At 43.6% G+C, this 69,211-nt stretch overlaps 4 protein-coding genes across 31 annotated transcripts; 2 read left to right on the top strand and 2 right to left on the bottom strand.

The window, feature by feature from the left end:
* Window positions 1-20,839: 20,839 nt before the first annotated feature.
* RUFY1 (RUN and FYVE domain containing 1) lies at window positions 20,840-37,283 on the top strand. Of its 4 annotated transcripts, none has more exons than XM_058849007.1 (18): window positions 20,840-21,131; window positions 25,777-25,950; window positions 26,266-26,383; window positions 27,030-27,131; window positions 27,438-27,561; window positions 27,973-28,031; window positions 28,757-28,822; window positions 29,425-29,494; window positions 29,946-30,047; window positions 30,458-30,574; window positions 30,887-31,054; window positions 31,790-31,887; window positions 32,321-32,440; window positions 33,221-33,350; window positions 33,763-33,857; window positions 34,283-34,331; window positions 34,493-34,570; window positions 35,154-37,283. In XM_058849007.1, exons 1-18 carry the CDS (start codon window positions 20,864-20,866, stop codon window positions 35,295-35,297), a joined length of 2,082 nt encoding a protein of 693 aa, XP_058704990.1. In that variant the 5' UTR covers window positions 20,840-20,863; the 3' UTR covers window positions 35,298-37,283. The 4 variants fall into 4 exon arrangements, with proteins under 4 accessions (XP_058704990.1, XP_058704993.1, XP_058704992.1 ...); XM_058849010.1 differs by having other exon boundaries at window positions 21,078-21,189; XM_058849009.1 differs by lacking the exon at window positions 20,840-21,131 and adding an exon at window positions 24,970-25,065.
* On the bottom strand, window positions 37,042-52,597 carry HNRNPH1 (heterogeneous nuclear ribonucleoprotein H1). 19 transcript variants are annotated; one of them, XM_058849011.1, is made up of 16 exons: window positions 52,475-52,597; window positions 51,798-51,909; window positions 45,811-45,870; window positions 44,925-45,062; window positions 43,953-44,108; window positions 43,609-43,752; window positions 41,964-42,102; window positions 40,794-40,972; window positions 40,468-40,539; window positions 40,256-40,389; window positions 39,954-40,089; window positions 39,704-39,787; window positions 39,525-39,575; window positions 39,106-39,189; window positions 38,403-38,495; window positions 37,042-37,827 (listed from the first exon to the last, which is right to left on the bottom strand). In XM_058849011.1, the coding sequence occupies exons 2-16, from the start codon at window positions 51,844-51,846 to the stop codon at window positions 37,703-37,705; spliced, it is 1,644 nt and encodes a 547-aa protein (XP_058704994.1). In that variant the 5' UTR covers window positions 51,847-51,909; window positions 52,475-52,597; the 3' UTR covers window positions 37,042-37,702. The 19 variants fall into 19 exon arrangements, 17 of the variants coding, with proteins under 17 accessions (XP_058704994.1, XP_058705001.1, XP_058705011.1 ...); XM_058849018.1 differs by lacking the exon at window positions 45,811-45,870; XM_058849028.1 differs by lacking the exon at window positions 52,475-52,597 and having other exon boundaries at window positions 51,798-52,119.
* Window positions 45,878-51,450, top strand: LOC131584180 (deoxycytidine kinase 2). 2 transcript variants are annotated; one of them, XM_058849029.1, is made up of 7 exons: window positions 45,885-46,757; window positions 47,387-47,502; window positions 47,898-48,091; window positions 48,308-48,455; window positions 48,691-48,806; window positions 50,170-50,269; window positions 50,934-51,450. In XM_058849029.1, the coding sequence occupies exons 1-7, from the start codon at window positions 46,658-46,660 to the stop codon at window positions 50,970-50,972; spliced, it is 813 nt and encodes a 270-aa protein (XP_058705012.1). In that variant the 5' UTR covers window positions 45,885-46,657; the 3' UTR covers window positions 50,973-51,450. The 2 variants fall into 2 exon arrangements, with proteins under 2 accessions (XP_058705013.1, XP_058705012.1); XM_058849030.1 differs by lacking the exon at window positions 50,170-50,269 and having other exon boundaries at window positions 45,878-46,757.
* An 8,617-nt stretch (window positions 52,598-61,214) lies between the features above and the next one.
* LOC131584199 (leukotriene C4 synthase-like) lies at window positions 61,215-68,281 on the bottom strand. 6 transcript variants are annotated; one of them, XM_058849079.1, is made up of 7 exons: window positions 67,987-68,281; window positions 65,800-66,436; window positions 64,639-64,815; window positions 63,750-63,849; window positions 62,663-62,733; window positions 62,347-62,428; window positions 61,215-61,891 (listed from the first exon to the last, which is right to left on the bottom strand). In XM_058849079.1, the coding sequence occupies exons 3-7, from the start codon at window positions 64,694-64,696 to the stop codon at window positions 61,435-61,437; spliced, it is 768 nt and encodes a 255-aa protein (XP_058705062.1). In that variant the 5' UTR covers window positions 64,697-64,815; window positions 65,800-66,436; window positions 67,987-68,281; the 3' UTR covers window positions 61,215-61,434. The 6 variants fall into 6 exon arrangements, with proteins under 6 accessions (XP_058705062.1, XP_058705061.1, XP_058705063.1 ...); XM_058849078.1 differs by having other exon boundaries at window positions 65,800-66,051; XM_058849080.1 differs by having other exon boundaries at window positions 64,639-64,811; window positions 65,800-66,051.
* Between the last annotated feature and the right edge of the window lie 930 nt (window positions 68,282-69,211).

Below are 69,211 nucleotides of genomic sequence, written 5' to 3'. Positions count from 1 at the left end.
CATTTCAGCCTCTAACTTGCATTAGAAAGTCACCTTTTTGATAACTGATCCCACTGTGTGTTGTTCACACTGCAAGTATCAAAGTAATCCACATTAAAACAAGTTTTCTTCAAACAAAATAATTAAGCATTTTCCCTATATTATATCTAAAGAACCAAGTCTCCTAAAACTACATTTCTATGCAGTTTAGCTAAGGAAAATCCTCACAAGCAAAATAAATTGAAATAAAAATTAGTTGCACTTTAAAACCCAGATCTTCACCCAGTCATCACACATTGACAAGAATATTGTTTCCCTAAGTTCCATAAAAATAAGGTGGACATATGTTACCCTGCTTGTAACTGAAAATATTCCAGTAACATATAAACTGACTGACTAAACTAATGTTGGTGTTCCAAATCAATTTCCCTTACACAAATTTACAATACAAGAATTCATTAAGACAAGGAGGAAACAGGTTTGCTATGTGGAATAATATTTATCTAGAAGCTTTGACCAAGATAACTTATCCTCAAATTCCAATAGCAAATTAGCTCCTTTCTCCTACTTCTCTGCATTTCATTTACATATATACCAGGCCCTTTCATAATAATCATAACAATTCCCTCAGCTTACTGAAATAAACATTAATTCAAAATAAATACATCAACATGCAGATCCTCAAACTGAACAGGGGAAAGAACAAAAACTACTGCACATCAATTCCCCCACACTTACAAATTTCCATATTTGTCAAACTGTGATTAGTCATGAAACTGAACTAAAAATAAAAATTTTAGAGTTTCATAACAAATCAGGAGGCAATTCCAAAAAAGCACTAGTGTGTTTTCCACACAAATGAGAACACTTGTTACCTGTTTTTTCACCATTCCCTCTTTTTTTCCTTTTCTAATACAAGCAAACACTACCAGAAAAAAAAAAGACTTGATCCTACTCTCATTTATAATAGTTTTAGAGAACTTTGTCAATTGTTTTCACTGGAGGCACTTCAGCAGCATCGCAGTCCCATGGCATATGTCTGGTTCAGCTGCACTCGGATTTTGATTCAAGTTAGGGACAAAGTGAAGCTTTTGGGATCTACAGTAAGCAGAAAGCAAGACTCAATTCCATACCTAAAGATTCATTCAGCTTAAGGAAGCTCCATGACAGTCATCAACATGTCAAACTCATAATTTTTTTTCTGCGTCTTGTGATCACTTTTTTTAGTTTAACAAATTTGAAAGAAATAGTGGTAGGATGTAGGCAGATCTCCACCTGGAGTTGGACAGCTCCACTGAAATCAGTGGATTAGATCCTCCAGTTAACATAAATCTCCCTGGGACCACTGAAGTTACTCACAAGCCCACCAGTTGGAATAAATTCATATACAGCTCTTAAAATCCATGGTGTTACTTTGATTTAAAGTCACTAAAGAAATGCTGCCATGTTATATGCTAAATAAAATAGGAAAATTGGACAGATTTGTAAGAAATTTCTGGGAGGGGAGCTACAGGACTTTATTTTTTAAAAAAATGTCTGAAACTGCTGTATCTGAAATACAGGGTGGGCTTGATTTTGACTCTGTCCTTTTCCCAGGCTCAAGGACCATTGAAGTGATGGGGTTTTTTTGCCTAAAACTGTCTCAGAAGTCAGTGCATAACACGAAGCTACCACAGGCATTCACATCCCCTCTATGCCGAGCCAGGAGGTCAGGCTCTACAGGACACCTGTGCACTGAGGGACAGAGCACAAAATCCTGAGGGCAGATAAGAGCACAGTGTGGTGCTAAATCAACTTTAGCCCTTTTGAGAAGGAAATGCCCTTCTCTTGCTCCATTCTCCTTTAGGATGGTGAGACTGTAAAAACATGTGAGAGGCTTTTGGGTGTATCCTTCTGTGCACTTTCTAGTTAGCCAAGGCTCCTGTAAGGAATTAAACGAGATGTTCATGGCTGGGACACTTCAAACCAGTCTAAAGAGCACATTGAAGTGTTTATGAACTATTTTCCATAGTCCACTAGCTAAGTATGGCCAGAAAACTGGGTTGCAGCTGTACACAAAAAAAAAGCACCAGTATGGTACCTGCTCAGTCTCTCTCATTTCTTGCATCAGTTTTTCCCAGCTTAGTCAAGACCACACCATTCTTCTCATTTCCATTCCCTACCTGTTGCAACCACCTCTGCCCTACCCCTGTAGTTTCCAGTGAAGGGAGAAAAGGGTACAGGCACTTTTTGGTATAATCCTCTAAGATGTGACTTTCTGCAAGGTTTTTAATTTTCTGATTTACAGGAGTATTTTAGACTTTCAGAAAATGTTCCAATTCTTGGAGCTCCAGGCAAAATTCATCTATTTCCTCAACTGTTTATCTTTGATATCTTTTGCTCTTCACTTCTCTGGAAAGAGAAGAAAGCATGATTGTTGTTCAGGTTATCAATTAGTTAATAGTTGTCACTTTTCTACTCTGACAATTAAAGTGGGGAAACATCTCTTCTTAACAATAGTCAGTCTCTACTTGGATCATTTTTCCACAACAGCGAGGTTTGTGTATACACATTTACTGTAATAATGTCAAAGTTCAGTCATACGCAGAGTTTATTAGATTTTGTTTTATTCTTTCCCTTGAATTATTCATTGAATATCTATAATTTCCCCAAGAATAATTTCATAAAGTGCTGCAGCAATAAAACTTCCCATGTATAGCACACCAATGTGAATGGTATTTATGATGTACTCAAAGAAAAATCAGCCTGTTACATTAATCATGTAAAACTATTGAAAAATTACATTTAATCATTTCTATTTCAAAATAAAACCTGCTCAGAGATTTAAAACCTGTGAGAAACCTAGAATTAAATTTCATACAACATTGCCTGCAATAGTATATATAATTATTCAATACTTCCAGGTTTGTCTGGTGATCAGTAATCCCTCATCTCATTTTCTCTGAATTGTGAATTGTATTTAATCCCTTTTATTCAGTACTTTTTGCTTAGAATGTTCCAGCTTTAATAAGGAGAAACAGCAAGATAGATAAAGCCCTGTTGTTTGGTCAAGACTCAACAGTGAAATGTCTCGTTCCTCAAAGCCAGCTCTGACTCAGGGCACCAGGGCACAGCTTCCAGCACCTTCTCTGCTTATCCCAGGCGCTGTGGCTGGAAGCACCACCCTCCAGCACTTGTGCTGGCAGCCCAGGGCAGGACACAGCAGCTTTTTACAGAGTACCACAAATTTCCTGTGGGTAACTGTCCATTCAGCAACTGGATGAAGGAAGCAAAATGTGGCCCACTAGAGATTATCACGTTAGACATGTGGTGACACTGGGATTATAAGTAGCTTTAGTAATATTGATAAACTCTTTTGAATGCCACCTAGTTAGAAGATGAATTTTTCCCTGTGTTTGACTTCTGAGAGCACTGAATCACACTGTAATTCAGTTTGATCTCCCTGACAATTAGACTTTCCAGGCTTTACTATACTCTGCCTGTACAAAGTCAAGAGAAAGTCAAGTCTGAGGACAAAACCTGCTCTTCATTAGGCCAAAAAGCAGAGGCTCTGCCTTGTGTTCCTGGCAGGCTCATGTGTACTGTAAGCCAAATCATGCTGACATCTTTCAGATGTTTGAAAAGTTAACAGGGTGTACTAAGATGCTGAGTATGTGGCATATGAAATCAAATAAAAAATGAGTATGCATGATTCCTAGTGAACCAGAATATATTGTCATAGAGCTTTACCTTTGTCAAGACTGTGGGAACCTTCCATAAAGTCAATTCTTCAAAAGCTGGTATCTATAAATAAACAATCATGTGCTTAATTAGAAAATAAATCTATGGAAAAATAATAAAGCCTTTATGAGCTCTAAAAAGCAAAATGTGTGTATAGAATATATAAGCCTATATATAGCTGAACATTTTCAGAATTTTATGGCCCCTACCAAGGAAGGAAAGAATAAACAATTGATATAATATTAAGAACCTCAGCTTTCAGCTTTGAACATTAATAACATTATTTGACATAGTTCAGCCCCCTGTATATGAGCCACCCTGTAGCGCTTCAGCTGATTCTGATTCTCTTTGTGCAGAAACCTTTTAACTAATCATTTTCATCTCTGTGTGTCAATAAATCTTGCATCTCTAGGGCAATGACTTTTACTCAGCAAATGTTAAGCAGAAATAAAACCGCCCAGAACAGTCTAAGCATGAGAATTTCAATAAGAATTTAGCAATATATTGATCCACTTCTCCCCCTTCTGACTTTTCATTACTATGTCACTTTCAGCTCCTGAATTCAATAAGATAAAAAGCTCAAATACCATGTGACTTACAGACTTTAGCCAACCCTACTAAAATTATTTTAAATGGCTTCTTCACCAACAGTAGACTCAAAAAATCATCAATAATCTCTTCTTGAGGGGAAGAGTTGACAGTCATAGGCTACAAGAGAGTGACTTCATCTAGAGATAGTGTAAAATGTAGGAATTAGAAAATAAAAAATTAATATCTGCACTAGTAGGAAAAAAATGAATGTAATGAAAAGTCATGTTTCTATGGATTTCTAAATGTAACATATTATCATATATCCTACATTTCCTCTTTCTTGGAAGCCAATTGACTAAGTATCTGTATTTTGCATTGTTCCTTAAATCAAGTAAAATTAAGTTAAAGTAACTCCTATATAATTATTTATAATAATCTACCACCTAAAAGCCACTTGGTTGTGTCAAACCACACTTCCTGCACACCAGATGAACTCTTCAGCCCTAATGCCTGAGTGTGGAACCAGTGATGAGTGCCAAACCTGAAGTCCACAATACAGATAATTGTCTGGCTCCATGGTCACCATGACAACTGAGGAACATCCATCAACACTTCCTAGACATTTACTCCTGTGGCAGCCTGTGAGAGGCTGAGGCACTGATCAGGGATGGATGTGCCAACAGGAATGGGAAAATCCGCATGCACACAGCACTGTGCTCTCATCAGCACCTGGGGAGTATGGCTGAATTCATGTACAGCTGCATTAACAGTGACTGCCAGAGGAATTAAAGTCTATACTGCACAGTGCCACAGAAAGAGATGCTAAAAATTTTTTAAATTATGTTCACTGATAAAAACAAGTAACAGAATTATAAGTTACTTTGAATCATTGCCTTAGGAACACAACCTTCAGCACACGTCTAGCTTCTTTTTTCTTTTTTCTATTTCCCAACATTAAAATAAGTCACATTATCCAATTATACAGGAAGAATTTAAGAAAATAACTCTTTTATTAAAAAAAACCCAAACAAACAAAAACAAAACAAACAAAAAAACCCAAAACATTTTTTATCTTGATAAGTTTGTGAAGTTTGGGTCTCAAGACACATCCACATCACTGAAGAGCTGCACCTGACAATGTAACAAATACTGGAGGCAGCAGTTTTCAGCAGGCTTTGCAGAAAGGTTTTCCCAGACAGCAACTGATAACCTATAAATTCAGGTAAGATCTAACACAATCAGTGTGACTGATCATTCTTTATTAAAAAGAGCCACAGAAAAACTTTACAGAGATGGTGAGTTCTGGGACAAGAACTCTTTTCTTTCTGTTTTTAAGCAGATCCATCAGAGTGATGTCATGATCTTAAATTTATACCTCAACATGCTTTCCTGAAAACATTGAAAAAATGGCTATGACAAAAAGGAATTTGGCCATTAAATGGAGTATGCAAAATGTAGGAAAACATAAATAATCCAAGCCAAAAGGCAAAATTGGCAACATTGTTACTAAACTTCTGAAGTAAAACTTAAAATGTTCTTAGTGTCCTGTATGTTTTGTGACAGTGGTTATCTCTCTGTTTCCCAAAAGACAGAGGACACATAGAAACTTACCTGAAGTTTCCCAGAATACACCAGAATGAAGTTTTACACAGCAAAGCAGCCACGGGAAAAATTATGTTGGGCTATCACAGATGATTTTTGTCAGCAATGTGTCAGTTTAAATTAAGCTGCATTGAGAATTGTTTTGGAAAGTGCATTGATTTATATCCTGAGATGAAAAGAAAATGTGGAATTCAGAACATCCCAGAAACTGAAATTACAAGTTTGTATCAGCTCCATTCTGGATAAAAAATGCCAATTGAGCACTGACTGAAACCTGCTCACAACATCATGATAAACAGAAGCTTCAGTAACACAAAGCAATCAGGGTTTGTGTGCTGCAGCCAACCAAAAGGTTTTCAACCCAACTTCATCATGGTAAATTGATCTCATCCTCTCCAGCATCTCTTTTAGCATCCCAGTGTTGATCCCTTTTGTCCTCACACATAATATTCTCACAGAATTCATAGCAACAGGGGCATTACATAAATATTCATAAAGGTTCCCTGGTGCACTTACTTTTGCAGCACTTCATGCAAACCTGTGTATTATTTCACTGATTTCAGTAGATATCTTGCCCAGAAAATATCAGGAAAGGTTTTTACTTATTTGAGGCAGAAATGAGAAAATGGGCTTGAGTTGGTCCACTTGTGTTTAAATATGAACACAACCACATTTTCCATTTTCTTTGACATGAGATTTCAACTTCACTTTTCATAACAATGGAAATGTCATGAAGAAACAAACAGATTCTGACATCCCAATAATTTTTTATAATATAGGTGATACAGCGCCAATTAAATTACAAGAGGAGTACAAGAGAACATTTAATGTGGTCCTCTCAAATAAAACCTCAAGCTTCTGAGCATCTGAAGTATTTTGAAAGATCACACTGCAAATTCATAAACTTTGCCATAATAAAAATCCAAATAATCTGAAGTCTGATACAGAGTCTTTTGCAGATTGCTCACATAGCATTCTCACAAAACAAAGGGAAATTATGTAATTAGTTGTGACAATGTACTTCTTAAAAATGCAAATTTAGCTGCAGCGTCAGTGCACTTTATTAGCTGCAGTTCCAATGCACAAGCTACAAAGTCTCCTTGTTCACTCACTGTATGTGTCCCTTCTGAGACTGGGAAAAAAAATAATCTAATTAGAAATAATCCTCCCAAGAACAAATATCAAGGAAGAAAATCTAGAAGAAACTGATTTTTTTCCCCACTTGCCAGATGAGTCCATTAACCATGATGTGGATTGCGGTCTTATCTCAAGCAAAGATGCATTAGGCCATTTCACAACTAATTGGTTATTACATCTTTTAAAAATATTGTGATATTTTCTAAACATAATGGGACCTGCAAAAAACCTGCTGATTTTTAAAACCCAAAAAGGACTCAGAGGCGATGCACAGAATACATTTAACACTAAGTAAACAGAGCTACAGAGAAGAAACAAGCTTTGCTTTATGTAATATTATTGCCTGAACTCTAACTCTTGTAATGGGAAATAAAATGGTTTTTATGAGGTTCTAGTCCCTCTAGTTACTTGGTAATGATGACTTAACAGCAAAGTTTGAAAGTAAACCAAATTTTTAAGAGAGCCAGAATCCTGGGTCTTTGGAGATTATCACTGGAGATCAAAGTCAGTAACAAATATCCAGAACCGAGCAGAGAATGTCAGGGTTGTTTTCTTAGTTCATAGAAGCTTCTGAGTTTTGTATGGTCTCCCTGCTAATTAAGATTCAATATAACAGTTAGATGTGATCTTTGGTGTCTTCTACACCTGAATAATATTTTCTGACATTTAAGTCAAGCTAAATCTGAGTGTTTTAGTGACAGTAATGAACTGTGTACTCAGAACTGTATTAAAAAGAGGTTTCCCAGGTTGGGTCTCCTAAGTTTAGTTTGCAAATAGGGAGGTAGCAGCACACTGAGGTCTTTTTAAGATTATCCCATGAGTTGTTACAATATTTCAAGATTAAGTTAAAATTTGAGTGTATCTCTGTAAAGAAAAATGTAAAACCTTGTGAAATCTGGTTTTTATTTCCTATTGTACTACACAGTGTTTCTACAAATAGTACCAAAAGAAAAAAAAAAAAAAAAAAGGAAAAAAAAAAAAAAAAAAGCCTTTTTAAGGACTGAAAGGTCTGGGAATTTTAAGACAGAAATTCAGTCCAGCAAAAATTGTTATTTATATCAAGGCATAGCTCTTATTTCATAATATTTTCTATTTTCATCATAAAAAAATAACATCAGTATTAGTCAGAAATAACTCAGAAAAAAAGGTGAGCAAAAGGTTCTCAGATTCTGAAAAGGAGACCACTGTTTTTAAACTCTTATTTTAGACTGATACTATGAAACAACAGAAAAAGTCATAGGTAGGAGAATGTGAAAATTAAAAACAAGCTATAATAACTCCCACATCATAGTATAAATTTTTCCAGCAAAAATATAAGCCATTAAATTGCAAACTCAGGAATAACAACTTACTCAGCAAAACTGTAGGGCTCCCTGCCAGCTCTTGAGTCATCACAGTGTTGGTGCCACATGTTTCTCACAGCAGCTGAAATTCCACCAGACTCTGCAGTATAGCAGGTAGGAAATTATCACAGACAAAGGAAAAAGTCAAGTATGCACAGATAGGATACGGATTTAGACTGATCTAACTATGACCATAACTGCTCATTAACAGTTCAAACCAGTAGAAGGAAAACTAATCAAAAAAATGGGAACATGCCATTTCCTGAGATGCCAAATTTTTTGTATTGGAAAGGATCAAATTATTTTTGATCTGACTATTTTATTCCTAAGCAAGATCACTAAAATCAGAAAAATTAGGCATATGCAAAAGAAAAGTAGATTGTTAAGTGCCACCTATAGAACAGATTTCTCAGACTGCAGCAGATAACAAAGATGTCCTTGCCAGCTTGCATGATTCACAAAGCTTAGATTTTTGTATTGATGGTCTTCTAAAAAGAGAAAAAAATATAACATTCTAAATTAATCTTTGACATGTTTTTTTTTTAAGTGTATATTGTAACATTTAAAAGGTTTTTAAGTTACAACAGGGAGAGACCTACTAGAAAAGAAAAAGGATTACACCTAGATTTTCAATTTAATAACAGAAGTTCCTGCCCTGTAACACAACTGAGATATAATTTCTCACGGTGAGAACTGGTCCCTCTTCCAATTATATGTTTTCATCCTTGCACTGACTCTGCCACTCACTTGACTTCTAGTGAGTTCGTTCAACTCTCCAACTAACCAGAAAAATATTGAGGGTTTGGGGTGGGGGGCCATGTTTGTGTTGGTTGGTTGGTGGGTTGGTTGGTTGGTTGGTTGGTTGGTTGGTTGGTTGGTTGGTTGGTTGGTTGGTGGGTTAGTGGGTTGGTTGGTGGGTTGGTTGGTTGGTTGGTTGGTGGGTTGGTTGGTGGGTTGGTTGGTTGGTTGGTTGGTGGGTGGGTTGGTTGGTGGGTTAGTGGGTTGGTTGGTTGGTTGGTTGGTTGGTGGGTTGGTTGGTTGGTTGGTTGGTGGGTTGGTTGGTTGGTGGGTTGGTTGGTTGGTTGGTTGGTGGGTTGGTGGTTGGGTTGGTTGGTTGGTTGGTTGGTTGGTTGGTGGGTTGGTTGGTTGGTTGGTTGGTTGGTTGGTTGGTGGGTTGGTTGGTTGGTGGGTTGGTTGGTTGGTTGGTTGGTGGGTTGGTGGGTGGGTTGGTTGGTTGGTTGGTTGGTTGGTTGGTGGGTTGGTTGGTTGGTGGGTTGGTTGGTTGGTTGGTTGGTGGGTTGGTGGGTTAGTGGGTTGGTTGGTTGGTTGGTTGGTTGGTTGGTTGGTTGGTTGGTTGGTGGGTGGGTTGGTTGGTTGGTTGGTGGGTTGGTTGGTTGGTGGGTGAGTGGGTTGGTTGGTTGGTTGGTTGGTTGGTTGGTTGGTTGGTTGGTGGGTTGGTTGGTGGGTTGGTTGGTTGGTGGGTTGGTGGGTTGGTGGGTTGGTTGGTGGGTTGGTTGGTTGGTTGGTTGGTGGGTTGGTGGGTTGGTGGGTTGGTTGGTGGGTTGGTTGGTTGGTTGGTTGGTGGGTTGGTGGGTTGGTGGGTTGGTGGGTTGGTTGGTGGGTTGGTTGGTTGGTTGGTTGGTTGGTTGGTTGGTGGGTTGGTTGGTGGGTTGGTGGGTTGGTGGGTTGGTTGGTGGGTTGGTGGGTTAGTGGGTTGGTTGGTTGGAGTTTTTTGTGGTAGGGTTCTTTTTTGGAGGGCTGTGGTTTTCTACTCATTTATTCAGATTTAGCTGAATCAGCTCATGGTAAGTGTCAGATGAGTTCCTGAGCCAAGGGAAGAAGATGAAGGCAGGAACATGCTGATGACAAATGAGCAGAAAAACGAAGTTAGGTTCTTTTGGATGTTGTGAGCCCTTTCTCTGGCTCAGACATAATGCAAGACTCAATACCAAAGATAACATCTATTACTCCATGCAGGAAAATATCTGAGAATTTTTTTTGTTTCTTACAATTTGTTATAAGCCCCAATTCAATCTCTTTTTCCTATGGTCCCTAAAGACAATGCATGTTACATTTGATTTGTCCTGAAATATAAAGGTTTTCTGGAATTTTAAATTAAAGTAACAACACACTTTACAACTATTATCATGAAGAAAGCTCCTAACCTAAGGAAACATCTCAAAGCAAATTCTTACCAGCTTTCTGTGGCTTCTGTCCTGTTCATGAGTATAAAAGTTAGTTAACAGAGATTTGGTTCTCATGAAAATTATTCACTGCAGAGATTGAATTTTTTATTAGCAAGATCTAAAATCACTTTGGTTTTTTTACTTCTCAAAAAGCAGGGATCATATCTTTAGTTAATGCCAGCAAAATTCCTCTTCATAAAGCAACATAAATTTTGCTTAAGACAGCAATGTGATCATGATACCATCACCTCTGCCCACTTAGGAAACATAAAGGAGGAAGATAAATACAAAAGGCAGAATTGAAGTTTAAGGTCTAAAGTTCAGATCTAGGCACTACCTCCAAAATATCGCAAAACTGGTTTTAATAAATTTCAGAGATATTTCAGGCATAAAGCAAATATCTCCCTTTGGACTCTGTGCTCAGTGCCTCTCAAAGCTGCTCTAAAAGTAAAACTTTACATAATGAGTCGTCGTGGTTTAACCCCAGCTGGCAACTAAGCACCATGGAGCTGCTCACTCCCCTAGCAGAGGGAAATCAAACAACTGACTCTTCTGATTCTGATCTAAAATTGAATTTGAATAGAAGTTTACTTAATTAGGACTCTCTACAGAATGTCACAGTCAAATGAAAAGAGATCTGTATCGGGAATTATTTTGGAAAAGTAAACTTGCACCTAGATCCATAGTTGCATTATTTTTTGTATCTGCACTTGCCAGAGGCTTGCCTGAAAAAGCTGGATTTTTGATAAAATAGTGGCTACGCCTATATTAGGAATCAAACTGATTTTTTCTTTAATTGGTTTTTATGAAATATGAGCACAGTGGTGAGAAATCATAAGTCAGACATAGAAGGGGAAAAATAGAACTTTTCTCTGTTATCCTACAGTCTTAAAATAGTTCAAAATATTCTCTCACATTCTGTTTATTCAGGACAAAATTTTGCTCTTTCCTTCTCTCCATATTTCTTAATCTGGGATCTATCTTTTATACATAATTTCTCAAGCAGTTATGGATTTTGCAGCTCAGTCTCCACAAATAACAAATAACAGAAATACTTTACTTTCAAAGACACATAACGAGCTGAAGTTAGAAGCCTGTGGCAAATTTAGTTGGTTTTGGTTAATGAAAATTTATAGCTTTCACTGTCAAACATTTTCTCTACAACCAGACATAAAAGTAACTTTAACTGGAAGCACTCCAATTCAACAGCAGCACTTTGCAATAATTTTTTTTTAAACAGTAGCATTAAATATATATCTACTTACCCAAACCACATTAGCTCTGGTTGTGCCAGACATGATACATGCATTTAGTAATACAATGAGAAGTCCTTGCTCTAAGCAGCCTGCAGCCTACATAGAGAAAATTAAGGAAGATAGTGAACCATTCTGTAGAAAGAATGCTAAGGCAAAGTTTGCAATCATAAAGAATGTGTCACAACACAAATAAACTACCCCAGACCTGGGAATAGAACAAATATCTAAGTTTCCCTGCAGCATCTCAGCCATAAAGCTTCTCCTTATGAGTAAAAACCAGTATCACTTAATAGTAACTGTGAAGTTTTTTAATCAAGCAGATTTTCTCTTACGTATAAACTTAAGATTTTCTCTAAAAATCAACTATTTTTCTGACACCATGCAACTCCTCAATGACTTTTCAATTTGCAACTAAAATACAACCAATGTAACTGCCTTTAAATCCCAGTTACTCATCTTCTTCCACAGCATCTCCAGATTTTCTCCTTTACCTGAAAGTGGTGGTGGATTTTTAAGAAACAAAACACCAATAGTATGACTGAGGTCCTGGGAGAGGATGCCTGACTGGCAAGAGCCATCATAACTGGAATTTCTGGGATGTACCCGAAATGTCAGCCTGTCATAAGGGTTCCAAGATAGCAGCGGTCTGGGCCATTATATTGGCCCACCAATATAATACAGTGAAAGAAAAGATCTTTTCCTTCTGTGTTTACAGACTGCATATGGCAACCCTGCATATGGCAACCCTGCTCAGGTAAAGAGCAAAGCAGGGCCTCAGGATTATGTGACAGTTCCTTGGGTGGCCTCATGCCTTCAACAATTATAAAGCATTGACTCAGGGGAGATCAATACCAACATATCCTGGCAGTGCTGGATACTGGGAGCTTATGAATTCTGACAAGATCACAGCCTGAAGTGATAATTGGCAGAGAATGATGGGATTCTTTTATTGCTCTTATTGTACTTAAGGAACAAACATATTTGCTTTATGTTCATTGGAAAAGAAACAAAACTCTTCAACTTCAGCCTTTATTACTACATTTGGGCTTCACAGTTTTCCTTCCTCACTTCAGTCAATAGAGCCATTTTCAGATGAGGGTTTGGGGTTTTTTTCACTTTTTAAAGGAGGTCCTGAAAATTTTGCTATAGTTACTAATAATAACACTATTTCCAATACTAATGGTTACTAACACTAAAACAATTTCCAGCAGCAGTCAGGGCAATGAGTAAAATCTTCTGAAATTATTAGACCAAAGAGGAAAAGGAGAGATGGCAAGACACTGTATCTTAACAGTGGGATGCCAATTACCACTCTCTGTTAACAAAACACAACCATCTACCAGAGGTGTCTTTGCCTCCCCACTTGCACAAAGTGGCAATTCAATTAGAGGTCTCCTTCTTTCACGCTGCTAGAAATTTTAAACAAGTTTCATCTAAAAAGTTTAACGATCTCCACTTTATTTCATTGAAGCCATCATTACACTTCTTTATTGCCACCCAAGTTATTATAAATTATGGCTCTTTCACAACTCTGTAACTTTCATCTTTGTGTGCTTTTAAAGTTCACCCCTAAGAAGGTCTGCTTAAAAAGGAATTATCTTGATTATGTGAGATAGTTTAAAGAGATCTGTATTATATCAGGTGAAATGTCAATAGAAATTTGCTCTTCTAACAATATGCACTTCTAACAATACCACCTGTAGCACACTAAATGCAATTGGCATTATTAGACCCTTCTATTTTTTTTTTCCTAGCCGAAAATTTTGTCATGGTTCCTTGGTTTCTCTGTTTCTCAGTATTTGAGGAAGGAAGTTACATCTGCCTAGATGACAGTATCATCAGCATTCAAGGTTAATGGGGCAGTCACAAACAGTATAAACTGAGAAACTAAACAGAAAAAAATTGAAAGAATGATAATTTGGTGGTTTCTGGGGAGGTTCTGTTGTTGCACATACAAGCCTTCAGTTTATACCCACATCTTGTTTTCTATATATTCTCTTTATCTAAAGATGGCTCCTTCAGATACAACTCCTAATCACAAAGTCCCTGATCCATTGGTTACTAGAAGCTTTTGGGATTTGCCAAAGCAATGATTCCTCTTTCTATTTCTGGTCCTTTTTTTCCCCTATGCTGGTACGGTGCCAGGAGTCCCTATGGTTGAGAAAAGATAGAAAGAAGGATATTTAAGATAAAACACTCCGGTAGTAACTCTGTCATCTGTTTTGCTAATCTGCCATGTGGAGTGTCTGTGAAGAACTGAGGGCAGGCAGAAAACTGGGGGTTTAACAGGACATCCATATAGGAAGTGATTCTTCCAATACACAATTTGGAAAATATGAGCCGTTTTGTTGCATTAAGTCAGCAAAAGAACTGTTCACTTCTGTTGTATTCGTTTTCTACCAACTTGATGCACTGAAATTGCTCAGCAAGCAATGGCCAAGGGACCAGAGGAAGGGTTTGGCCAGAGGCAAGAGGTGACAAGGAGGTGGCCAGCAGTCAGATACCCTTGGGATGCTACACAGCCCCAGCCTGTATTTCCTGCTGCTTTCACCTGCTGCTGGCTTGTCAGGAGCTCAGATAGGGGGCAGGGCTATGTACAGAAATGGGAACATACAGCTGCAGGAAAAGGAGAACAGCAGCACTCCAGTGGCCCTTTAAACTAGTTTAAACCACTAGAGTAACTAGAGTCCTATGTTTTTCAGTTCAATTTCCAAAGGTGACATGTTTATATATGATTAATTCCCTCAGATGGATTAGTGAAGGTATCTCAAAGGATTTCTAGTCAGAGGTCACTAAGCAATCTCACTGTTAACATCTAACCTGCCCACTCAAGCTTCCATCAAGCATGGAAAAGCCTGATGAGAAATTAGCCTAAGCTGTAATGTGAGGGGAACTGATAACAGAAACACGGTGAAGCTGAGCTGCACCTGCATTAACCAAAAGCTCGGGTTTCCCTTTGATTCTGTCAAAAACTAAAGTGCTTTTGTACATCTGTAAAACTTTTTTTTCCCTTTTTCACCCTATAAAAAATCCTATTGAATCAAAGGGTCTGGTAGTTATCCCTTAATGTGGTATACCAAATTTAAGTTACAGCTCTGCAAGGAAAAACACTCTGAGGAAGGCAAGGAAAGGAGAGAAGATATTGTTTCTATTTAAAACAAAGAAAAATCTAGCTAAAGATTTATTGACTTTGCTTTCAGCTTAAGCTCTCTAAATATCTTACTAATTAGTATGCAGTGTCACTCATAGAGAAATCAGAAAATCAAAGGCAGCAGAAAAGTCAAGAATTGCATTTCTCACACTACTTGTTGCAATCTTTCCTAACTCTTTGTGTCCTGCACCTTACAGAGGGCAGACCTCAATTCTTTGTGGAGAAACCTGAGCCAGTTTGTGCTACATTGCGCCCTCAAGTGAACAAGTGCAGTGTCACCAGAACTGCACACAAGCTCCTAAATGTTCTTTAGTTTATGGGTAACGGATTAAATATCTTCTATGAACTTCCATTATCTGCTTTTGAAACAGATTATTAAAATAACTAACAGTGGTTTTGTATAGCATAAAGTTATTTTCCTAAACTTGTCTAAGGAATATATAATGTATTTCATTGGCTGATATAATAACTAATCACATTTTCGTCTGCAATTTGCATAATTTCTGTTACACTGATAGAACGATCTGAGCCCATTTCTTCAGCTAATTAAGTCACATAAGTATTCTCATGTGTGTTAGTTAAAAACTGCATTAAGTAGCAAAAATGTCAGCACCTTTCAAAAATACTGCGTTCATACTTTACTAGGATTCAGCCTGTAATCATATTTATAATTCCTTGGACCCCATGCCTCTCAGTTGAGTCAATTTACAGCACTTTTATAAAACCTTCAAAATTGTACTTGATACAAAACTGTTGGCATGCAATAGTAGGAAGAATTAAAAAATCCAACCAAACAAAAAATTTTAAAAAAACCAAGCCACCAGATAAGCCATGAAAAAATGCAAAACCACACAGGTCATGAAGCGTAGAAATTAAGATATTCAAACAGATGTTCTCTGATTTCTAAGTTAGTCAGTAGACCAGACCAAATAATATCATTTATCCAAACCTTCCTACTCATAAAGTCCTTGGAACATTATGTAGCAACTTCTAACAGAAAGACATAGTTTGTAAAAGACTAATAATTTCATAATCCCACATGAAACTCTAGAACTGGTAAATGACCCTGACTCATGAACAGGTAGGACTCCTTTATTCCATTAGACAGCATTCCTGGACATTCATTCAACAGTCACAAACTGAAGCTCCAAGCAACTCCTTCCCTTCCCCAGGAGGTCCCAATTAGCACAGCCACCAGAAAGCAGCTTCGGGGTCACTCAGATGAGCATCTCAGCTTGTTACTTTTCTTTTTCTTGGGAGCTCTCCGGTATTTTCTCAGCTGGCTGCACAACGTGGTGTTTGCTGGGCGTCAGAGGCTGCTCTAGAATAAAGTGGTGCCATAGTGTCACCTGCTGGGAAGTTCTGCCTCTGCCTCTTTTTACAGGGCCAGCAAATGTTAAATAACTGAAGGAAAAACGGTGTTTATCTTCTTTCTGATACTCCGTGTTCTAGTCCACTATACTCCTATTGAAAGATTTTTATTTTTTCCCTAAAAACCAGGCAATAGTTCAAAGTAGAACAATAAATATCCTGGACTTTCTTAAGACTGTCATTCAATTTATATCTGGTGAGTGTTTGGTCTTAACTGTCAGATTTAAACTTATACTGAGTGAGCTGCTGTTCTTTTGATTCATCTCAGTGCAAGTTTCCCTTCCCTATTTTACTGTCTTTTTATTTATTTACTACAATGCCACACATTTCCAGCTACAAGTATTTCCATGTCCTCTTAGGTACTCTAATGATTATAGAAAGGAGTTTCAATCAGCTGATTCTGTCGTTACCAATAAGTTTTTGCAAGGATGGCACTAGCTGGTGCAGTGGGATCAGGGAGCATAAACTTGTGATTTTAAAATTTAAAAATAATTATTTGACTCAATACAGGTGCAATGACTCAACTAATTTTAGTTTTCTTTGAATCACTTTTTGATTAGAAGTGATAGGAAAGTATCTTAAATAATTAGATGCACTAGAGGTAGAACAACAGCAAAAACATTTGTCTCTAATCTCTTAATCACTGTTATAATGGAGGAATTCATTCATGGCCCTGGAAATTGTTGAGGGTTTGGGATTTTTTTTTAGATGATGTCCCAAAGGAAACATTATCATTTCCTAATACCATTTGTCCTCAAGTAGCACTCACTAACCCCAGTAGCCAGAGGAAGAATGTTTTAGTAGTTTGAGGAATGGGGAGGGAGAGAAGAGCACAAGGAATATTTTAGTGCCCTTTGACGCTGCTGCAGTCACTGGGATGTGACTCTGGATGGCTGCACTGTGTCCATGCAAATCTTCATGTCCTGCTTGCACAAAATGCTGGCTCCAGACTTCTGGATGCAGCTCTATGCAGCAACCACTGAATTCTCAACAAATACTGTGATTTGTATTGCTCTGTAAAACTTCTATAATATGCTGTCAAACACATAACACCATTCGGGGGTTTTATGTTATTCCCAACTACAGCTACACATTTATTCCCAGCAGCCTTTTAAAGGTCAAAACCTCAACCAGATCATTTGCAATATAATCTGTTTTGCTGACTGAAAAAGTTATAGGAATGCAAAGTATAAGTAACAGCTAATCACAGAAGTTTACTCTTTAGCACACAGTGGCATTTTGCTGCTTTTAAATATTTATAGTGTGGGATTAACTTGAAATGATAAATGGCAAAAAAAAAAATTCTATAAACATTACCCCCCAAAAAACAGTAAATCTGAGACAAAGAGGAATTAGCCAAAGAAACTGTCTTGCTAAGTATAATTGAATAAGAATTAAGTTTCTCCTATCCTAAAATTAATTATCTTCCATTATGCTAGCCAGACTTTTGTATTAAATGTACAATTTCCTGATTAAAATAGGAATTCTTCCCGAATAATCTTTTTCTATACTTTGAATTCACTGTTTTTTAAATATTTAAAAAAAGTGAATTTTTATCCTGTCACATAAGAATATGTAGAAGAGGAGGAACAGTAAAACCAAACAAGGCTGTACAGGATCTGCATGAAAAAAGAACTGAACTTTACTTAGCTTCTTTTTTTTTTTTTTTTCTTTAGAAACACCTTGATTTCTAGGGTTAGGAAAAGCAAAAAGTAGTAAGTGGGTTATTTAGTCCCCAAACTTTCCAATGAGCCCTAACTACTTTAAGTATTTTTGTGATTACACAGAACTGACATTTATGGCAGTCGTGGTTTGAAAAGACAGGTGTCTGCTAAGGAAGGCAGGAGCTTCCCTTGAAATGGAAAATGTAAAGCTTTTATTTCTGAACTTTGAAATTAAGGGGGTTTTAGGTAAAAATATGGGAGTAGGAATAACAATTTTTTATCAGTATGTATAAATTTAAAAAAACTACAACTTAATCGGAAAATTAAAATGAAATGCAGTAGTACAAAAAACACTGACAGAATACAACTTGACACGCTGTTGGTCAGGGTGTTGGTGGCAGTCCCATTAAATGGTGGCTGCTGTCCTCCTGGAGTGACAGATGTGGTTCTGTTGAAGCAGTGATCCTATACAAAGGGTGTAGTTTTCTTCTGAAGGTCCAGTAGTGATGTGGAATGGTCTGGTCTTCTTCTGGGAATTCAGTGGAAAAAGGCTGACTGTGGTCTTTTAAGTTTCTGATTATATCTAGGTATGAATGCTTGGCTCTTTTTCTGGGTGGAGCATCTCCCAATGGGATGATGCAATTTTATCAGCCATGCAGTGAGACTCAATGGCCCATTAACAGAAGAGATCCCCCTGGAGGGAGGATGGGTGGTGGAAGAGATAAAGAACACTGCCCCACCTGGTTTTAACAGATGATAATAAAATACATACTTTTGGTTACATCTTGCATTGCAACCTAAAACAATGGCAGACCTAAATTAGCCACAAAATGAAAATATTCAAAAGAAAATATTGTTCATCTTCACATGAGTAGCAAGAACTGGACCAGTGGTCTGCAAAAAGAAGAGTGGTGAAATATCATCATCTGCAGAAAATCAAAATAAGCCAAATCTCCAAGCTAAAAGTAAGCAGTGTTATTCATGCATAGTGCCTCTCCCTGATAAATCAGTGAACCGAAACCAAAGTTACATCACTTATGCTTTTGAGTTTTTTCATTTTTTATTTAATGTGCTTAAAGCTGTATTCTGTATTAACTTCACCCTCCTTGGCTGCCCCAAGTGACTCCTTAGGAAATTGTACTTTGTAAACAAAACAAACCTCTTTAACTTAGGGCTCCCTTACAATGTCACAAGACTTCTTGTTTGCTTTAAAATAAAAAGGACAGAGGGCATTTAAAGTAATCAGTGGCTGATTAAGTAATTTTGACCAAATAGCAGTAAGTGAAGCACAATTAAATCATATGTAGCAAAAGTTTCAGCACATTTACTATGCACAGTATAAACTCTCATCAGACACTTGATATAAAATTATCCAATGTTTCTTTAATAGTAACATAAGAAAATATTATCACAAAAAAGTTTCACTTCGTATTTTTACAAAATACCTCATTGTAAGGTTGTAAAGAGGAGTCTGAGGCTTCGTTATCTTAAGGGAGCAACATAATGGGGTAAAGAGGAGCCTTGGTTAACTTATGTTCTCAGTCACAAAACTTTTATGCCATTTCTTCAGATGCATTGGGAAAAAACATTATTTTAATGCTTAGAATTCTGCTTCCAAGCAACACTACTCTCTCAACCCTGACTCTAACATTGGGTAGTTAATGAAAGGCAGAAAAACACTACTAAGTCTTATGCCTGTCAAGAGGTATAGTCATATTCACTGCAAGACAGCAACCTGCAGAGCTCAGCTATTTCCTTACAAACAGCCCAATACTGCTGGAGTCCACAAGATGGAGCAGAACTTATCTCTAGCAGCCTTTAGCAAAAGTAGCTTAAAGTCTATACTTAGCTCATCTGAATCATGGCTGAATGAGATGCTGCTGATCTCTGAATTCTCAACAAAAATATTAGAGCTTCCATGTGCTTTGTGTAACACAAGTTGTTAAATTGTCAGTGTCTAAGAAGGCAAGAATTGATCATAAAGTATCTTATATTAGGGGGAAAAATATATATATAGACCTGAAGATTTATATTGCTGCAAGACTAAGGAAACTGACCTTCAACTCTCCTGTTCTATCCTCCTTCTCCTATTTCTTAAAAACAAAACCAAAAAACAAAACAAAACACACACACCACCCTAACGATTTTCCTCTATGTAGCACAAAACACTCATACTCAGCATCTACTACCTCGTGACTGAACGAGTGACATATCTCAAGCACATGCAGCTGCTGGATGGAAAAACAGTTACCAAGCCATACATCAGTAGGCTACATCAATATTTGAGGCAGACAGCAAGATCAAATTTTCATACTGGGGTAATTTCAGTTCCTCTTCATGACAGATCTTCCTGTTAAACCCAGTCCATACACATTAAAGAAGTGGTTTTACTGGGTAGTTGTGTTTTCATGTCAGTGACGAGGACAAGCCCTTTTCACAGCAGTCCAGCTGTCATTCCAACCCTCCACTTGATTCACAGGCAGAGTAATAAGAGATCTCGTTAAGCTGCCACAATTTAACTGTGTAAATAGGAGACGTCAAAACACATTATTTTTTATTTTTTTTTAATTATGTCCGGGGACACAGATAGCAGTGAAAACCTTTACTTTTTGTTCCTTTCCTAACTTATTCAAAGGTAAACTCTTTCTTCATCTACCACGCCCTTTAACTCTGAACACCACTCGAAGTGCTCAGTCCTGGCCGGGCCTGTCTTGCAGCCCTGCCTCTGGTTGCAGGTGCTTCACTCTGCCTCCGGGATCTGCCCTGGTCCCGGGACCTGCCCTGGTCCCGGGACCTGCCCGCGTTCCCGGTTCCGTCCCGGTTCCGTCCCGGTTCCTGTCCCGGTTCCCGGAGCCCCCTCGGTTCTCACCCGGGCCGGGGGCGGCTCCCTCGCCCCGGCCCGCGGTCATGTGACCCGTCCAAGATGGCTGCCGGGGAGCGCCGCGCCGCGCCCGCCGCGGGAAAGGAGGAAGACTTTGAGATTATTGATAAAAAACAGCTCCCTGACGCGGCTGAGCTGAGGAACGAGGAGAAGGCGAAACCGGAGGAAGCGCGATGGTCTGCTCCGATCTTATCTCTGGCCAGGAAAGCCTCGGAAAACTTGGCGCTGAGCTATGGCAGCGCCCTGAAGTCCGCATCCCTGGTGGGATTGGTGTCCAAGCCCGGCAGCAGTGACAGCCCGGCAAAGACAAGTACGGCTCCGCTTCTTTAGTAAACTCGCTTTTATGGTGCGCAAATGAGTTCGCTCCCGTAAGTGCTGCTGGGTCGTGTCAGTGGTGCATGGGTGTTACTTTGAATTTCCTTTTTTAAGATGCTGCAGATTTGTATTGAAGTAAAATTAAACAAGCGACACAGATGTAGACCTTAAGAAATGCATTGTAACCAGAAGAAACCTAAACTCTTATATTTGGAGAAATTCACTTTTGTTTTATTTGCTGCCTTTTCTCCTTATCCTTAAAGCTCCAGCAGCCTGGCTGCACTGAGGGATCTCTCAAAATTCCATATCCTCCCTCGCGTGCTGCTGGTTCCGGGAAGGAATTCGCTGTACCTTTCATGTCAGAGACTAGACAAGCAAACTGAGATACAGATTTGTTATAAGTTACTTTTTAACTACACTAAAAATGCCTTCAGTTTAACCGCAGCTTGCTTTGTTCAACATTGGCATTTGTGGATCTAGCAGCCCTACAGATTTGTGGAACAGGTCTCTCAGAACTGAATTAAAATGGCTTCAGTTGAATCATATGGAAAATAAATCTCAGCAACATTCATAATGTGGAAAAAAACCCCAGACCCATTCAAATGCAGCAGAAATTGGGCCTGGAGCCTTGCACTCCAGAGTTTCAGACTGGTGACAGTTGTTCTGGAGCACTGGAGCTCAGCTTTGCTCTGTTTGGTGCTGACCTTTTTGTTTCTAATGGTGCTGAGTATTCAAAGGGAAGTCCCATGGAGTTGAGTTGGGACAGCATGGGGCAGTATTACTGCTGATGGATTTCTTCATTTTTTGTGAAAATTCCTGAATGTTGCATAGTCAGAGTTAAAGATTAATTGTCCTGAAATAGATTATTTTCTTTTCCTGCATCTCAAAGTCTCACACTAAACTTCTTGCAGGCTTGTTTCCCAAGTGCTCATCTTGCACACCTGGGATCTAACCTGACAAAGTGCAGAATATCCCAGGGTTTTTTCTTTGCTTTTGGAATAATGCTGTGGATAGATGTAATTGGAAATAACATTTGGCAATGGGCAGTGAATAAAATATTCTCTTACCTGAAATGAAGCTCCCACATTTAATGGGACTTTTACCATAATCTTTCAGCTTCTTCCTTGTAAAGGAACACACCACAACCTTCCCACATTGTTCAAAGGATTTGGATAACACGTTGATGAGTTTTATGGAAAATTCTCTATGAAAAATCAGTTAATAACTTGTACATGAAATGTGAACAGGTACTAAGGCACCTGTTCTATCTGTTCAATATTATTTACCTTTGACCAAGCACTTAAATATAATTTAAAGCAGGTATGTTTAAGAAATAAGCTAGGGCCTGCAAGACCTTTCCACAAGTGGAAAACTTGGAGCTTGTTGCCTGCTGAAACCTTTTACCAGAGATTTTATAACCTCTTTCTACTACTTCAGATCTGTTGATCGCATGTTCTAAACACATAAAACCTATCCTAAAACCAGTGTCTGCCACTGAGGAAATTGTATCCTGCCTTGCAGAGAGGTCAGAAGCTTCAAAACTAGAGAAAACGAATCAAGAAAGACTTGCAGTCCCAAAGACCAAGGGATGGAGAACTGTGAGCTTTCCTTTGTGCTTCAGCGTTTTCTGACTTCAAAGTGTGCTGAATAATTACAGTAAACAAGGCATGTGGCTTCAGAACGATGTTGAAACAAATCTCTTGAGTTGAATAAGACACAAAACCATGTGACTGCATTCTTAAAGATTGCAGCATCACATCTGTGGTCTTTTGCACTGGGGTAACCTGATTCCTAATCTTTGATGCTTGGCTTAGGTAGTGTGTCTAATACCTGTTTATTTTGCATGTATGAACCTGCACAGTTTTGCAAAAGATGTACTTGACTGTGTAAACTTGCAGCAGTCTGAAAAATATTGTTCAAGTAATTATTTAACTTAATGCAAACTGATAATAAGACACTTCTTCATTTAAAATTGTGTTCATAAAGAGTATTTCATTCACGGTATTTTATTTTTTTAAGTCTTGTGGGTAATATGTGTGTCTTGACCAAGGTATAGAGGCAAAGTATTCCTGGTAAGTAAAAATTAAAATTAAAAAAAAACCATCAGAATGGTTAGCATTGCTTTGAAACACCCAAAAAAACTCACTGATTTTCTGTTTAAGCAGTTTTTTTCTGTTCCTAAGGTATAATCTGACAATACCTGATCGAAATTCTAAATATTACAGTGCTTTTAATCCTCAGCCTCATGTCAACACATATTATCAACACATTATATACAGTTTTGAGGCCTCCATTGGTTGTAGACAATATACAGTGTACTCCTTCTATATATTTGTATATATATATATAATATACTATGTATTGATTATATACTATATATACTATTGTATATAGTGTATCTAGTATATATACTATGAACTATAGAGTAGCCTGCAGAGATGACAGCGTTTTGTGTGTTGAGGTTATTGAGGTCAGTTAGATTAGAATTACTCTGTTTTCCTTCTTCTGACACAAGGAGGAGTTTTGCTCATTTTTAACCCTAAATTAATATTGTGTGCACAAAAAGGAAAATGCCAGAGAGACTTTTGCACGATCCTAGAAACATTGTTAACCATCTTCAGTGTGACTGACACAGGGCTGAGGCTTCTGCCGCTGCTGTTTCTGCAGAGTGTGGCTGTGTGTGACCCACAGGTGACAGCAAAACTCCTACTGAAACAGCAGTGGCTTAAAATGGGATTTTGGTGCCCGCTGGGCTGTGGTTGGCAGCTCCTGTCAGAGCCTGTAGGTGCCTTAAGGAGCAAAGGAGCTGGTCCCAGTCCTGGTCCCACTCCCCCTGTTGTTCCAAAACAGGTTCTTTCATTCGGTCTGCAAGAGGCCAATCCATGCACAGAGTGGAGGAATTTGATTTATTTATGGTTTTGCACAGAAAAGGGGCTGGGTGGCAAATCCACAAAGCCAGCATGACTAACAAAACTTTTCACTATTTAGGCATTAATGTTCATGGCCATTAATGTTCATTGGCTACAAATTCCCTAGTTCTCTTATTAATTACAACTTTGTCTTCTGATGGTCAAAGATACCCTCGCTTCTCATGCTCATTAGTCTGCATGCTCAGTCTATTTGTTCTATCTGTCAGTGTGTTTCTTGGGTCGGTGGTCACAATCTGCCCCTGACAGAAATACCTTCTGCCCAGCCAGAGCTGATGGAGCACAGTTGCTGTGTTGGTTTTATGAGTTTCTTCCTTATCTTGGGGGTTCTGCCAAACATCATAAAATCATAGAATATGCTGGGTTGGAAGGGATCCACCAGGATCATTGAGTCCAGCTCCTAGCCCTGTACAGAACCATCCCCAAGAGTCACACCGTGTGTCTGAAAGTGTTGCACAAGTGCTCCTTCAGCTCTGTCAGGTTTGGTGTTGTTACCATTTCCATGAAGAGCCCATTCCAGCACCCAGTCACCTTCTGGATGAAGAACCTGTTCCTGATTGCATCCTAAACCTCTCATGATTCAGCTTCAGGCCGTCCTCGCGGCGCATAAATTCTGCATCCTTTGAGTCCCCTATCAATGCTACATCTTTTTATTAACCTCCCCTAGGCCTGGGGTCACTGAAGCATGTCCAGCCCTAAACCTTAACATGGCAATTCTACCGACAGCTTGCTCCTTAGCTGATGTTTCACGGGTTAAAGCACCCTTATTGTTGCTTAGGCTTGAAATTATACAAACACCGAAAAGCATCCTTTCTTACGTAAATCTGTACATATTCCACATTTTGCAACACGCCCCGACCGGGCCGAGCCCGCCCCGCGCCCCTCACACTGCTCTAAGATGGCGGCCGGCCCGCCCCCGCCCCCGCCGCGCGCGCTGTAGCCGTGGTAACGCGGCGGGCCCGGGGCCCTCAGCCCGCGGCCCCCGGCCCGGCCCCCCCTCAGGTAGGGACCCCGCGGGCCTGGGCTGGGGCCGTGTTCCCTCCCGGGGGCCGGGCGCGGCGCTGAGGGGGGGTTTACCCAGCTCGTCCCCGCCGCAGGATGGAGGCCCAGCAGGGGCATCGCGGCGAGGGGTCTTTAAATGTTGCGCAGCGTCTCCGTGCAGATTCTCCCCAGGTACTCGGCACTGTGGAGGCCACAGTTCGAGTGCTGTGATCAGTTCGGGGCCCCTCAATTCAGGAAGGGCATTGAGGGACTGCAGCGGGCCCATAGAAGAGCTGGGGAAGGTTCTGGAGCGCAAATCCTATAAGGAGCGGCTGAGGGAGCTGGGTGTGTTTAGTCTGAAGAAAAGGAGGTTCAGGGGTGGCCTTTTCTCTGCAAGTCCCTGACAGGAGGCTGTAGGTAGGTGGGTGTCGGTCTCTTCTCCCAGGCAACCAGTATAAAACCACAGGATATCTTAAGTTGCACCAGGGAAGGTTTAGGTTGGATATTAGGAAGAATTTCTTCCCAGAAAGGGTGATTATACATTGGAGTGGGCAGCCCAAGGAGGTGGTGGAGCCACTGTCCCCATAGCTGTTTAAAGAAAAACTGGATCTGGTACTCAGTGCCCTGACCTAGTTTGATCATACATTGGACTCAATGATCTCAGGTCTTTTCCAGCCTAATTGATTCTGTGATTGTAAAGCAGCTTTCCTTTCCCCACCCATGTGCCCCCAGGTACACGGTGTCACACCATGGAGGAGCGTGCCAACCTCATGAACATGATGAAGCTCAGCATCAAAATCCTCATCCAGTCAGCCCTGAGCCTGGGCCGGACCCTGGACTCCGACTTCCCACCACTGCAGCAGTTCTTCGTGGTGCTGGAGCACTGCCTCAAGCACGGGCTCAAAGGTGGGCACTGGCTGCCAGGCTGAGGAGAGGCAGGTCAGGGAGTCTCTGTCATGTCCTGCTGTGGCTTCAGCTTGACTTTTGAATTACATTATTAATTCCATAAGCATACAATGCTAGTCCATATTACAGATATGTGGGTACCCTTGCACATCCTGTATTTTGTGCCTCCTAAACTGTCACGGTATTTTTAATGCCCCCTTTCCGCAGACATGTTATAAGCTGGTAAGACAAAGCAACAAAGTAAAATTTGTCAAAAATTCTGGAGTTGGAAGCCTATCGTTTTTCCTCACAAATCTCTCTGTATGCTCCCTTTAGTGAAGAAGACTTTTATTGGACAGAGCAAATCGTTTTTTGGTCCTTTGGAGCTAGTGGAAAAACTTTGTCCTGAGGCATCAGATATAGCAACTAGTGTTAAAAATCTGCCAGAGCTGAAGTAAGTTAATTGTTGGGGATGATGTATTTTGCTCATGCTACTGGGAAAAGGAATCCTTCATATAGTCTCTTGGCTTCCTTAACAAGCTCTTGTTCCCAAAGTAAAAAAATAGGGCGTGTAGGAGGTATTGACTTCAAGAGATAAGGATGATATCTCAAAATATTCAGAGTTTCTGACTCAAACAATGTTGTCAGATTGAAAACAGCATTTGGATACTTTTATAAACTTGCTAAAAATAGCTAAAGTCTTCCTAGGTATTTTTTTCTCTCTTCTTTCCCCCACTTTCATGATTTTATGTCATTTTGTGTGTGCGCTGATAGTATTTGGTTTGAGTAATTCAGGATGATTGAAATAGACTTGATTTTAATACTAGGATGTATTAATGGTTGGGATATGGTGGTAGTTGACACAATATGTGTGGTTTTTCAAATTAAGAAGATTTTACAATATTACTTTCCCTGAAGAATGGAAAGTACTTAAATGTTCTTGTGTTCTGGAGACTACAGTTCATTTCCCCAGAGATTTGTTGTTGTTTTTTAGTAAATAATGTCCTTCCCCTCACTTTGTAAACTGAGAATTTTGAATTGCACAAATCAAATTAATAAAATACCTTGGATTTACCAAAACATTCAACTTTTCATTTTAGGACTGCTGTGGGCAGAGGGAGGGCTTGGCTTTATCTAGCACTCATGCAAAAGAAACTGGCAGATTATCTCAAAGTACTCCTGGACCATAAGCATCTGTTAAGGTAATGGCACAGACATGTATTCCTGAATATTGCTGAATCACTGACACCTCCTGTGGCTCCAGGGAGAGTCATTAATTGTGTTCTTGCAGCCTGCAGAGGAGCAAGTGGTTAATTGTTTTTGCAGTGAATGTACAAAGGAACTTGCAGAGTATTTTCTGAGACAGTTACAAATCTTCTGCCTTATGCAATAAATGAGTGAGAACTCAGCTGAGTTTTGTTAAGGCTGCATTATTTATATGATTTCAGTGATGGAAGTGCCACTATAATTGTTTGATGTGAAGTGATGCCTTATACTGTTTGTTCCAGTGAATTTTATGAACCTGATGCACTGATGATGGAGGAGGAAGGAGCAGTTATTGTGGGTCTGCTGGTTGGACTGAATGTTATTGATGCAAACCTCTGCTTGAAAGGAGAAGACTTGGACTCCCAGGTGAAGATTAAAGCTTTAATAGGATCAGTTGGCATAAGATTCTAGTAGAATTAAGTACATCTATAAATAATTTACTGAGATAGGTCCAGATTTCTTTCCAGCATGGCCTGTATTGAAGCTTCCTGTATTTCCCTCAGTGAATTAAAAGAAAGTACATAAGTAACAGTTTATGAAAATATTGCCAAAATTAATAACTGCAAGGAAACTGGTCACACATAATATGGTTACTTTGATGCTTTTATGACAAATATTAGCTTGCATGTTTGCATCAGCTAGAAAGAATATAGGTATTATTTGTCACTCTAAATCTAAACTTCAGATTTTTATCATTTTCCAAATATACAGTATATGCCTTCTTCTACACATAATTGCGCTGTGAAGGTGTGTTAATATCTTAAATATATTTTTCAGGTTGGAGTGATTGATTTTTCCTTGTACCTTAAGGAAACACAGGACACTGATGACAAACAGTATGTATGGTGAATTAATAATTCTAAATCATTACAGTTTTTGTAGAACAATCCTGTCAGACAGTCTGTGGGAGGATGGGAGTGCAGGAGATTTCAAACTATTACTCATCCAAAAAAGAGAACCCAAACCAGATTTTGTTACCTAAACAAAAGTAGTGTCTTTCAGAGACTGAATTTGTGGTAGTTTTAACAAATATTTGGAGAGTTTGAGTTTTGAGCTGGGACCAAATTAAAAGTACACAAAATATTAGATTGTGGTTTTATTTGGTTTTAGAAGATGTGATTCTTGAAGTCACCCTTTGCCAGCTCCCTGTTTTTGTTTCTAAGCACAGTCTCAGAAACCTTCTCAACTAAGTAGCTGTCTTTGTGGGAGATATCAGTTATGGAGGAACAAATGTAATTTTATGTGAAATATTAGATTTGAGACTGCAGTTAGCAGCACAGATCAGGTCTTCTAAGGTCTTCTAAGACCTGTAGCAAATGAAGGGATCTTCATATTTTATGTGCTTCTGTCACTTCAGAGCACGTCACTATGGAGCTGCTGAGAAGCAGCTGCTTCTCCTCCCTGGTGCTTCTGATCCAGCTCTGACACAATTACTTTTATAAGGAAAGGATAAAAGGTTTTAGCTCTGTTTGCAGGTCTATGCTGAAAGCCGTAGTACAGAATTACACTTTAGAATGAAGGAGTTTCTTCTCAATTAATAAATTCTCACTTTTACAACTAGAGATGGAGGGATTACAGCTGTCCTTGACCAGAAGCATTATGTGGAAGAACTGAATCGTCATCTAAGGTGGCATTTTCATCTATTCTCATATTCAAACACTTGTCCTGTTTAGCTTTTCCAGCATGGCTTTGAGTGTCTCTGCTGCCAGTCTTGTAGGTTTTTGTTTGATATTGAAATGCCTTTTCTGATTATTTCCCAAAAATCTTAGTTTTATTTTGTAGTCCTCTTCTTCTGCAGGTACATGCAATGCAGAAAGCAAGTGTGTGTAATAGTTTACTTTTTTGAGAGTGATTAACAGAACATTTTGGAGCTATGTTTTTCAAGAGAAACTATTACAAGTGCATCTGGAAATTCATTGCTTAGACAAAGAGTCTCTACTCTTTCTCTATAGGTTGCTCAGTAGGAGGAGCAGGGCTCCCTTACCCTCTTGAGCAGGAGAGGTGTTATGACTGCAAAAGCTAAGCCAGAACAGGGCTGCCACCAGAAGGACATGGTGCTCTCAGTGCTTGAGAGGGGCAGTTGTTCTTCCTCAGAATTTTACCCCAGCTCATCAAAGTACTTCATTGTTAACAAATGCAAGATGGTAAAAATAATGTTAAGGATAGGAGTAAAAGCTGAACATTAACACTTCATTTTATATTTTTATGCATCTCTCTTCCTTGCTGCAGTTGCACGGTTGCAGATCTCCAGAACAAAATAGACTGTTTAGAAAAGACCAATTCAAAACTCCAGGAAGAGGTTTGTATCTGGTCTGTTAAGTATTTCTCACAGCTCTTTTCCATCAGAGACAAAACTCACTAAGACTATACCTTATACCTAAAATATTTGAGTAGATACTAGTGAGCTGTGGGGACTGAAGGGACTGGCATAGGTTGGTGGGACTTCTAGTTCATACCACAGATCCAGGGTGGATTTTAGTCTTTTACACTATGGTGCATTTCTTTGCTCAGTTAATATTTTCAAAGAATTGAAGAGGGTGTGAAGCAGAACTTGGTGAACAGATGTTGGTGGGTACGTTAATTTCGGCTGACGGTGGATATGGCTGCAGAAGGGTCAGGCAGCTCCTGGGGAGAGCAAAAGGGGAAGTGAGCAGCACAGCTGCTGCAGAGACTGAGCTACTGACTTCAAATTGCTCCAGATGCTGCATGATTCCACAGTGATTAAATATAGATATTTTCTCTTCATACAGCTTGCAGCAGCTACTGACCGAATTGGATCCCTTCAGGAAGAGCAGCAGCAGCTAAAACAACAGAATGAATTAATTCGTGAACGGAGTGAAAAAAGTGTAGAGGTGGGAGATGATGAGGATCCTTAAAATAAGTAATCTCTCTTGATCAGCTGTAGTGAGTTCTCCCAAGCCCACTGTGCACTGGAATGCTCAGCACAGTTGAGCACATTGCTAAGCAGATCACTGGGTTTGAGTGTTGTATGCTCAGGCATTAGATTTTACTTTTCTTTACTACACACCCAAAAATACACTTGCAGAAGGAAGAACAAATTCAAAGTATTAGAAGTATTAAAGTAAAAGGTGTAAAGGATTTAAGTATTTTTGTCATTAATGTTATTAATGTTTGCCAGGTCATTGATTGAAAAACAGTAGGATTTTACTTGAAATAGCACATTGAAATACTGTGTTACACACAAGAATTGAAGAGATACTTTAAATACTTTGTGATCTTACATGGCTGATGTTTCTTGTAGGTAACAAAAGAGGATACAAAAGTAGAATTGGATACTTACAAGCAGTCACGCCAGGGTCTCGATGAAATGTACAGTGACGTTTGGAAGCAGTTGAAAGAAGAAAAAAAAATCAGGCTGGTAAGGAAACTTAACTATAGAAAGTGAAGTGAAGGATTCAGCCTGCTGTAACATTACAAATACAAGATGACAGTTGTGCACCTTTTGCAGTTCAGAATTCATAGAGCAATTGCAAGCAAGATGCTGGGCATTAGCCATTAACAGTGTCTGTAAGGTGTTGGGAGTTGGGGCTTTTGGCATGTTGGAAATAAAAGGCCTTTTTAAGAAACTACTGGCATTATTATAGCAGAGACACAGTTTGTGAATGGGGTTATCTGGATTTTATCCCTGACCTATGGCTGCGTAGCAGTAACTAGGAAATCTCTTTGTAAGGAACTAGAGAAAGAGTTGGAGCTACAAATTGGAATGAAAACAGAAATGGAAATTGCCATGAAACTTCTGGAAAAAGATACTCATGAAAAACAAGACACTTTAGTTGCCCTTCGCCAACAGTTAGAAGAAGTGAAGGCCATTAACTTGCAGATGTTTCACAAATCCCAGGTATGTGCAGGGTCTGGGGATGGTCTTGTGGGGTTTCTCATTTGGGTGGGTTGTAGTTTTACATAATTTTTTTCAGTTGAACAAAACTGTATGATAGGCATTTCTACAAGGAAGCCATGGTGTAGCAGTGCTCACACAAAATATACAGAGCTTGTTTCCATTAATGAAACAAAAGTATAACTAGCCTCTCCACGCATGAAGTAAGAGTTCAGCAAGCCTTTCTCTCCCACACCTGGTTCCAGAAATCCAGAGGGGATTTCTCTCAGTTTTTATGGCCTATTTCTTGATGACTCTTCAGGCTTTACCCAGGTCTTTGCCTCCTTCCCAGACACTTGCAAGTCAGTGAAAACCCAGTGTTGTGGTGTGCCTTTGCTTTTGAAAGCAGTATTTATTTCGGGATTTTTTTGCTTCCTGGTTCCATGCCCACTGAGTACAGTTGTTTCATTCAAATCATCACTGGTATTCTTGCCCCGTCAATTTAACCTGATTTTGTTTCTTCAGGCTTTTTTCTGATAAGAACATTTTTGTCTTGCAACTGATCTCAGGTCAAAACTTAGTTAAGGTGGTTTGGGTTTTTTCTGAGGTTGTAACAAAATGTTTGGAGCAATATCTGCTCTGGCATTATTGATCAGCATTTTGTTTGCACATTCCAGTCAGACCCAGGCATGGCCTGTAGCAAGCTGAACATTCTTTAGCTGGTGGTAGACTTTAAACACTGTTCACTATTTCCTACAGAATGCAGAGTGTTCATTACAACAGAAAACAGAAGCAATATCCTCTTTTGAAGGAAAAACAAATGAGATGATGTCCTCTATGAAACAAATGGAAGAGAGGTAATAATTGCAAGATTAGAAAGTCAACATTGAAGTCGGTAGCCAGTATAACCCTTTACAGGATGACCTTCTGTATGCCCCATAGACATTTGGGCCTGTGTGCCAGCATGAGCTTTTTTACTTTCTCCTCTTCATCCCTCTGTGCTTGCTGTTTTCCCAGGCAAACATATCCATAACTGACCCACTGGAAGCTCTTTCCATAAGCAGGCTGTTGGAAAACATGTTAACTTCACTTTAAGAACCAGTGTGGCTTTGCTTTTGTTTTTTTTCCAGAAACAACTGCTTTTGAAAGTCTTTTTTTTTTCCTCCACTAGTATTTTCAGTTCAGTTCAAGATTTTATAAAGATCCCTGTGGTAACTCTAAAAGAAGAGGGCGAGAGGGTGCGGGGAAGGAGTGAATTGAAAACAAATGTCTGTGTTCTTTCCCGTGTAGGCTGCAGCAGGCAGAGAAGGCCAGGCAGGCGGCAGAGGAGCGGTGCAATAAGATGAAGCAGGAGCTGGCTGGGAGGCTCGACTCGTGTCGGCAGCAGATGGCCCAGCTGGACAGCAAATGGTATTTAATCTGAGCAGGTGTTTTTCTTCCCTTTTCCATTTCTTTATGAAGTGTTTTCTACTCCTTTTATGCTCAGGTCTAAGGAGGGGGTGAGTTTGAAATTCTGTTAGCATTGCCAGACATATGCAGGACCCAGGGAAGCACAGCATTCTGTACAGTGCACAGTTAGCATGAGGCTTTTGACGTGTTTTTTTCAGAATGTCTAATTTAGAGCACAAAGTGGCAGCAAAAATCTTCCCATTCCAACCAGCAATGGAACTTTAAATTTTTTTTTAATAGACCAGGAGATACGTATGGTCATACTTGTAGGCTGAGCATGGAACTGACTGTCATCCAAAGGGATTGGGATTTTTGAAGGGACTTGTGGGTGTGTTCTTAGGGAATGTTAATCCTCTAAAGATTTCTAATACCCATATTAAAAGCTTCTTTCACTGTTCAGACTTCAGGGTAGAGTGTGCCTTTTAAACATGACAGTTTAAACACAGGTAGTGAAATATTTATTCATGGGGATTGGTTTCTTGGGGGGTCTTTTGGTTGGTTGGTTGTTTTTCTTCTGGCCCTTCATTGCTGTTTGTTTTCTGTGACCTGAAAATGTTAACATATGTTAAACAGTGTTAACATTTTTGACGTCTGCTGCTTGTTCTTTCCTTTCCCAGAATACCATTCTAGTTTTGCCCTCTTTTGGACAAGACTTCTACTTCTCACACTGTTGCTATCCTTAAGTGCTATAGGATATTCTTCTGCTATAGGGTTTTTTTAGAATGAATTATTTTTAAATAGCTCAACTCTGGAAAAGGAATTAAAATCTGAAAAGGAACAGAGACAAACTTTGCAAAAAGAACTGCACCAAGAGAAGGATGCAACCACTCTGCTTAAAACAGAATTGCAACAGATGGAAGGACTGAAAAAGGTATGCACAGTTTCAAGCATTCAGAACAACTGAATGTGATTTATGTTTTAAGCATGAACATTCTTGTTAACCTGAAGAGGATTTGCTGCCATGTATGGAGCAGTTTCTGAGGACACAATTGTGCACCTGTATCTGTCTGTGTGCTCCTGTGTTGGCACAGGACTGCCATGTTCTAGCTATGTTGAAGGATATTCAAAGCCTGAAAATGTTCCTTTTCTTGGTAAATATGGTTAAATGATTCCATTGTTCGTGCAGAACCTGTGGGTAGTTCACCCATGTAATTTTAAAAATCAAACCTTAGAAATAGGGGGATTTGCAAAGGAGCTGATTCTTGTGAATTGCTTGAGTAGACTGGTTGAGGTTATAGGTCAAACAGTGCACAAAAAACTTGATTTTGTGCTTGATTTTATAGGAACTGAGAAAACTGCAAGATGAGAAGCAGCAGCTGAAGAAGGTCCGTGAGGAGCAGGAGCAGGCTCTTCAGGAAATGGGTCTTCATCTCAGTCAGTAAGTTCTACGGAACAGAACTCCTGTAAATGGCATAAGCTGGAGTATCAGACTAATACCAAGAATTTTAAACCTCATTCACTTAAAAAAGTCAATTGATGTGAGAATTTTCAGAGGCAACTGTATGTATGAGAAACTAAAGAGCCATGAATTAAAAGTGAGGGAGGATCTTGTCAGAGTGAGCTGGCTGAGAGGAAACATTAAAGGAAATGTTTAGTTCTTACACTGAAACTGCTTTTCCTACGTTTTTCTGTTTATACTGAAAAAGGGGCAAACTCTGAGTTGACAGAGTTTCCCAGTGAGTGGTTCAGAGGGGTTACAGGGAGCTCCTTGGGGGTTGGGGTTCAGTGGCTTGACAGTGGAATGGCAGGGAAAACCAAACACAACTAAATAAAAAGTCATGCAGGGCATATTTTTTTTTCCAGATCGAAGCTGAAGATGGAAGACATTAAAGAAGTAAATAAAGCACTAAAGGTACTCTCTCATGGATATTTTGACTAAGCATAAGAATTTGATTTAACATATTCAGATTTCACCCTGGTTAAAAGGTGGCTTTTGAAAAATACCAGCAACATTGGTAGAATGCCTATAAGTTTATTTATATCTCCAGTGTGGTCTTCAATACAATTTTCCAGGGTCATACATGGCTGAAGGATGATGAAGCAACCCACTGCAAGCAATGTAAAAAGGAATTCTCCATCTCAAGAAGGAAGGTAATGCTGTTCAGCAGATTATTTTTAAATAATCCATGGAAAACAAAACGGGTGCTGTTGCATACCCTTGCTAGGGAAGACTGAAACTGTTCAATTCTGAATCTTGTTGGCATGATAAATACATAGGAAATAATTTGGCATTTGGCATTTGCCACCCAAAAAGTAATACAGCCCCCTGCTTCGGTGCTCTCGGTGGAGAGCTGCTGTGGCTGTGTTCAGGCTCATTTCCCGGCAGAGCAGGCGCTGCTCGGTGCCCGGCCCGCGGTGCGGGGGAGCCGGGCCGGGCGGGCCAGCGCAGCCCATCCCAGCGCAGGCTGTCCCCGGGACGCCGCCCTCCCTCCGCGGCCGGGCCCGCCCGCTCCGGCCCCGCTCCTGCTCCTGGCTGTCCCCGAGCCGCGGCGGGTGCGGAGGGAGGGCGGCTGCGCTGGGATCGCGCCCTGTACTCGGCCCTGCGCAGAAGGAAGTGCTGCTGGGAGGGCTGGGCGTATTGGAAGTGGACTCGGACACAGCTCCCAAGGCTTGACTTCTTTCTTCCGGATGCCGTTTTTAGGCAGCTGTGCTCATTCTGACTCTGTTTTTGTAGCACCACTGCAGAAACTGCGGGGACATCTTCTGCAACAGTTGTTCCAGTAATGAACTCGCGCTGCCATCGTACCCAAAACCCGTCCGTGTCTGTGATAATTGTCACACATTACTGCTCCAGCAGTGCTCCTCTAACTCCTCCTAAGGCTCTCCTGCCCTTGACTGAGCCACTTTAACATTGGAAAGTAGCCATTATTTTTTTAATTCTGAATTGCAGGTGTCTTCTGTGCAGCAGACTGGACTGGCTGGTCTCATAATTTCCACTGTAAGAGCAGTGTAAATTAATTTGTAGGGATTGTGCAAGCTAATGCTTCTCCAACTGAAATAATTAAGAAGCTTATATCAACTGTAATTTCCCCAAGAGTTCTATTTGAAACTAAGATTCATTTTTCTGATTTTTATAGGTATTTGTATTAAAATTTGTATATGGTATTTCTACATTTATTTGATCCCTGTAGATATCATTGTCTCTCTGTACATGAACTTAATTTCTTTACCTTCACTGTAGGCGCTCCTGTGTGCTCCCCTGTCTCATGTACAGTTTTGTATTTGCTCTAGTCAGCCAGAGAGGAAAAGGTCAATTTATGAATTGTCTATAGAAAGCTTTATAAGTAGAGTGTCAATGAATGTGCCTTCAGTTCACTGCGGAGTCAAAAGCTGCACATTATACTTGTTCTGGAAGTCGCTGTGACCACAGTGCAGTAGTTACACAATAAAGTCTTTTGCAAAAACTGAAAGCAAGTTCTAATTTTTAACACCCATCATTCACAGATCCTAGAAGAGAATGTTCTTGTCCAGACAGGCACATCCAAGGTTTAAGCTGAAGGTACCAGAACGTGTCTGGGATACCTGACCAACGCTGTGGCATTCCTGGAAGGTACCAGGTGAAGCCACTGCCCTGCAGCTGGAACTGCTTTTGCCCTTTTGCAGAAAAGAAGTGGCAGTGACTCCAGTTCACTGTGTCCACCCCTGGGACAGAGGGGAGCAGCTGCTGCCCAGACCCAGGGGCAGCAGGTCCCTGTTCTGCCAGGCCTGGGCTCTGCTGCACCAGGGATCCCAAAGCAGTTTTGTGTTCCTGTGCCAGAGCACAGGGCTGTCGCCTCAGCAGCAGCATGGTGAAGGCAGCCCTGGCCCCAGCAGCCCCCACAGTACCCGTGAGTGTCCCAGGTTCCAGAGAAGCTCTTTGACCAAGTGAGCTTCTTCCAGAGGCTCCGTGTGAAACAGTGCAAACCTGGGGTGATCCCCACTCTGACCCAGCTCTAACAGAGGCACAGCAGGGCCACCAGGCCACTGAGCTGGGCTGGCAGCAGGTTGTTTTCATGACAGCCAGCCATGGCGGCAGTACCCAGTGCTCAGAATTCCACCCTTACAGCTCCTCTGCTACAGAACAGGGCGCTTTCCTCACTGTAGATAGGGGCTATTGGTTCTTAACACTTCAGAACAGTTTACTAGGAAGGGCAAATACTATGGCCACTGCACAGAAGCAAATTCTGTGTCATTTCAGGGGAGGTGCAGTGCTCAAAAAGCTGTAACTATGTTGCTTACAAAACCACATCTTTAAGCAGGATATTTGTCAAGTTGTATTTATTGAAACAGTTGCAGTAAGCTGCTGAGTCCACTGATGCCTACAGGAAAGTACAGATCACCTCTCACCGCCCCAGTTCTAGCACCCAGAGCCCCTGCACATGGCACAGCCATGCAGGGCTTTGAACCAAGGCCCCGTGGACACCCCCAGCAGCAGGGGTGGTGCCCCCCATGTCACTGTTAACACTCGCTGGGTCAGGGCTCTGGGAGGGGTCAGTGCTCAGCAGCTGCTGGGCAGGAGCACAACACTCACAGAGAACGTGGGTGAGGAGTGTGGTTACAAGAAGCTAGAGGTCAAGAAGGAGTGAGTTCCAGTTTTTAAAAGGAAGATTTATTTAACAAGTTTCACTTAGCGCAATACACCTAAAAAGGAAATCACAATACAATGAAAGATTAAATCAAGGCCTCAGAATTTTATACGAACACCAAGACCAAAATCCTAAAGTAGCCGTATTGCGTCTCAACATGTTTCCCCCATTAACTTAAAAAAAAAAAAAGCTTTAACATGCCTTACAGGATATTAAAAGAAATAAACTAGAACTAACATGCCAAATGTTCACTTTGATTTTCAGACACAGCTCCTATATTGGTTCTTTACAAAAAAGCATGTCTCTTTCAACATGTATTCAAAACAGTGTTGGATGTAATATGGTATAAGAGCAACATTTAACATAATTCAAACAGCTTTAACCTAAATACGCTTACTGCTTAAATACACTCCTACAACAAAACTAACTTGAGAAACGCTCCAAATTGTTTAACAGTTATAGTCTTTACTTGGTTATTACATCCTAGATGAATGTTCATTTCTGTATGTTCAAAAATACTGAACCTGAAAGGTTTTAAAACAATCCTGAATTCACTTACAGTAAAGCATAAATCACAAGCTCGTATTGCAAAACTGTTAAACTTAGTTTTTTGTTTTTTTGTTTTTTAAAAAAGATGTGACCAAAAGTCAGCGATTGGTTACATTCCCCAGCCACCACTCATGTTGGACATGTTGGACATGCCGCCCATGCCGTTCACTCCCATGGATGCGCGGTTCCCACTGCTGTAGTAGCTGCTGTTCATGGCGCCCTGGCTCCCGGGGTCTGAGGGGGAAACCGACAGCAGGTTCACAGCTGCCTCAGGCCGACTCGAAGCATCCTTGCCCCAACGCCTGTCCTTGCTGGGCCACCTCGTAAATACCGTCTACCGTGCCCAACGCTGCAAAGTGTCAGTTTACAGCTCCGTACCCAAAGTCAGTTATCGGATGTTCAACGACAGCACGAGCTCTGCATCACCCCGTTCCCAAGCCAGAGCTTTACCACTGCTCTGGGGGAATAGGGAGGACCCAGCCTCCCATGACCCCCTCCCCCATTTGTACTGTGGTTAAACAAAGCTGGTCTCCAGCTTTTGGATTAAGAAAAGACGTGATCAGAGCAATGCAAGTCTGAGACTGGCATTTCCTGCCCCTTTCAGAATAGTTTTCCACATTCCCTCCCTCAGATCCCCATTGCAGCTTTAAATTGATTCCCCCCCAATTCCCCAACAGTCACAGAAGCCACATTTTTAGCTTTCAGAGCCTGTGCTGCCCAGGTTATAACACAACCCTTCAACACCAGTGAAGGGTATGTTAAGCCAGCTGCACCTGGCCCAATGGAAACAAAAAAAGAAATGCTCTTACCATAGCCACTCATGCTGCTTTGACCTCCATATCCTCCTCCATAACCCCCACTCAGCTGCTGGTTGCCTGGAGCACCGTAACTGGACTGGCTCCCTTTAAGTTAAGGGTAAAAACATTAAGAACTTGCCGGTCAAGATCTACTCATCATCAACCCCAGCCCTCACCCAACCAACAGCCCCTGCACTCTGGCACTACCTTGCTCACACCAAGGGAAGTTTAACATGCTCAAGGAAAGTGATGGGGTTTCTAAAGACATCCCTGCAATCAAGCAGCAACAAGAACTTTAGAAGTTACTTTTACAATTTCTGTGGACTATACTAAACAGGATTGATCTGTACTGTAACACACCCCAAAAGACTTTAACTTAGCTTTAAAGGACCTTACACAGGAGTGCTGCCCTTTCAGAAGCACAGCAGCTCATTAACTGGAGTCAGTCATGTGCACATGGCCCTGACAGACTTATTCCTGCTTCAGAGTGGTTGTGCCTCACATCACAGCAGTGCTGTGGCTCAGACACAGATACCTCTGTTTAATCAAACACCTCTTCACCACATCACTTGCCTATACTACTTTCTGTAGTTTCAGTATCAGCATTAGAACTACAAACATTTTGTAACCAAATATTATAAAAGTAATAGTGTATCCACACACCCCCACCCCCCATCACCCCCAAGAAAGGAGCCCCCACAGAAACCAACCCCACCTTCATCTCCGAAACCAGCCCAGCTGGGTGTCAGGAGGGTATCTGTCTTAGAGGCACAACAGCAACAGGCATTTAAGACTTGTGCTACAAACACACATTTTAGATTTTTTTAAGAATTCTGGGGTTTGCAAGAGCAATTCAGACAATTTCTCCCAATTCCAAGTATCTCTCTCTCACCACCACCAAGACTCAGCTTGAATGGCAGGGTCACATGCCACAGATACATCCTCCATCACCGAACTATGTTCTGGTATTCCAAATAGGGAAGGGGAAGGAAAATAAAAAGGATAGGCATCTCCCAGATTTTGCACTACCACACTCACAAAGAAGCCACTCATTCCACCAAGCACACCACACTCGGCACCGCAAGTTTATTCAACCTACTAAAGCTTAAATGTATTCTCAAAAGGTTTATGTACCTGGCAACGTGCTAGTATTCCAATCTTGGACTACCCCTTCCGACTCCTTGACTGTGTGATTAAGACAGAATGTTGAATTTCAGTTTTGATGCCAGGCACACAATAAGCAGGAGCTGTACAAAATGAGCCAGCTTCCATAGCAAACACTTGTTTGGAAGTGCAGTTAGACTGTTACATACCCATTGCTCCCATCATCTGACTACCATAGGCACCACCAGTTCCTCCTGCTGTAGAATTCAGGAAGAGCTCTACATATCTGTGTTCTGGAAGGAGAAAGTTTTCCAATGAGAGTATTTCACACCAAACCTGTGCAGCTTGTCTCACTGCAAGTGAAGCTGCACTGAAATCTTCGGCATTCCAGTTGCAGCAGATGCATTGTGCAGTGCTGTCAGCTCCCTAAAGCAGCCGCTTCTGAGCGATCGGACTTACGCATATTTGCTTTGTCTTTGGACATAGCAGCCACTGCGTCCTCGTGAGTAGCAAATTCAACGTCTGCCTCTCCGGTCACCCTGCCATCTGGTCCGATTTCAATGTGTACTCTTACAGGGTTCAGAGGTGAGAAGAACTACACATGGAACAGTCACACAGATTAAAACGCACCAATGCAACAGTTTGGGTTTACAACAATCCATTTTCTCCAGAGGAACACTCCAGCTGCAGTGCAGCTGGCATGTCCCACAAAGACCCTGGGACCCAAAGCCATGCACTGGGTAGCAGCATGAGGCACTCACGTTGTAGATGTCATTCTCTGTGGCTCTGTAGGGCAGACCTCGCATGTGGACACAGTGGCCGGTCGTGCTCTGGAAGGTGGACGATCCGTCGCCGTACCTGTGGTCCGACATCCCTGCGGAGAAAAGAGTCCATTCTAGGTCTTTCAGATGTATTTTAGTTTCTTTTGGGACATGTCGTAAGTTCAGTTACTATTCCTATTAGAGATCCTTACCTCTTCCAAATCTATCAGAACCAAACCCATAGCCATCATTATACCCATTGTAGTCATCATAACCTCCATAACCTAGAAATAGATTGGACATGTTCATTTCAACTACACAAAGATCCAAATAAACTTTCATTTTGACTACAGAAAGATCCAAATACACAGTACACACTGCAAACAATGACCACTACAACATTTCATTTCTTCCACAGCATTTCATTTCTTCTACAAAGAATTAAGGCCAAGGACACATACACAGCTGGGGAGACACTAACAGGTCCAAGAGTTGCTGCTTTTCAAACGAGCAGCTCCCTGGGCCTCCGTGCACTTACCTCCTCCGTAGGCTCCACGCCTCATTCTCTCCAAGCTACTTCCTCTACCCAGACTGTTGTATCCGCGCGTCAGGCCAGGCCTGTCGTACGGACCAGGTCTCTGCATGGCCAACAGCTTGCGGGGAGGGTCATAGTGAGTGCGCACCTCTGCTCGACTACTCTTGAAGATCTCAATGTACCTACAAGTGTTTGCACAGGGAGAAGTCAGTCTTTGATTCCTTCCACAAACACCTCACAAGTTCACATTACAACAAGCCATTTAGTCATAGCCTTGACACTGGCAGTAATTTTAAGCCAGGTTTCTTAACATTATGTAGGCAATGACTATTATTAGCACTACATTACATTTAAATCAGTGTATTTTCAAGAAATTAAAATTACTGAAGGGTTTGTGCTCCACATACTTTGCAGTATCCCAACCTTAAGGGTGGGGGAGCAATACTGATTCCCCACCCACCTCCCCCCAGTTTAAAAAGTTAGTCAAACAATGTAGGAGGGACTGGTGTCCACTCAACTCAGCATGGTTGCTCAAGGCAACAGAAACAGAGGGTTAAAAACCCGATCTCCACCGAGAATTTAACCCACCAGGATGCCACAGATAGCTCTGCATGTACTACTGAACCCAGCCTATGCTTCAGTAATTCAGCGTAGGCAAAAGGTGCATGCTTCAATGAAAAATAGTCACAAGTAAAATTGAATAAAAACCCTTTGTGACAATTTCTTGAAAGCTATGCTTATTACATTGAAGATTAATACAAGTAAGTAATTTTGTTACATTTCAACTTATAAAACAAGTTTAGAAAGTATCACATTTTCTTATGGTAGTAAGAATACTGTGCATGTCTTTAGAGCTAAAGGCAGAATTGGTGCTATTTGAGAAGTTAAAGCCATAGTCTCTCAACTTTGTCATTTCCAAACTGCAGTTTTGAATGCCTGTTATGACTCATTCTCCAAAGCACATTTTAGTTTATCTCAATTTTGTCCTGTATTTTTTGATAGATTTAATAGTCTGTGCCACACACACTGTAGCAATCAATACCTTTACTCATCACCAAGTTAGAGGCCAAAACACTGTTTTGATTTGGGTGTTAACATTTTCAGAAGAGAGAATATGGATTTAATTGTTTACCATAAGAAAAGTGACAGAGCCAACCAACCATCCATCCCCACCTGTGCCCTATTCTTTCCTTGTGTTTCTTTAGAGCCTTTTCAGCTATTTCCTGTGAAGCAAACTGCACGAAGGCCTCCCCCGTACTCCTCCCCTGGAAGTCCACCGGCAATGTTATCCCATTTGGCACGATTTCCAACCCTTCAACCCAAGGACAAATAACCCCAGTAGGGGGGCAATATTAACATCACAAGCCCAGTCATGAGTTTTTTCTTATAGCTTTAAAAACACCAGAATTTAAACACTTTTAAGCAAATGGTATGTTGATTCTAGAACACCAGAATAAAAAAGGCACGTCAACAAAGAGCTCCATGATCACATACCATTCAGTTAAGGTTCTTAACCCACCCTGCAGAGCTCAGAAATGCTCTGAGGGTCAGGGACAGCCCCTCAGAGAAGGCATCTAATGCAGGGTGCGTTAAGAACTTCACACATTATTACAAACCTCGTCAATTCTGTGAAAGTATTTAAGATGAACTTTTTAAGAGAACTTAAAATTCAAACACAGCAAGTTAAACAGTTTTATATAGAACAAGTAATTTTACTAGAGGTCACTTAGATAAAATAATTAGTCTTATGCAAACATTAAGTTTCAGCATTGTTTTGATGGGTTTTTTTAATCTTTAGGAGTGCTTAATTAAGAAAAAAATCATGAAGCCATTTTTAAGTATTAGTTCCTGAACAGAAGAAACACATTTTGTATAATAAGCACATAAACAACTTATAAAGCTTGAATTACTTCACCATGTAAGAAAAAAACAGTTTAAAATGCACATGCTTAAAAATTGCTCTTGTTCATATCACCAATTCAGAAAACAAAAAAACAACTTCTGAGACTGTAAAACTGGAAATGTTTCTACTGTATTTTAAAGCAAAACAGTAAGCTCTATCATATCTTGTTATAGCAAAACATTTAGAAATCTAGTATTTTCAAAATAACAAGTGAAATCCTAAACAATCAACAGATTCCATTCTTAGACATTTTAATAGTCTAATTCCAGTTTGTAAAACATAAAACAGCTGCAAAAAAGTAAAAATTAGTCAAAACAAGACATTATCTCTTCATCCATAAAAACTCTGAGCTAGGCAATTTCAGGGGGTCTGGTGGGGGTTTTTTCCCCATAGGAAGAGAAAGGGGCTAATCTGTACTTGGGTAGAGTTCAGCAGGTTTTCTCTGATTTTTTTTCAATACTAGCTCTATGTAGGGAAGAGGTCATGGGCCCTTACTGAGAACCTGCTCCTCACACAGAGCCCAGTGCTGAGGGTGTTCTACACCCTTCACTGACCAGGGCAGATCAGCCAAGGCTAGGGGTAGAAATATCCTCCCACATGAAATATTCAGCTTTATTTGGAAAGCAAAACACTTTTCTATAATCCTTAATTGGAACAGCAGGTCCCACCAAGTATAAATTCAAGTACCTTTTTGGCTTTCCCTAAATTATTTAGTTATCAAGTACTTAGTTATCAAGGAAGTAATCCAAAGGATTTGTCATGCCCAGAAAACTAGTGAAGAATTGGTTTATTTACTTTTAATACCCATGATAATACTGTTGGGCAGTACTACTGGGCAATCCATGCTTCTTTGGTTTGTTGGGGTTTTTTAGCATAAACCAATAGTGCTACAGCTACTACTTTTATCCCACATACCTGAAAAAAACTGTACAATTTCTTCTTTACTACAGCCAAATGGGAGTCCTCTAAGACGTACAAAACCATCATTAGCTGTATCAGGGCTGTTGGGACCAGTATGCTTCAGAACCCAATCCATTTCAACGTTGTTTGACTTGAAAACTGTAAAAGGCACTTAGAATTAATGCATTCTGGAGTAGGGAACAGTTTTTAAAGTCATTTGCCTTGAAACTAGTCAACTTATGATATGCAAGTCCATCTGTCCTTTCACATGCATTTTAAAGAGACAAGAAAAGCAATTTACCAAAAACCCATCAAGCACAAACACAATGTAGTCAGTTACGAGACCAACTGAGTCAAACCTTCAACATATCTGTGTCCCATTGTTTCTCTGTCTTTTTTCAGGGCCAATTTCACATCTTCCTCCGACTCAAGTTCAGCAAATGCTTCTCCACTTGGTCTGCCCTCCCTGGTATAGATGAAACGGATACCCAAAGCCCCGTTCAGAATTTTGCAATCTGAAAATTAAAAAGGAATGCAGAATTACATTAATTATTACAGGAACAGTGTTACTTTGGAAGTTTCAGAGAGCTAAAACAAAAAAAAAATGTACTGAGTACAAATCACACCACAACAAAATCAGCAGTGTTCTTGTTACAACTTAAAAATGACTAATTAACAAAGATGTTAACTGCAGTTACCCTACAGATCAATATTAGGCAACTACAAATTACCCATTTCCAAAGATTTTCTGCCTCAAGTTGAACATACTATCTGCTTTTGATCTTAACCTTCTTATTAGTGTGAAATAAATAATAATAACAATCACTGTAAGTGCAATAAACTAAATCAGAACAGAGTCCAATACAGCAAATTCCTGAAGCAGTTTTAAAAGCTCTAGTCACTGCAGAAATCATATACTTATCACAAATATTTCTTACTGCAGAATGCTGAGAATTAGGGGAAGGATACACACTTAACAAGAGTCTATTGGGACAATACAAGAACTAAACTGATTTAGCTTCAAAATTATTGCTTCAGGTGGAACTTTCTTTAAAATAGAACCCTCTCTCTCCTAGTTACTCAAGCAGCAAAGGCAGTTGTGGCTATCCCAGCAATTCAGACACTAAGCTCCTCTCCACTGCGTGAACATGGCTTTGCATATCAGGTTCTGGCTGAAGCACTTGTTGCACTACAATCTGCACTGGCTACAGAATGCTTCCTGCTCCCTACAGCATTCCCACTGCCAAGCGTCCCTGGGAGGGACCCAGAACTGGTAGCAGAGCCCAGCCCCTCTCCTACACCTCTTACTCCCCCCCCACAGCCCCACTTACCAGAGAAGAACCTCTGCACCTCTTCAGTAGAGCAGGACCAAGGCAGCCCCCGGACTTTCACCACGTATCCCTCGCTGCTCTCTGTGTTGAGCATCACATTGGGGGTGAGGCTCTGCTCTGTCTCTGCTTCTGTGGTTGCTGGAAAGACCAGAACGGGTCCTTTGAGATGCTGCTCAGCACGGCCGCCACCCGCACCCCCTCAGAGCGCCCGGCGGCCCCCCTGGCCTGTGCCCCGGCCGGCCCTCCCTGATCCTCCTCTGCCTTAGGCGCTGCCGCCTCACACACACGGCGCCGCTCCCGCCCCCGGCCCGCGCCCTGCCCCTTCCCCGCACGCACACATGGTGGGGCTCCGCGCTGGTTCTAGGGCTCCGAGCCTGATCCGCTGTCCGGAGAGCGCCTAGTCCCGGTCAGGCGGCAGCGAGCAGGCGAGCCTGTGGCGAGAGCGCGCTAGGAAATGGCGGCGGATGCTCCCGCTTCCGCTGGGCCGGGCTTTCCTCCGCACAAAGAGCGCGGTCCCAGACGCCGCCCTGGCGGGCCCCGGCGATGGCGCAGCGCCCGCGGCCGGTTCGCAGAAAGCAGCGTGTGGCGAGCGAGTACTGACCACCGCGAGCCCTGCGCCGAGCACGGTACCGGCAGCGGCGTGGCCCGGGCGGGTGCGGGGCGCGCATGTGCCCCGGTGGAGCCCGGCCCCGCCCCCAAGACCCCGCGCGCGGCCTGTGCGCACGCGCCGCCCGCCGAACAAAGCCCCGGCCCCGCGCGCCCTGGGCGCCGCTCGCCGCACTGCGCGTGCCCCGCGCGCCCCCGCCCCGGCCCGTCGCGGCTCCCGCGTGGCGCGGACACCGGAGCGCTCTGGCTGCACACACCGCGTGTGGGAACTAGCACTTACCAGCTTCAAAGGCTGACGCTACCCCACGTGAAACAATCTGCTCGCTTCGGTCACTGAAGCCTGGTGTGTTTGGAGGAGATGGGGAAAGAAGAGACAATGGGTCATAATTATCATAAAAGTACGGAAAATTTAATTCCCTCCCATTTCCTCCAAACACACCAGACCTAGCTAGTTATCACCCTGAATCTCAATATTACCGAGGAGGAAAGAGGAAACTGGAATAACTCATCATCTAAGAATCCTCCATCCCCTTTCCCCTTGGATAACCAGCTCATGTTTCAACTTGTCTATGCAGGTGATATAGGACCCATGCCTACAGTTAAGCAGGCTTCTAGAACCCCTGACACAAGTATTTGGAGCCCAGAAGCTGCTCTTAGTTTCCAGCTGAACACCATTCATTCACGAGTATTTCTTCTCCGGTCAGAACCAAAACAAACTGAGCCTACGTCTCTCATGTAACTTTGTTTGACGTGTTCCGGATTACTAACAACTACCCCTCCCCCACAGCTGGAGGCTTTTTGACTTTTTTTTCCCCAGTGCACGCTCAAGTTTACATAAGTAAATCAAACATGGCGAACCCGCTTACAGAAATGCAAATCAGATCACTAAGTGGAACCGTGCTATAGTCACTTCCTGCACAAAGCTCCCTTCTCCATTTCACTTGCCGAACGCCCATTTTATAACACCGCGGCGGGAGGAGCTGGGCAGGAGCGGGGGAGGGGGCTGCGCCTCCGCCTTTTCTCTGGGAGGATTGGCGGGAAGCGGCCATCCCGCCCACCCGCCTGGCGGGACGCTTAAAGTGCGCCGGAGCAGCTGGGAACCCCTTGAGTTCCCGCTCGGCACAGCCATGTCTACCCCCGCCAAGCGGCACTGCAAGAGCCCCGCCGGCTCCCTCGAAACCAGCTTCCAAAAACGCCTCAGGAAGATTTCCATCGAGGGGAACATAGGTGAGCTCAGCGGTGCGCGAGGCGGCTCAGGGTGGCAGGGGAGTCCGGGGGTAGGAGGCGGGGGTATGGTGACAGGCTGCGAGCAGCCCAAGGGGCCAGGGGAGACTGGGAGAGAGAGGGGCGCGGCTGCGGCGCTTGTCCCCGCGGCTCTGCGGGCAGCGGGGGGTTCTACAAGGGAGAGCCGCACCGGGACCCGAGAGCCCGGAACAAGGCTGGGGCGGACGGGAAGCCCCCCGGCAGGGTGCCCGTCAGTCACACCAAGGCGCAGGGCAGGCTCGGGAGCACAAACCCCCGGTGCCTCCTAGCCCGTTCGGGGCTCCAGCGCTCGCTCCTCCCGCCCGCCCGCCCGCACCAAGTCCCGGCGCCTGCGCGGTCGCTCCCTCGCTTTCTCCCCAAGCTCCGCCCGCCACCGCCGCTCCTAAAATGTCGGCTGCACCTCGGCAGCCCTTACCGCCCGCCCGGCCGGGCGCGGCCCCTCTGGCGTGGCAGATTAGCGCTGTTTGCGCTTTCTCGGTGCACCCGGCCGGCCCCGCACCCCAACAGCCGCTGGCAGCCCTCAAACCCTGTCCATCAATAGCACCAGAGCAATCAACCCCCACCCCTTTGTGAACTGCTCTGATCTTCCGCAGCTGCTGGGAAGTCAACGTTTGTCAAGCTGCTGGAGAAAAACAGCGATGAGTGGGAGATCATCCCCGAGCCCATCGCTAAGTGGTGCAACATCCAGACAGCCGAGGATGAGTATGAGGTGGGTATGAAGAGTTTGGGCCAGAAGAAACTGCAAGGAGTTCCACAACCAGGGAGCTATGCCAAAATCCAGCTATACTTAAGTCTTCATCGGCCAGTCATCCCCACTATCATACCACAGTTGGTCAGGCACTCAAATTCTAAAGGCAAGATATTGCTGAATGTATATTCCAAATCACATCCCCTACTCCATGGGAATCACACTAAAATCTTTGACTCAAACTACTCAAAGAAGCTATCATGAAAACCACCATTACCTGAGGAAAAAGTCTCTTAGGTCCTATGCCTAAGCATTTTCTTAGTAATAAAAAGAAAGCCATCAATTCTTACTTAAATCAGAATTCTGGATTAAGAAAAGCAGTACATTCATATTAACTTTTTTCTCTTGCCTTCTAGGAACTTTCAACATCTCAGAAGAGTGGAGGAAACTTACTTCAAATGCTCTATGACAAACCCACAAGATGGGCTTACACATTTCAGACTTACGCCTGCTTGAGCCGAGTAAAAGCACAATTAAAACCTGTCTCAGCCAAGCTACTTGAAGCAGAACATCCAGTGCAATTTTTCGAGAGATCTGTGTACAGTGACAGGTAATTACTCCCACAGCACAGCAAGAACTCACATTAACAGTTTCCAGAGCTTCAAAGATATGAAGCCAAGAAAACACTTGATACCTAAAATCTGCAAGGGAGCAGGCTTAAGGCATTTTTTTTTTTTTTTCCATACCATCATTCTGTTCTAATGACCAATGTTTTGGTAGTTCACTTTTGTTATTCCTAGCATGAGACTGATGTCTTGCATTGCAGATACGTATTTGCTTCTAACCTGTTCGAGTCTGGAAACATTAATGAAACAGAGTGGTCTATTTATCAGGACTGGCACACATGGCTTTTGAATCAGTTTCAATCAGATATAGAACTGGATGGCATGATCTATCTCAGAACCACACCTCAGGTATGATCACTAAAAATAGAGGTTTTTCAGTTCCAATTTCATTTTCCAGAGGCTTAAGAGGGTACAAGAGTTTTTCTAGATTTAACTCATTTATGTTCAGCCAAGCATTTAAATTAATGCTCACTAATGTCTAGCATTAGTCCTTCCAAGTTAAGGGCCACTTGATCCGTTTAGCTGATTTAACCTACAACACATGACTAATGACCAAGTTTATACTTTTTTTTTTTCCCCCTAGAAATGCATGGAAAGACTACAGATGAGGGGAAGAGAAGAGGAGCAAGGAATTGAGCTTGAGTATTTGGAAAACCTCCACTATAAACATGAAACCTGGCTTCATGAAAGGACTATGAGGTAGGAATACATTTTCTGTAGCAAGTTTTAACTTGCAGGCAAGGCTCTTTCCTACCTTAAGCCTCAGTTTTATAGAATTTAGATTGTCTAGTTTCACTCAGGCAGATGAATAGACTTGTATTTACACCCATTTCAGGCTGGGTCAGTTCAGACAGAACTTCATCTAATTTAAAACCTTTGTTAAGCATTAACTTCAACTAGGAAGCTTTACAGTTTTAATGCCAGCAAGGATATGGATTTTGCTAATTGGAAGGAGTCAGGACTATGACACTTAAAATGGTGTTCAGGGGCCAATCATACATTTCACCATGCAGTTTCTGTTGCAATGTAAGGGGCAAGACAAGGCCCCAACTACCTTTAAACTAGAGCAGGACTGTATTTCAACAAAGTTTAAATATTAATCCTAACTTCAATTTAAACAATAATCAGGCTTTTGCCAGACCTGTTACACACAAGAAACCTAATCAGCAACTGAGTGATCTTTGCACACCTTCCCTCAGCTTCCTTATTGACTCTTACTGGCTTTCCCATCTAAGGAATCTCTGAACATGAAAGCATACTCTAGATTTTTCCCTAGAGGAGTCCAACATATTCTACTGAATGGGAAACATTACAATTCTAGGAAAAGTACATTATCAGTTTGATCTACTTGCTGAAGTTTCACATGGGATGACCCAAATGCTTAGGAGACAGAAGGCAGTGCGTAGTGTTGAACTTTAGGAACGTTTATGTTGTGTACTCATTCCAAACCTGTGTGTACTCATTCCATACCTGTAAGCAATCACTTCCTCTGTCTGTAATAGGAACACTGAAGTGTTTGAGCACAAGTTAGGATGTTGTTCAGCAAAAGTACTGCGTTTTAAAAATGCTTTCCACACTGAAAAGAATTACTTACTACTGGCTCCTATCTGTTCTTAAACAGAAGCCAAAATGGTCCTGCTTATGTCCAAGACATTTTAAATATCACTCTCACAACCTGTTGAAGACATTATCCTCATGAAAGGAAGCTTTTAAAATGCATCTTGTTAAGTGGATTAGGTGGGGGAAGATACAGGACAAGGGAGATCTTGAAAAAAATACTCCATCTTACAAAATCAACTCCTGGTAATTAATTCTGTGACAAGAACGAGATAAAGGAAATTAAGGAAAAAATCTTCCCCCCAACCTGTACATTACAGATAGGATACCAAAAGTTCACATTTGTGAAATATATGAAGAGTGATTAAGGACAAACTTTATATGGGCTTTATATTTAAGTTTTAGGCATCAACATCTCAGGTGCATGTGGTCATCAAGAGCAGGGGTCTTGAATGCACAGTATTTCATGTAGTTTTTACTCAAACCGTGTTCTTCCATTTAACAGAGTTGATTTTGAAAACATTAAGGAGATTCCTATTCTAGTTTTGGATGTTAATGAAGATTTTAAGAATGATAAAATTAAACAAGAGTACTTGACCGATAAAGTAAGTATCAAGTAGTGGGGGGTTTGTATCTGCTTTTCTTCTGCAGTTATCATTTAAGCAGTGGCACTTCCAAACAGAGGGGGTGGGGGGAATAAACACATTTGAGGAGACAAGGTGGTAATAAAGAGTAAGGGTAATAAATAATCCCTTTACTAATTAAAAGGAAAGGCTCGACTTGAGAAGTACATGCCTAAAGAAATTCTGGTGGAGTTTGGCCAGTCCACGGGGGGGAAAAAAAAAAAATCCACCTAATACTTAAAAGCATGAGGAAGTACTCTCCTAGCAAACCCTATAAACCATTTTCTTCGTTTTGTTCTGGGTCATCAATTTGAGATTACTGAAGAATGACTCCTTTAAGCCAAGACTAATTCCCTCAATTAAACAGCTCTAAATAAACTTCGAAGGAGAGCACAATGCTTAACTGCGGAGGTATCTGTCATTACGTCCTCATGGAAACCAGCAATTATTAGCTTCGTTTTGAACACACTCAGACATACCATCACCCCTCTGAAAGGCCACATGCATTTCAGGTCAGGAATTAAATGTAGGGGCAAAACATCACTGGAAAAGTATAGTAACAGACAATTTCTTCCCAAATAAAGGGAAAACCCCGATACTTTAGCTTTAAATGTACCAAATAATACATATACATTTTTTTTAATAGGTCAAGTCGTTCCTGACTTCTTTGGAAGATGAAAATTAATTCGAATAAGTCAGTGAAGTTCACCTGCCAATCTGTGTGTTCAACAATTTAAACAAATGTATTACCTGTATAGCTTATTTTAAAACAACCCTGAAATGTAAAAACGAAGTTGTTTATTTTCCTCCTTGTCTGAGCTCTGTGGGTTTTGATAGATCTTTTTGTACAGCTAAAAAGAATAAATATGGGGTGCTTTGATAATGTTTTTTTTTCCTGTACATTCTCAGCTGTTTAATAAAGATTTTAAAAATTCTATTGCCTCTGGAGTTGCTCTCCCCGCAGGGGAACTCAGCAGTCGTCAGAGGCCGACACCCAGTAAACAGATAGCAGGCGCTGAGCAGGATTGTTTTGCAATAACTGGCACGGGTTCACCATTTTAAGACGAGACTGTTATGGCGTCCAGAAACCTTTACTTTCAACTTCTGCTTTACTGAGTGGCCGTTTCCACCGGCTTTACGCTACTTAAGGCTGGACGTTAGACCTGTAATAAACTGTATTTTACGCTTATCTCGTTTGCGATCTGACGCCCACCCCTCCCCCATACCCCCCCCCCAGCACGGGGCGCGGCTGCAGCGGTGGAGGCGGGACAGCGACCCCGGGCAGCCCCCGCGGCCCCGCCCGACACGACGCACGCGGCGGGCGGGGGGGGTGAGCGGCGCACGCGGCCGGGCCCGTCCCCGCCGCCCCCCCCCGCCCGCTCCCGCGCCATCGTGCGGCCTCCGCGGCACCGGGCCCGGGCGGCCGGCACCACGAGGGTCCGGTCGCCCATCCACCCCCTCCCCATTCCCTCCAGCCACCCCCTCCCCGCCCGCCGTCGCTGGGCCTTACCCAAGCCGGGGATCTCTCCCTCGGGCTCCTCGGTGTGACAAGGGTCCATCTTGGCCGCGCCTTCCCCGCAGGGGCCGCAAGAAGAACAAAGCTGGGCGGGGGCGCTCAGGCGCTGCGCGAACAGAAACAAAAGCTCAGCGGCGGCCGAAGGGGAGCTCGGGGAAGGTGGATCGAGGCTCCGTGGGGGGTTTCTCAGCACTCCCGCGGGGATGGGTCGCGATACAACCGCCGGCGCTCTCGGTACCCCCCGCTCGCTCCGGCTGCGCAGCGCCCGCTCCGCGCCTATAAATGGCCGCCGGCCGCGTAGCGCCGCGCGCTGACGTCACGCGCCGCCCGCCCCCGCCAGCCAATGGCCGCGTGACAAATTGAACGCAGCCAGTCACGTCCGGCCCCCAGCGCGCGCGAGGGGGGGGGGGGGAAGTAATGGAGGGGGGAGCGCGCGACCGCCCCGGGGGTCCTGCGAGCCCCTGTACCCCCCCGCGCCCGCCGGGGGACCCCGGTTCGAGTCTCCGGGGACCCAGGTTCCAGTCTCTGCCCCCAGCCTTGGCTCCGGTTCGAGTCCCGACCCCGCCCGTTCCGCTACTCGGTTCCCGAACATGGCGGCGGCCCTGTCCCCCCACTCCACGTCCGCCCCGCCGTCCCCCACCCGTCCCCGTTCCCCCGGCACCCCCGCTCACGGCGAGCTGCAGCTGCGGGTCTCCGGCGGCGATCGGCGGCTCCGCGCACTGCAGCACCGCCCGCCGCCGGCGTCAGCTGGGCTCGGCTCCGCCTCCCGCCGCGGCGGGGGCCGGGCACGGCGGGGCCTGCGCGGGCCTGGCCGGCGAGGCCTCGAGGGCCGCTGTGTGGCAGCCCGGGCCTGGGGAGCGCAGCCCGGCCTCAGCAGGCCCCGCTCAGGCGCTGCTGGGGCCCTTTGGGTTTGGCACAGGAGGTTCTTGTGCTGGAGCTGCGCCTGGAATCCCCGAGTGGGCGCTGGGAATGGCCACTTCTCACATGCCCTCTGCGCCCTCAGACCACGCTCTCCCAACCAGACAGACCGTCTCCACAAAGAATCATAAGCTGAAGCAATTTCAGATTAAAATAGCTACAAGGGAGCCTTGCTGTGGGATTGAACAGATAGGAGGTGACCTTAGGACTGTGGAGGTGTGGCATCGACTTCAAGCTTTGTTTCTGGCCGAGTGTTAGTGTAAAAGCAAATCCCTTTGCTAATCCCCTTTGAGGCCTTTGCGTTTCTAGGAGTGATATAATGATAATTTTGGACTTTTTATAGTGCGTATTAATATTCATACACTGGGATACATTTACTATGTGTCATTTTATTAGTCCTGATTGGTATTTTTAGTCCCCATTACTCCATCTGAAAAAGGGCAGAAAATGGGTTTTCTGTTGTTTATGCATCATGATCCACGTGATTAAATGGCTTTAAAGAGAGCTGTAATGGCTGTTCTCTTGCTATCTAATTTTGAGTGAGAAATGAAGCCTGATTTGCTTAATATTTTCTTGATCTTATGTTTATTTAGTTAAACAGGAGTCTGATGTAAAACCTTTCTTTAGGGGACTCTTAGGAAATTAAAATCATCCTGTGTTCACACTGACAAGAAGTTCTGGATATCCTTCCAGTGTTAGAAGAAAGGTCATATGACTTCTTTCTGCAAATATGTAACTGCTACTAATCTTAGACAAAAAACTCAGCTTGCCTTTGATGTATCCCACAGTGAGTTTGGTACAGTCACACTCAGGGAAAGAACGTGACTGTGAGCAGCAGGGGCAAGCAAACACATAAATAGTTATCAGAAGAGTTGTGATTAGCCAATGTATACACTGTGTTTGAAAGACAAAAATAATTAACAATTCAAATGGAATTACTGCTAACAGAGCAGCCATTTTCCTCAGAGGCCCTGGCTGGTTAAGTGCTTTTGCACATGGGGGTGGTCCCATGGTATGTGAGCACTTGCACAGAGGGATACAGGAGGTAAAAATCTTCCTGAATGCATTGGTACAGGATCTTCTTTCCATGATTTCTTCTAAGATTCGGATATCACGCTTACCTGGCATTTTGTTTTATGGTGTGAACTTGACACCTATACCTTCCCCTCCAGCAGACCCAGTTGAACTCCAGTCAGCTGTGTCTGTCACAGCTCATGCTGCAGCTCTGGGTACCTGCTTTTTCCTGTAAAGGCTTTAATCTACATCAGAATTTCACTGTTTCATTCCTGCAATGGGGAAAAGCATCTGCTGCTCAGACAGCAGGGGAGAGGAGCTGCTCTCATTTTCCCATTTGCATTCCCAAAAGTTTTGCCTCATTCAAGTCAGCTGGAGGAGTGAGGGCCATAATCCAAGCCAAGCTCAGCCTGCTGGGTGTTGTAGTGCATCAGGTAGAAAATGGGCAAAGAGGTGGCCTCCAGAGTAGAAATCTGCCAGATAGTCACAGCCTGTGTGCAACATCCCAAATTCTCCACAGGTTCATGGAGAGCCCCCGTCTAGCCTGCAGACAGATGCATAAAACATGTGGAGTGTTAAGCTGGACTGAAGTAAGCTCTTGAATCCTGCTACCTGGTCAATAATTTTCTGGTTTATACCAGTCTCTCTTTGTTATCTTGCTTGCACATCTTTCCAGGGTAAGAAGATAATGGCAAAAATCTGCAGCTTTGCTTTGAGGGTTCTATAGTCATCCAAACATATGGAAACACTCTATGTGTCTGGGAGTGAAGCAGATGCTCATTTCTGAGTAGGTTTTGGAGATATTTTTGCAATGCAAAAAATAATTACCAATGATTCTTTCATGGATCAGCATTTGCCATTACAGGGAGAATTGATCAGAACTTTAATGCCTGCTCTGAAGAGACAACAGAACTCAGTCCATCATCACTGTATGCGCCTTCCCTTTCCTCCTTTGCTGTTACCTTTTCTTCTGCTGCCACCGTCAGAATTCATTTTTCATGTCTCAGCTATGTGTGTTGCATGTGCCTTATGTTTGCATATAAGCATCTATAATTCAGGATCTTACACTTAATCTGCAAACCTGATTAATTCTCAGTAAACACTGCTGCAGCTGACTTGTTTTTCATGTGGGCTGTAAAAACAGGGAATACATGGAAGTCTTATACTACGAATGCCTTTGTATGTTTCTCTGTATGTGACCTCCAGTTAAAAGACCTACCATTCAATTATAACCTTTCTGTTATTTCCCATGCCTTTCAAAACAGCCTCTGACTGTGACAAATAGAAGCTAAACAATGCTATTAAAAATGCATGATGTGTGTTCTGCCATATTAGATAACATGACCACGTTCATCACCCACTAATGCTGCTGGTTCACAGCTTTACCAGTGCAGTCTCCCTCCCATGTTTGCTTTGGACAATTTAAGAGGATTTTTGGCCACACTTCTTCCTTTTCATTTTTGTTTTTTACCTTTATTAATTTCTCTGAAAATGGTGGTCTGCAGCACAGATTGGGTGTAGCTCATGTTTCCCACCTTTCCTAAGCTGTAATTCACTAAGAGACCAAGCTGGAAAACAGCTGGAGAGGCTGATAAACACTGTTTTAGTGGAAAACAGATACCCAAGTCCCTTGTTCTCTCTGAGGACATTGCTGCACTGTTAGAATCTATCATCCTTCCCTTTGTGCCATCAGCTTATCTATCCACAGTTTGTGCTCACCATCCTTTGCCACTGGGAGAATGAAGAGTTCTGCTCCCTTGATGGTTGCACCCTTTCAGGGCTGGGCTGAGAGTTCACCAGCCCGGTGTTTCTCTGTTTGTCAGTGGAACCCAGGCCTGTCACCATTTCACTTTTGCAGCATTAGAATTATAGCAGTAGGCAGAACACCTGGTTTTTACCGCTGGAGCTGCCCCAGTGTGAGTGCAGGGCCAGCCGGGGTGAGGTGTCACCCACAGCGTGCTGCAGGTGTCTGTCTGTTCTGCTGCCTGAGCTCTCTGGGCATGAGTCAGCTTTGGTCCAGGAGTCAGCTTTGGTCCAGGAGCCATCTGGCTGAGCAGCACCGTGCTGAGCTCATCAGGCTGCTCTCGGGAAAGGTTTCTTCACTCAGGCACAACATTCACAGCACCTTGGCATTTAACCCGTGTACTGCCAGGAGAGAGGTGGGAAAGTGGACATTCACATACCTCCAAGAAGCCTTGTCTGCATTTCTTCTTGGCCTCACAAATGGAGAATAAGCTGTAAAGCCGTAGATACTGGACAGTGGGGTGACTCAGTGCAATGCTGAGAGAGTGTGCTGTGGTACTGTATCAGGGCAGACAGCAGTCCTGAGCTCTGGTTATCCTGGCCAACCATATTCATGAAATGGAACCTATTTTAGCCACTCGCCAACTGCAGATTCAGAAGCAGAGACCACAACAGCCCACTAGCTTCAGCCTCACTGAAATGATGATCCCTGACTTTTACTCCTTGAAGGCAATGTTGCCTTAGTAATTTGGGGTCACCCAGCTTTCTCTTGTCAACCAATGCCATGACAAAACAACACATCTGATGCACATGCCCAAGTACAGATCTTCTATTCTCTCACTCCAGAAAGTGCTCTGTGAGTTCTCTTGAGTGCTGACTCTTTAGCTCTTCCTACATAAGTTTTGCCTTTAGTTCCTGAACACAGAGGCTGGCACAGAATTGGTGGGGGCTGAAGCTGGGTATGCACTTCCCTAAGGTTCCACAGCAGGTGGTCGGTTTTCCTTTGGAGGGAGGGCATTCACAAAAGGCCATGTTAAGCCCTTTCCATCTTATATATACTGTGGGTCTGCCCTTACCTGGGGAAAGGTGAATTCTTGGAGCTCTCTTACAAGTGGTAATTGCTGGGAAGTAGAAAACTGATGAGAAGGAGGCAAATTTTAACTTTAGAATGTGTATTTTTCTGGCCTCCTAACTGCTAACACACAAAGTTGGAGATAGCTTTGGTTTTTCTTGGACTTCACCCCACTATCAAGTGCAGAAACGGTTTTTACTACACTGGGTTGTGGCCTGTGGTTAATGTAAAGGGAGAACTTGCCTGCAGGCAAGGGGCCTGGTCTCACTGGCCTGTCTGAAAGGCCCTATGCCTGCATCCACTGCTTCATCTCCTTGTGATGGTGTGGGGGTGATGTTTAAGCCAAATACGGTGTTTTCCAGCCCTAGGTATGACTCAGGTCAACCACAGTCACGCTCTTCATCCCAGTCAATCTCTACCTCTCCAGTGAGGGCTGTGCTCTTGCACCCACAGTCTCCAACTACCCCTGGGCAAAGCACTCCTTCCCCTGACTTTGCTCTGTTACATGCCCATTCTGTGTGTCTCGGATCAAGAGGGTTCTGGATCTCACTTCCCATAATGTTCTTCCTACTTTTGGCATTGATGGACACATAGCTCAAAACGACCGTACTGCAAAGCAGGCAACCCCCAAAATGCTGTGACAACGACAGCAAGGCCTCTGCAGACTCAGCACATAAAATGGATCACTAGCGGGGGCATTTCACTCACACAACTCCACGTGCTCGCCTTTCTTTTTCCTTGCCCTTGAAGTCATTTGCACGTAAACAAGTAAAACTAAGACAAGGGGTAACAAAGTGACTGTGAGGAATGGTGAGGGGAAAGGGAAGTGTCCCACAGTTGTGTTCCGGAGACTGCATCCCCACAGCTCTTGCCGGCTGGCTCCCCTGGTGCTGCTGCAGAAATAAAGGCCCATTGAGAAGTCAGGCTCCAAATTAGCATTTGAATTCCCTTGTAGCCCGTTGTCAGATGGGCAGGAGGTGGGTGCTAGTCTCGGTTGCTCAGCGCTGATACACAAAGGTGGCTTTAAAAGGTCCTCATTTTTCTGAGGGAAAGAAATTCATTGCTCAGACTGTGGATACTTTCTTTCTTTTTTCTTTCCCTCTCCCATTCTTTTTCGTTTCACCCCTTTCCTGGGTCAGGCTGAGCCACAGATAGACACGTCTCGGTATTGTTAGCCCTGTCTGACCTACTTCTCTCCCTCGCTTTGGCCCCGTGTTATGGATGCTGGTGCTATGGAAACCTGCTTGACACGCCAGTGCCACAAAGCCGGGGCCACCAGCTGCACCCTCCTCCCCGGCCCCACGGGACTTTCCTTCTCAAACAACACCCCTCGCCAAAAAGAAAGTTAGCAGCCCTGCTTCCCGGAGATATTCAAGAGTGTCCTCCATCCGTCCCACCCAGCCGTGCTCCGGAGGGACTGGGAGTGCTTTTCCGAGGGCTTGGGGGTACGGGTGCTGTTCTTCCTCATGCCAGGGCACAATATTTCAGTCTGGTGGCCACTTGTAAAGCGGCCGCTGCCCGCACCAGACTTATCCGTGCCCGTGTCCGGCACGGGCCAGCACGTCACGGATAGGGAAGTAGACGTGGGTGCCCTTGAAGCTTTCAAGATAATAAGTTACAAACTTCTGCACAGTGATCCAAAAGCCTTGCAGGAACCTGGCCGGGATCCTGGGAACACGGCGATGGGAACACCGTGCCGGCGGTGCCTGCGGCGGGTGGCAGCTGCTCTGTCCGGGGCCAGAGCTCTGCACTTCCACCGTCACTCGCGTGGAACCCGCCCCGCCGGGGACAGAGGCTTGTTTACAAGTTCAGCCTCTGTACCTCTTGTGATAAAAAAGTTCTCGCTGGTTCTGCGGGTTTCCTTTGCTCTCTGCTGGCCTCCCATCCGGCTGGCTGCTGATCCAGGGAGCCTGTGGCACTATCAGAGTGAATTTGCATTCAAATACCGCACGCCAAATGTGTTTTTTTTTTTCCGCCGCTGTTGGCAATGAACTGGCAGCCCTAAGGGGAGGAAGCAGAAAGGAGCTCTGGAGTCCGCAGAGCGGACTTTGCATTGTCTGTCGTAAGCGTCCCCAGGAGATTCCTGCGAGGCTCCAGGACTCCCCCCCCCCCCCAATGCCTTAAAGCCAGAGCCTGGCCCAGCTCGGATCAAACTGGAAGCAGGCGGGTTCGTGGATGAGTGCCAGAGGCCGTGGCTGTGCCGGCTGCCTGGTGAGCGCTGCCCCGAGCACCTCTCGGGGCGCAGCCGGGCACAGGCGGCGGGCCCGGAGCCGTCGGTGGCCGCTGCCCTCGGACCCCCCCGGGCCCCCCGCCCCTACCCCAGCCCCCGCTCAGCCGCGGGGCACCAGCGCCCTCTCCCGACACCCGCGGGAAGCGGCGGGGGCCGGGGCGGCCGGAGCGGGCGCAAATCCCGGGAGGAGCGGGGACACGAATCCCGGAAGGAGCGGGGACACGAATCCCGAGTGGAGCGGGGACACGAATCCCGAGGGGAGCGGGGACACGAATCCCGGGAGGAGCGGGGACACGAATCCCGGGAGGAGCGGGGACACGAATCCCGAGGGGAGCGGGGACACGAATCCCGAGTGGAGCGGGGACACGAATCCCGAGGGGAGCGGGGACACGAATCCCGAGGGGAGCGGGGACACGAATCCCGGGGGGAGCGGGGACACGAATCCCGAGGGGAGCGGGGACACGAATCCCGGGAGGAGCGGGGACACGAATCCCGACAGGAGCGGGGACACGAATCCCGGGAGGAGCGGGGACACGAATCCCGACAGGACCGGGGACACGAATCCCGACAGGAGCGGGGACACGAATCCCGAGGGGAGCGGGGACACGAATCCCGAGAGGAGCGGGGACACGAATCCCGACAGGAACGGGGCTCACGGCGTGGGCCTGGCTCCCATGGCGGTGGAACCCTCCCCCAGAGCCCACAGGAGCGCAGCAGTGCTGCTGGCGGCTGGATCACCTTTCCTCTGCTGCTCACGGCGTGGCTTTCACACCTGCGGGACGGTGACCCGCGGTGGCAGGTGCAGCCCCCCAGCACACCCTGTGCCAGCCCAGCGGCCCCCCAGCACTTCTGCAGCAGGCTCAGGTGGGCAAACTGGTGCCATACAGCCCACACAGGGTGCTGGGCAGCAGCTTCGAGTTGATTACTCCCAAAAATCATCGTCTGTTTGAACCATCGATCAGTATGAAGTGGTTTTCTTTGACTGATGAAGCAGCAGAGCAATGACACCAGCCCTGGTGGAGGGGAGCAACTTCCCTTCTGCTCGAGGCATCTGAAATTGCCCCTCTGACAGTGTTTGAAGGGCTGATTATGTGCCCGTCAGATTTTCTGTGGCAGCCACCAAGGCCAGAGCCTGACTGTGCTGTGCCAGGATTTTTAATGGTCTTCTGTGCATCCAAGGGGAGAAGCCGGCTACAATCTCACTGCTGAATCATTAATTTCCCTCCTCTGAGTCATCCTGCGGCCCTGTCACACACAGAGCGGACACAAGCGGGGCTGAGGTGGGCAGTGGCTCCAGGTTTATACAGTGGGTTTAAAAAACTGCTTGTAGGATAAAAGACAAAGATTGTGTCTGCAGAACCAGTGAGTATCCACTTGGACTAACCCCTGAAAGCAGAGTTTTGATGCAGAGTCAGGACCTGCACCAGCAGCTGGGGCTGGTCCCTACACATTAACTCTGGGAGGTGAATGGTTATACTGGTGAAAAGGTAAGGACTGGGGAACAACTTCAGGACATGGTAGGACCTGTTAATGCAAAGACTAACTGAAATCTCACTGTGAAATCTGTTCCTCCCTGACATTGCTAAAGCACAGCCAGGGTTACAGTATGCTCAGACTTTTCTGAAATGTGTCACCAAAGATGCCAGGAGATGAAGTTATTATTTATCTTGCTGTGACACCTGAGGAGTCCCATGAGGATGGGGCCCTGCTGCACTGAAAACTTTGCATAGACAAGTGTTGTACAGCTATTTTTGTTTGGCTTTAAGCCTTACCCTGCAGCATTTGTCAGTTTCAATGCAGCAGCATGACTCCAAGGCAGGATAGCCTGAAAGGGAAGTGGACTGGGGGCTTTGCAGGAGAAGCCAATTTAAAATCCATGGAAGGAAAAGAAACAATAGTAAAAATTAATCATTTCCTCCAAAAAACCCCTGCCTTTTGTTCTTACAGTCCAGATATGCCTAGTGCTGGGAAAAGGAGGGGAGAGCAGGGGGTCTGGTTATGTGGTTGGACTGGCATCATGCTCATGCAATTATTTTCACTCTCTGAGTTTGGTGTGAATTCCCCCCATAGTGACACACTGAGCACTGCTGGCATTTCCTGAGCTGTGGCACCAACATGAAGGCACCAGTGGCCAAAAGCATCAGTATTGTGAATACTGAACTCATGAAAATCCAGCCCCTGCTGATGCAGGAGGGACCTGAGCACTGGGTAAGCCACTTTTCAGTGCTGTGTGGCTCAGCACCCAATCCATGAGTTCAACATCTCCAAAAATCAGCTTCTCCCTCCTCAGAGCTCTCCTCCCATGGCACACAGGGTTGCAGGCTTCATTTGGACTGTATATCAGGGAAACAAAGGCAGCCACCTTGCACTCACACACTCATGTTTCTGTTCTCTGCTAGCTGCACTCTCACAAAGAGACACTCAGGACAGCAACTTCAGTGACCTTTTATTTGTGCCTGTTGTCACTGGACCAAGTTCAAAGCGGCACATGCAAAGTGGTGATGGATTCGCACAGTCTGATTTACAGGAGTGGCTGATAACCAGCATGAGGGCACCAACAGACTTTTGCACAACATGTTGGTGGCTGCTCCAGTTTATATCTCACCTCTTTTATTATGTGTCAGCCCACATCTGGTTCCAAACAAATGTCTTTCTTAGGTGTGGGCCTTGGAAAACTGGCATGAATCTGTGTTCTGTGCCTGGGCTGAGAATGGGGAACACATGGCACTTTCCTTTGACAACTCACTGGGAAACTCAGACTGAGAAATTTTTCTTTTATATATCCTTGTTTGGGATTGTTGTTTCCCCATCAGACACACTGGAGCCGCCAGATGTGGAGCACTTGGCACACAAAGTGTCATGGGTGAAAAATGTCTCCTAAACAGCTCAGCAGTGCTGGACAGTGAGGAAGGAGGTGTTAAAAGCTCAGGTGAGGGTGGATTTCTCATCGAGGGCTGTTGAGTTGCAGCCAGTCTGTTAAGGCAGGCAGGAGGGAGCTTGGAGATGAAGACAGTGATGAAACACAGAGGATGGATCATGCTCTCAGACGCTGGAGGACATTCAGCCCCACATAGTGAGAGAGGAAGAAATGCAGGATACCCAGGGCTGACACTGCAATGAGAATCCAGAGGACTCCAGCACTGAAGTATATCGGGGTGAGTCTGGTGGGAGAGAGGCAGCTGCTGACACCGAGCTTCCCGCCTGGGAACAGCCCCTTTCTCCCGGCAGAAGTGGGTGGAAAGGCTGTCCCCTGCCCCCTGCGTGGGATCCCAGCTTCCTCCTCAAGGGAGCAAACACACTCAACCAAAAGGGCTTGGGGCAGCTCCAGCCTTGCCCAGTACCTGTGTTGCTGCCCCAGCCCTGTATCCATGCTCACATTATGCTTCAGAGACCAGGCTGAGTTATGCAGGAACCCCAGAGCACCCAAGAGTCTTGAGCTTTCCCAAAGCACATTATAATCCAAAATACACCCCCCTAGGGGTTACCATGTACTCCCCTGAGTGCTGGTGTGTGTGAGTGTGTAACTGTGTGTGTAAGAGTGTGTAAGAGTGTGTGTGATTGTTTACCTTTCTGAGGATGATGCCTTGTATCCCATAAAGTAGCAGTAGCGGGCATAGAGATAGAGCAGACCCAAGGCTGCAGCCAGACCTGTGTTCAGGAGAGATCGCAGTTACCATCTCCAAAGGCTTTTCAGAGCTACTTGGAACCAAGGAGGTAGCCCAAAGTGAAGGAATAGAGACTCTGTGTCCTTTGGCTCTACTCTCCCATCAGAGACAGAATTACTGCTTAATTTGTTGTTCAGAAGTTGAGTAGCACCTGAGGACTGAGGCAGCATGCAGGGGAGCAGATCCAGTGACAAACCAGGTAGAGGGATATTCTCACCTTGATGGAAGAAGAGTCCAGCCTGCCACAGAAGTGCCAGGAAGATGGGAAAATACTCAGAGGAGTTCACTCTGGAAGGAAAGAGAACGGTCATAAACTAGGGAAAGGAAGGAAGCTCTTCCTCTTTTGCTTCCCCTAGCAGTTTCCAGACACTGAGGGATTTCGCTTTTTAGAACTCATGTTGTCATAAAAAGTCTCCAGGCTTGTTCCTTTTCCTGCGCTTCCTGTCCCAGCTTTATTCACAGAAATTAAACAGTGGAAAGAACAGGGTCTCCAGGGTACAAGAAATTAAGTAAAAGATTCACAGGTCAGACTGTGCACAGAAAGGCTCCATGAACACTCCCACTGCTTCTTCCCAAGTGCTGCAGCTCAAACCCTGCTGTCAATGCCCCAAATCCCTGAGCTGTAGGGAAAGTCTGTCCCTCAAGTAGATAAGGCCAGAGCAGCCTGGGCTTTGTGCAGGAGTTGGAGGGAGCACATAACTGTTGGGATTGTTTGTATGCCATGCCCTGTCCTCCCAAAGGTGCAGTAGCACCAAAAGATACTGGATGAAGCTGAGTCTAGGCTAGTGAAGGAGCAGAGAAGGGGATGGCTGAGGCAATCCAGCGCCAGCTACTCATTTGCTTTTTTTCCCAGTGGTCAGCTACAACAACACTGGGAGCTCCTCCCTCCCCACTGCAGCCCTAGCACAGAAGTCACAGCAGAGATGCTGGATTATCCTTGTCCCAGCTCCAGCTGAGATCTCTCTGGGAACTTGTCCTTGCCCATGAGTGAGATTCAGAGCGGAGCTGAAGCTGCCTGAGGTTTGGACACCACTTGGATAAAAACAGTCTAAGTCTCAGGCACCAAGGGTTATGTCTTTAGGAGCTCTTCACCGTACAGCAGAGATCCATGTGTGGTTTTATCAGCAGTGGCTGGATTATGACTCAAGAGCCAACCCAATTCTGATGTTGACTCTTCAACCCATTAATCATCCTCCAGGGAGGTAATTGCTTAATTACAGTTCCAGGAAAGGAATAGCAAAGCAGGGGAAAAACAGTGAGGTTACATGAGATCTGACAAACATCAGGTAAGAGGATTTTCTTACTGTGCTCGAGAGATCCTTTCAAATTCAGGAGGGCCTGAGATCTTTGGAGGTGAAACTCCAAACAACCTCCTAGCATAGATCACCTGGAGGAAGAAGTAGGCTGCAGCAAAAGAGAGAAAAGTATCATTGGTCAGTCCTATGGCTATGCACAGTGGAGTCAGGAGCTGGCCAGAGGCTGGGAAAAAAGGTCTGCAGTCTTCTCCTAACCCCACACCCCACTGAGCAGAGAAAGTTAGAATAAATTCCCAGGTACCTTTTAGATAAGGAAAAGGAATGACCCAGAGCTGTAGCGCAGCAAGGAATATATAGTCACGTATTACCAGTGTTATCTGCTTTCTTGCATAATCAGCAGACGGTAGAATTGTTACACAATTCAGATGCACTTTACTACCGACAATTTCAAGGTTTTTTTAGTCTTTTATTTTTTTCCTCTTCTAAATTCTGATATCTGTGTAGGGATGGAACTGATGCCACAGATAAGCCAACCAGACACTGAATTAAATTGTCATGCAATGTGGACCTATGACTTGGAGATGTTCCATGTGACCGACCAGAGCCCATCCTTCCACCCTTTCACACTGCAGAGCTCTTTGTATGCTCACATCTACATGCATTTCAGGAACTGCCGTAAACCCAAAGAGGGAAATCCTACATGTAGAGGGGAAAGATCTACCAAAAAGGGGGTAGGTCAGTTCAGAAAAAGGACTTCCCATTCATTCATTTGGTCGAATGCTCTCCAGAACCCAGACAAGATATCAGTTCACTGCCTGAAAAGCAGAGAAGTGCCAGTGCAACAGGAGACATTAAATATGAAAGCAAAAGAAAATCAGTGGAGTTACAGTAGATTGATCCAGCCACTATTTGAACAAATGCATCTAATGGCCCCTACCTTGCTCCAGGACTCCCAGGACTGTCACAGCAGCCAGCCAATGAATCTGATCCAACATACTGACTTTTCAAGACTCTAGAAAAGCTTATTTCTTGATCAGAAGTTCCTCTGGCCAGGTTCAATCCTTGCTGATGTGGCAGTTTATGATGGTAGCCTGACAGCCTAGGTTTGTTCTAACTGAACAAACAAAGCAAAGATTTAGTCTGCGGTATTGACACCCAGGAGGAGCCTGGCGTGCCCCCGTTATCACATGCACTGTGGAAATGGAAATCAGTGGAGACAGATTTAATGGAGTATTTCCGTTCCCACCCACCCTTTTCCAGGAACAGAGTTATAAGAAAGTGAAAAAGCCAGTAGAGAGACAAACGTGAGAGATAAGGGAACTGGGAGCTGAATGGATGGACAATCTCAATAGCCCACTAATCCACTCCCCCCAGGGCATCTGCTTTAGGCCAGGGCATATCCCCTTTGCTGATGTTGCAGGAGAAACCAAATCAAAGCTCTGCTTGGGCTGTTGTGTCACACCAGAGCACAGGCAGCATTCCAAGGTACATATCCCTGTGTACATAATCCTACACAGACTCTGGATAGCATGTGCTGGGCACAGAGAATGACTTATGGCCACAACACTGAGACCCTGCATGAAAAACTCTGAGAGGGTAAGAGAGAAGAGGAAGCGGTAAAGTACAAAAGGTCTCTAGATCTGTCCTGCACACTGATATTTTATCTGAGGATGGGTCCTGCAGAATGACTGTCAGACACCAAGGGGGTTTCAGAGCCAGCCTGCATCCCTGAAAGGCTGGGAGATGTGCATCTAAGGCTTCTGATCAATCCTCAGCCCAATGAATTCTCACCAAAGACACCAGAGTGTGTTCTTTGTGGAGATGTCTTGGCTCTAGAAGACAGGTGTCTGCTAGGGAGGGCAGGAGCCTCTCTTGGGATGAAAGAATGTAGACCCTCTCCCTCTGAATTATTATAATTTTGAAATCAAGGGGCTTTCAGGCAGAGATCTGGGGATAGGAATAACAGTTCTTTACTAGTATAACTAGGCAAACAAACAACAATAACTACAGCATTAGCAAGAAAACAGAACCAGGGACCCCGTGACAGCCTTCTCGGTGAGATGGGAAGGGATGGAGGAGAGGCTTTGTTTTCACAAACCCCTTGGGCGGGCAGTCCCGGTGCTCCTGCAGGGCTCTGAGGAACACTCAGCTGGAACAGCAGGGATGAGCTGAGATCCTGGGCCGGTGGATGAGGTGGAACAGCAGCTCCGCGGCGGTGCCTGGCACTGCCACACGTCCCGGCAGGACAGGGGGTATGAGGCCACCAACAAAGAGGGGAGAAGGAGAAGAAGCAGCACCTCCGTCTGGGTGATGGCGAAATTCCCTCCTCTTTACCGCAGCAGCTCCGCGCCTCAAAAAAAAGGAATGTCTTTCCCCGAAGCCGAAGAAAGCCTGCCGAACTGTCCCCACCCTCCTTTCCTGCCCCCTTCCCCCCTGGGCCCGGCCACTCTTGGTTCTTTGTCGAGCACCTACTGAGTACCCACAGTTAGGTTGTCCCAACAGCGAATGGGTAAAAATTCCACGGGCAGGCCAGAACAACAAAAAAAGGACACCTAACCCCCAACAGGGGAAAAACCTGCAGAATTCATCAGGACATAGCAAAAAGAAAATTACATTTTCACGTGTCAGAAGAGACCCATTTATCTAGTTCCATCTAACAGCAAAACAGCTGGCACAGACAGAAGCTACTGGGACCACCAGCTTTGTTTCCTTCCTCTCTCTTCATTCAAAGAATTCTTCCATCAAATCAGGGAAAAAGGAAAGGAAAGACAAAGTGATTGTTGAACACCACTGTTATAGAAATTATTAGTGATTAATGATTAATAGTGTTAAATCAATTTACAGAAATTACATTGTATGTCTGATGTCTTTGATAGGCTTTCAAAGAAGCAATATGCTGCTTCTGGTTTTCTGCCTCTCTATAAGCTACAGAGGCACCCGAAATGGCTGTAACAATGTCCCAGCTTAGTATTTTTCCAAATATCAAATGCACACCCTATTGTTTTTCAAACACCAGCCCTAAGATTAATTCCTTCATTTCAGAACTGAATCTTTTTTCACGTCAGTGACTGTTTAGAAAAACGAGGAACACTATGTTTTGTTTTCTTCTATTTAGTTGTCAAAGAAATTAAGAGCTCCCCTGTGTCAGCTCAAGAAGGGCAGAGGTCTTGCAGAGCTTAATGATATTTGATTTCCCTCTGCTCCTGTCTGATAACAGCCTGCTAGTGAAAGAAAATAAAGAAAACTACTGAGCAGAAAAATTTTGAGCTTACACCTCCATCAGATGACAGTGCACTGTGAGCTGCATCAACAGTGTCAAATATGTGCAATGGAATCTGGGCCAGGAGGAGCTGCACAGGCTGCCATGGAGCATTCCTGCTCTCCAGATCATCACTAAATACAAAACATTTCTAGTGTCATCATTTAGCATGGTCTAAATATAATAAAGACCAATAGAAATATGAATGAATAAACAAGAACACATGTCTCCCCCCTCCTCCTCCCTCCTCCATAAGCATAATTTTTCAAGCTGTTTTTAAACTCCTGGAGAGCACAACATTTTTCTTGTCCCTGTTTCTCACCATCAGAACTCACTTTATTTTCCATTCTCCCTCAATGCTTACAAGGAACAGGCACAAGTACCCCGGTCCCAGCACCAAGTGCCCTTGGGTGAGACTGTCACGGGTGGGCAGCCTCTGCACCCATGGATGGCAGCGTATTGCAAATCCTCACCCTCCGAGGCTGACACAGACAAGTCTTGCAGTCCCAGGTGCAGTTCAGGGTGGATTTCTTGAGCAGGAGCTACTGAAACGCTCACCCCTCTCCCACTCCCTGGCTCTGCACTCCAGGTTATGCCATGTGAATGTGGCCCCACGTCAGAGGGTACAGGCCAAAGTCCTCACACCACCCACTGCGTCATCACTGCAGGCATTTCTCTATGCCCATGGTTGCTTTTGCCACCTCTTCCTGCAGCCAATAATCCTTTCTTTATCCTAATTTTCAATGTAGAGATACACTCTGAGCTGGACTGCAACACCAATAGGGATTAAAAATAATCTTGGGAAGAAAAATTATCAACACAATGCCTTGGAGGAGTTTCAAGCATCCATAGAGTATACTGCACCTATTATTTGCCCAGAGCAGCAGGGCAAGGAGAAGCCAGCAGTGCTGAGTCCAGCACCGTTACATGCAGTAACATCCCCTGAAAATGTATTTCAGGAGCATACAACGGCTCAAGAGCTTTCTGTCAGTGGAAGAGAGAACATTTCACAGATGACCAACTCACCCTTCAGCTGTGAAGCATGGAGGTTCCTCGTTCTTCCAATCCTACTGCACAAATATGGAGATATTTTCTAGTGCAGGTTGTACTTGTGCTTCCTTTCCCTCTGAATCCTTTTGCAGCCACTATGTACATCCAAACTTGTGACTGTGGAACGGCTTGTGAGAACAGTTACTGTCTTTGTAACAACCACAAATTAAAAAAGAGGGGAGGGTTCATTCAAAAGAACTTTTTCTCACAGAGAAGAAAGAATTCTTCTAGTTCAAGAGAAAGAGAAGAGAGCTCAGCACTGAGCAACTCAGTCTGTTCAAGCACAGCTCCTCAGGGCGGGGTGGGCGGGTTGGCTATGCGCCCTCCTGACCTCCCATTCCCATGGAGGCTTCTCTTAAACTCAGATCTACATGTGTTGAGATTTTCCCGGAATTCTTGGATTTTCCATCTGTAAAAGGAAGGACATGCTAAAAATATGGTGAGAGAAAAAAGAATTCATTAATTTACCCATTAGAAAGGCAAAACTGGCCACGTGTTCCCAGGAAGTGGAGACAGCTGCAGACAATTTCTGTTCTGTGATTCCCAACAGGACTCAGAGCAAGAAATAAGCTGGATCGGATCTCCTGAGTGCATTGAAATGTGTCCTGGGTTCTGCATTTTAAAAAAACATAAAAACTTTGCATGACAAGAATTATTATATCTTCCTAAAATGAGCATCTATCCAGAGGGTCCTCCTTTCACAAAGTAGAAGAGCAGGTGGTTGGTTTTCTCAGCAGCATCCAGGTTGGCATTATACAACTCATCTCTTGGAGTACAAACTCAGTGTATATTGGAGATGTGCCTTAGCCTGTTCATCCAGACCAGTTTCAACCATATTCCTGGCATTTATATGTCTATGGCAGATCAAAGAGGTCACAGAAATACTCACAAATATTTAGTTATAGCAAAATTTCTAGGGGCCAAACCAATCTCTGGGCTACTTGAATGCTTCTGCATGGAGCAGGACCACAGCCAAGCACCTATTGACAACACTTCTCATCTCAGTAAAGGAGAAAGGCTTCACTTTAGACATCAAACAGGGAAAACATAAAAAAGTAATTTTCTAGAAAGCTAGATGGAAAGCTGAGTCTTTGGAAAACCACATAAATTAATATATATACTCATTTATTCAGGGATTGTTTGGAGAAAAATTTTTAAAGCTTTCTTTTAATGGAGTTTGGTGAGCTTTATCCATATGCAT

This window comes from Poecile atricapillus, chromosome 13 (genome assembly GCF_030490865.1).
Source record: "Poecile atricapillus isolate bPoeAtr1 chromosome 13, bPoeAtr1.hap1, whole genome shotgun sequence".
Classification (NCBI taxonomy): domain Eukaryota; kingdom Metazoa; phylum Chordata; class Aves; order Passeriformes; family Paridae; genus Poecile; species Poecile atricapillus.
Note: the sequence above shows the minus strand (reverse complement) of the source record. Positions and strands in the feature narration are given on the sequence as shown.

Bases quoted from the DNA above. Each gene is read 5' to 3' on its own strand.
- HNRNPH1 (XM_058849011.1), bottom strand. From the start codon at position 51,846: ATGGACCCTTGTCACACCGAGGAGCCCGAGGGAGAGATCCCCGGCTTG. The intron at 45,871-51,797 runs GTAAGGCCCAGC...CAAACACACCAG, and splicing joins GGGAGAGATCCCCGGCTTGG to GCTTCAGTGACCGAAGCGAG. The intron at 40,540-40,793 runs GTAAGTGCACGG...ATCTATTTCTAG, and splicing joins GCGTGGAGCCTACGGAGGAG to GTTATGGAGGTTATGATGAC.
- LOC131584199 (XM_058849079.1), bottom strand. From the start codon at position 64,696: ATGTTGGATCAGATTCATTGGCTGGCTGCTGTGACAGTCCTGGGAGTC. The intron at 62,429-62,662 runs GTGAGAATATCC...TCCTGAACACAG, and splicing joins TGGACTCTTCTTCCATCAAG to GTCTGGCTGCAGCCTTGGGT. The intron at 61,892-62,346 runs GTAAACAATCAC...TTCTCATTGCAG, and splicing joins AAGGCATCATCCTCAGAAAG to TGTCAGCCCTGGGTATCCTG.
- RUFY1 (XM_058849007.1), top strand. From the start codon at position 20,864: ATGGCTGCCGGGGAGCGCCGCGCCGCGCCCGCCGCGGGAAAGGAGGAA. The intron at 28,032-28,756 runs GTATGTATGGTG...TTTTACAACTAG, and splicing joins CAGGACACTGATGACAAACA to AGATGGAGGGATTACAGCTG. The intron at 33,858-34,282 runs GTAAGTTCTACG...TTTTTTTTCCAG, and splicing joins ATGGGTCTTCATCTCAGTCA to ATCGAAGCTGAAGATGGAAG.
- LOC131584180 (XM_058849029.1), top strand. From the start codon at position 46,658: ATGTCTACCCCCGCCAAGCGGCACTGCAAGAGCCCCGCCGGCTCCCTC. The intron at 47,503-47,897 runs GTGGGTATGAAG...CTTGCCTTCTAG, and splicing joins CAGCCGAGGATGAGTATGAG to GAACTTTCAACATCTCAGAA. The intron at 48,807-50,169 runs GTAGGAATACAT...TCCATTTAACAG, and splicing joins CTTCATGAAAGGACTATGAG to AGTTGATTTTGAAAACATTA.